The sequence below is a fragment of the Jaculus jaculus genome, chromosome 1, assembly GCF_020740685.1.
Source record: "Jaculus jaculus isolate mJacJac1 chromosome 1, mJacJac1.mat.Y.cur, whole genome shotgun sequence".
NCBI classification, from domain to species: domain Eukaryota; kingdom Metazoa; phylum Chordata; class Mammalia; order Rodentia; family Dipodidae; genus Jaculus; species Jaculus jaculus.
Window position 1 is genome coordinate 171,715,178 of NC_059102.1, and position 68,306 is coordinate 171,783,483.

At 47.8% G+C, this 68,306-nt stretch overlaps 1 protein-coding gene and 2 long non-coding RNA genes across 3 annotated transcripts; 2 read left to right on the forward strand and 1 right to left on the reverse strand.

Moving 5' to 3' along the window:
- Positions 1–4,852: 4,852 nt before the first annotated feature.
- Positions 4,853–21,804, reverse strand: Rtn4rl2 (reticulon 4 receptor like 2). Its single transcript, XM_004667729.2, has 3 exons — positions 21,208–21,804; positions 14,228–14,706; positions 4,853–6,250 (listed from the first exon to the last, which is right to left on the reverse strand). Exons 1-3 carry the CDS (start codon positions 21,236–21,238, stop codon positions 5,498–5,500), a joined length of 1,263 nt encoding a protein of 420 aa, XP_004667786.1. The 5' UTR covers positions 21,239–21,804; the 3' UTR covers positions 4,853–5,497.
- A 219-nt stretch (positions 21,805–22,023) lies between these two features.
- Positions 22,024–35,843, forward strand: LOC123454742. The gene is made up of 3 exons (XR_006633462.1): positions 22,024–22,118; positions 28,626–28,823; positions 35,784–35,843. It is a non-coding gene; the product is annotated as an uncharacterized LOC123454742 (long non-coding RNA).
- Positions 35,844–49,424: 13,581 nt separating this feature from the next.
- LOC123460070 lies at positions 49,425–58,135 on the forward strand. Its single transcript, XR_006636778.1, has 3 exons — positions 49,425–49,559; positions 55,867–55,979; positions 57,909–58,135. It is a non-coding gene; the product is annotated as an uncharacterized LOC123460070 (long non-coding RNA).
- The last annotated feature ends 10,171 nt before the right edge of the window (positions 58,136–68,306 follow it).

The following is a 68,306-nucleotide window of genomic DNA, read 5'->3' on the forward strand; positions in this document are numbered from 1 at the left end:
TTTCGACGCCCCGAGTCTCCCAGGAGAAGCCCCCCTCCCTTCATCTCTTCCCAGAAAGAGGGCGGGCGCCGGTCGGTCGTTTCCCCGCACAGCCCTGGCCTCTGGCCGGCCGCAGGGCCCTTCGCGCGGTCCGCCGCCCCGGGCGCGCCCTCTCCCGCGAGCACGCGCTGCGGGGCAGGTGGACGGGTTCGAGGCCGCGGGGAGTCCCCCGGGGCGCAAGGGTTAATGGGCCGCGATGCAAGGGACGAGGAGGCGGCGACAAGCGGGCTCTGGGCTGGGAGCAAGTTCAGGGATCGCAGACAGCTAAGGGAAAACGTGTTAATTGGAACTTTATGCAAATGAGCTGGGGTGGGGGTGGCGGGAGAGAACAGGTCAGAAGGATGCTGGACCCAGCTGAGTTGCAAGGGCAAGGGTGGAGGGCCTGGGAGAAACGGGTGTGGGGCCCACGTGTTCCAGTGATGCGCCTCCGGGAGGTGGAGGGGGGGCGGGGAGAGTGATTAGACACTTGCTCCCTGACCCCCTAAGTATCCAAGGTCACTGATGTCTATATCTCAAGTCCAGGAATGCAGCGTCTCAGGTCGCCATGAACCGAGTGGGCGTCTTGTAGAGGTGTCTGTCCCCTCACTTCTGGCTGTGCCTCCCTGTCTTACCTGGGCTGTGGCGCGCCCCCATCTGACTGGGTGCCTTAGCCCTTCTCTTTGCGACTTCATCTTGTACCGGGCCTCTGCAGCTTAGGCTGTCCTGGAACTCCTATGCAGTACAGGCTGGCCTCTAACTCCTGGCAGTACTCCTGTCTCATTCTTCATATTGTGAGCTCGAACTGGCTTGGAGATCTTTTGCCCCTGCCCACTGACCTCTCCATGCCGGAATCTCCTTTGCCACTCCCATAAACTGTGCCCACAGAGAAGAGGAAGCCATCTTACTTCTCTCCTTTGCATTGCCTTATCTGCCCCTCCCCATACTTGAGAAGTAACTTAAATTTTACGGAGCTCCTAAACCACCTCCACTTGTTAAAATGCAGATTCCAGGGTTTCTCGGCTGGCACCTAATTCAGCAGCATGGAAGGGCTCAGGAATCAGCTTCCCATTTGATGAGATGCGTAGGCCTTTATGATCAAGCAATGGGGGAGGGGGAGCACTTCCTTCCACAGTCCCCCGTGGCTGTTGGAAACAGGGTTGGCCATCTCTTTCTCGTGTGAGCGCGGCAGGCATGGAGAGTGTGCAAGGAAGGCAAAAGGAAAAAAGGGAGGGAGGGAAAGGAAGAGTGGTGTAGCTACTAGTAAATTCCAGGTGCTCTGGTAAATAATCCTCCACCCATATTCATGCAGGCAACCTTAATTAGACTCAGTGGGTCACACCTACACACAAAGGGGAAAAGACCCATCAAAGCAGAAGAGAGAGTAGGTGGGAAGAAGGGGTTCACTGGAAGGGGACAAGGAGCTTGCACAAAAGAATGGACAGGGATTATGATCGAAATAATCTTATAGTGTTATAAAATTATCAATAAAAGGTTGAAAAACAGGAGTTCGTCCCTCGCTCTTCTCTGAGCGCTGTCTTCCCATTCCCTCTCTGCTTTCCCTTAATTTGTCTATTTTCTTCTCTTGCTGTACCAACCTTGCCTACTTCCTAACCTCCCCTTTTTATAATTTCTGGAAGGACTGTAAGGGCTGTTTGGGCCAGGGAGATGCCAGAAACTACTCAAGTCCCATTCTTCAAAACAAAGAGCCAGATCTACTTCTGGAAGGGGGGGTGGGGGGTGAGGGAGGGGTACTGGAGCGGAGGAGGCGGGACCTATGGACAGACCGTAATGACAGGCCTGCAGGTCAGCTTCCCATGGCTTGTTGCACACACTTCCCACAGCAACTCAATTAAGGCAGGGCCTTTTGCCCGCAGATTGTCCAAACTAACAATAACAAAAACAGATGTTCCAAGAAGTAACTTGCCCAAGGTCACACAGTGAGGAAGTGGGAGAATAATTAGATATTTTACCCCTTCTTTTCTCCCAAACCATTTCTCCAGAGGATAGCTGTCCCAGGCCTGGCCTCCCTGTTCTATTCCCTAGGGGAACGGGAACGGGGATGGGGAAGGGAACGTTGTACAGATATGAAGGAGATAGGTATTCAGGTTTCGGAACATCTGACAGGTTTGGCTGGAAGCATTAAAAATTCATGGAGAAACCTGACCCTAGCTGGACCTTGGGCCTGCCACCTGGACTGTCCCTGGCTTGTCTGTGGCCTTTCAGAGTCTGATGGACAAATTTCCTTTGTGCACGGTTCTGGAAGACTAGTCTTTGTATTTTATATAAGAGGACTCCTCTTACAGATTAGCGATCTGGGGGAGGGGGTCAGCCGCTCAGAAACTGGGCTGAGAACGCTCCCCGACTCGGGTGTAAGAACCTTAGAGGCTTAAGAGCTTATAAACCTTGTCATCTGGCGTCCTTTCCTCTCCAGCTGCAGGCCTTTTCGGTTGCTCACTTCAGTTTAGGCTAACTGAAGGCAGGTTGTGCTTCCCAAGGTGGCCAGTAGGGGGCAGCTAAAATAACTCAGTTGTATTCTTGGAGAGACCATCTTGGCCCTTGGGAAGGGCTCCGATAAGAGTCGGAAAGCGTTTCTTAGCTTGGGTAGAGACTAAGGACATTTAGGAGCATGCAAAGTGGGTTTAGGTGCACCGTTCTTGAAGGCTAGTAGGGCACAAACATTTTAGCTGGAGGGAATGCTATGTTGGTGGTGGTGGAGAGAAGGCTAGAAGGCTAGCAGTTGGTGCCTTGCTAAGGGGTTTTTATCTTGAATCTGTAGGCAATAGGGAGCCATGATAGGCTCCCGGTGACATCGTGACATACTGCAAATTTTGGCCAGATGATTCTGTAGGCAGGCTGGATGTGAGGGAGGCAGACTGAATGTAGGGAACGCAGAGTGGAGATTACTGCTATTTTCTTTTATATTCTAAGAATGAGGTAATGAGCTGGTGCAGGAGGTGGTGGGGACTAGGAAGGAGAACGTGGATGGGGGCCAGGAGGGGCCTGAGTAATGGAGTAGATACAGGAGATCGGAGAAGGGAGGAGCTAAGGCCAACTGCCGTGGGTGTCTGTCCGATAAAAAGCATACGCAGTGAGGGCTCACTTACAGGATGGGGGAGGTGTGTGGGTCTCGTTTCTTTCAGCAGGTAGAGGAGTCGTGGGCAAGTCCATCTCTGGACTCTCTGGCCTCAGTTTCCTCGTCAGAACTTTGGTGGGTGTTGGGCTGGATGACTTGATTGGTCCCTTCTGTTTCCGGGAGTGCGGATGTGAGCTGTCATTCTGAGTTGGCTGTAGTGGCTGGGTTTGCACGTGTGACATCTCTGGGGGGTGGGCTCTGTGCTGGGTCCTGGTTGAGAGGGTGTTCTGCATGTCCACATCTGGGGTGCACCTGCTTGTTTGTGGGACCCATGGATGACTGGTGCGCCTGCGTGTGCTGCGTAGCTCTGTGTGTGTGTGTGTGTGTGTGTGAGAGAGAGAGAGAGAGAGAGAGAGAGAGAGAGAGCGCACAAGCTGGAGAGAGTGGGCGTGCACGTGATGGGTGTCCATGGGTCTGTCTGGGCTGATGGCCGTGGTGGGGGCTGGTGGAGAGCGGTACTGCTCTTCCCAAGGCTCACACACTCCTCCTGCTTGCGCTGTTCTGAAATAGCATCTGGACTGAAGGTCCATGAATATTTCACAACGATAATTCTGTGACCTGGACAGCCTGCCTCTGATTTACCAGCATTCCCCATCCCTGCCCAGGCCCAGTAGCCCCTCCTCCATTTCAGCCCTTGCCTGAGTCACACCCGCCCCAGTCACACTCATGAGCTTCCTCAAAGCTCACACAGGCTTCTGCCAGACCCCAGACTTGGAGCTGTCCAGCTCCTGCCTGCCGCCGCCACTGGCACCTCACCCACCTCATACTCACAACCCAACGTCTACCAGCCACAGGCCTTAACCGGTGACTTGTTTGCATTCTAACCCCTCCTCTTCTCCTTCTCTGTTTCTTCACGGCAGGGTCTCATGTAGCCCAGACAAATCTCAAACTCACTGTGTAGCCGAGGATGACCTTATGTCTGGCCCTCGTGCTCCCACCAACTAAGTGCCTCGGTTCCAGCCCAGCCTGCTTATGTGAGGCTCCGGATCAAACCTACGGCCTTGGCCTGTTAGACACTCCACCAACTGAGCTACATTCCCACTCATCCGCCACCTTCCTGCCACCCTTGGACATCCCTGGCCAGTCACAGGATAACTACCATTCAACCCTTGAAGCCCCAGCACCTAGTTCTTTCTGCCCTGCCAGTCTCACCTGCCAGGCTGTGCAGGTGCTGCGCCGCACAAGGGCGCTCAGCCAGAGGGCGAGTTCCAGCTGACATCTAGCCTTGGGCTCTTCCTTCAGGTATCCGCTTGGTTGTGGGGCTGTGTTCTCCCGCAGATTTGCCCAAAGCCATGTTTGGAATGTCTGTGAACGTGTTGTCTAAGTTACTTCTTGCAGGGGGAGGTAAGGACTGGTCTTCTTTCTGGAAGGTGCCTTTAGCCAAGCTGGTGGCCCTCCCACCAGGCTGAGTCAGAGGACACTGCAGGACTGGCTGTGGCTACTTCTCTTGGGCAAATGGGATAAAGTACCACGAACACCCATCCCTAGCTGTCAGACACCTCCTCACCTGGGCCTCAGCGCCATGCTCCATCTTCTTCAGACTTGCGTTTCTCCTCAGGGGACCGCTCCCCCCCCCCCACAGAGCAGGAAGTGTTGGTGGCCTGAGATGGCTGCTCCTTCTCTAGCTCTCAGCCCCTAAACACAGTCGAAGGCCCTCGCCCTGCTTTTGAGATCTTGAACCAAAAAAAATCTTACAGTAGATAAAATAATAGAATTTTTTAATAAATTTTTTTTTTTCCCAAACAACTTCTTTTGATCTTCACCACACAGGGGCCATGGTGGAGAGGAAAGCTCTCTCCAGCCGACCTAAAAAGTGTCCCGGGTAGACTTAGGAGAAAAGTATTCTTCCTCCAGTGTCAGGAGGCAGATGGAACCGGGTGAGCAGGGCCCAGAAACCGCCTGGTCCTCGCTGAGGCATCTGTCCCAAGATCCTGGGAGGACTGGGGAGGGACGGCTCCCAGGTGGCAGACAAAAGCCCCTCCCGGTCCACTGTGGGTCCTGGAGAGGGGAGCAGCGGCTGCCTGGGGTACCCTGTGCCAGCCTTAGTTGGGGGTGGGGGAGAGTTAATGGCTAGAAATAGGGCGAATGGGACCCGAGCCCGAGCTCTCCTGGGGCTGTCATCCATAAATCAGAACAGCCCGCAAGGCGAATAGAGGCAGCGTGGTCCCCCGGGGGTTGACAGTGGGGAGCAGAGGAGCTTGGGGAGACCAAGGGAGGCAGCAAGGCCAGGGCGGCGGAAAGGGGCGAGGATGGAGCCGGAGCCGCACCTCGGGGGGTGGGGGGACGGGGAATGGAGAGAAGGGGTGCAGGCCCGTGGCCTCTTCTGTCTCTGCATCAGCGCCGCAGTCAGAGGTGATGGGGCGCCAGAAGGAAGAGGCAAAGCACAGGGGTGCGCAGCCTGGCCGAGAGCGCGGCGCCGCGCGAGTCCGGGGGCGCCTGGCACGCCGCGCCGGGGCACGTCTGCTCGCCCCGCCGGTCCTCGCCGCCGTAGCCCCCCCAGTAGTCGTCCTCCGTGGGCGCGTCCCCTCCCTGGCGCGCCCGCGAGTCCTCCTCGGCGGGCAGGTCTCGGTAGAGCGTGGACGGGTCGGCGGGGGGCGCGCCGGCCTCGGCCACGCCGTACAGGTGGTTGGAAGAGCTGTTGCCGCGCGCGCGGCTGCCGGGGCGCGTGGGCGTGGCGGGCGGGCAGGCCTGGAAGTCGGCCTCGCGCAGCGCGCGCAGGTCCCGGCCCTGGCGCTCGGGCGGGCTGGCGCAGGTCACGTCGGAGCTGGACACGCGCGCGCGCTGGAACCAGGCCCAGAGCGGCCGCGCGCGGCAGTCGCACGCCCAGGGGTTGGCGTTGAGCCGCAGGAACTCGAGCGCGGGCAGGTCGGCCAGCGCCTCCCCGGGCAGCGAGGCCAGGCTGTTGTTGAACAGGTAGAGGATGGTGAGGCGGCTGAGGCCGCGGAAGGCCGCGCGGTGCACGCCCTGCAGCCGGTTCCCGTGCAGGAGCAGCCGGTCCAGGCTGCCCAGGCCGCGGAACACGTGCTCCGTGAGCAGCCGCAGGCGGTTCCCGTGGAGGAAGAGGTGGCTCAGGTTGGCCAGGTCTGCGAACAGGTCATCCTGGGGAGGGTGGACAGAGATCAAGTGCTGAGAGACAGGAAGGAGGAGGGCACAGTGGAAGGGCTTGACGGTGTTTTTTTTTTTTGGAGAGCCTCAAAACTAGCTACGTAGGCAAGGGTGACCTTGAACTTCTGTTCCTCCTCCTAAATGCAGGGATTACAGGCAGGCGCCACCACCACGCCAGATTTATGCAGTGCTGGGGTTTGAACCCAGGGCCTTGTGCATGCTAGACAAGCCCTCTGTCTCAGTAGGTAGAACTGAGTAAGTTGAGTCCTGGATTTGAGTTCCTTCATCACTGTACAGTTTGTTAGGAAAAAGCCATGCAGCTGAGATCATTGTCTCCACTCCCCTAAAGAGGACTGAACCCAGCCCGGCAGTACCAACAAGGGCTCTTCACTGTTCCCAGCCCCTTTCTTGCTTTGTTTTTTTTTTCAGGGAAGGATCTTAATCTAGCCCAGGGTGACCTGGAGCTCACTCTGTAGTCCCAGGCTGGGCTCGAACTCACAGTGATCCTTTTCTTCCTCTGCCTCCTGAGTTCTGGGATTAAAGGTGTAAACCACTACACTCGGCTGCCTTTTTTTTTTTTTTTCCCACCTTTACTTTTTTTTTTTTCTTTTTGAGTCAGGGTCTCACTCTAGCCCAGTCTGACTTGGAACTCACTCTGTAGCTCAGGTTAGCTTCAGACTCACTAGGTAACCCAGGCAGATCTCAATCTTGCCATCCTCCAGCTTCAGCCATCTGAGAAACTGGGCTTATCGGCCTGTGCCACGACACCTAAGTCAGCGGAGACTGAGACTCAGATTCAGATTCTGGATTTGGTATGAACCATGTCACTGTTTCTCTCTGTACTGCAGTTTCTCCATCTATAAAATGTAGAGATCAAATGGAGCAGCATGTATTAGGGTGCTTAGGATGATGTTTCCACGTGATAGGAAACTGGATGAGTTAGCCGTTTGTTATCTTGGCCAAGTCAGTGCTGTCTCCAAGCATGCTCTCCCTCTGAAGAGTGGAGATGAGTGATCCTACCTCGTGGGCCTGTTGTGAGGTTCTGAGAAGACGGCTCTGGTGCCGTTCACGTGAGTAGGGTTCTGGGCACAGTGCCTGCACACAGGGATTCTGGCCAGTGACAAAGCCCACAGACTGACTCAACCTGGTTTGCCTTTTTTCCCTAGCTGCTGGGCAAGCTGTTTAACCTCGCTGAGTCTAAGTTCCTTAGCATAACAGGGAGGAAGAAAAGAAGGCCTCAACAGACTGAGTGAAGGTTACACATTAGGATGCTATGGAGAGTGTAGCATGTGGCAGAGGCCCAGCCAACCCCTGAAAGCTCGCGGGAGTCACGGCAGTAGCGCATCTGCTAGAATTCAGTCTGGTCTCTGTTCCTCTAGGAGAGAGGCCCCCAGTGTGGACCCAGAGTTCTGCTGCAGGTTGGGTCACCCAGGAGGCCAGGTATCCCTGCTGCACCCCAGAGGCAGTGAAGGGGGAGGAAGCTGAGGTAGGAGGCACCTAGTGTTACTGACTCCCTGTAGAGGCTGTCCCGCCTGCCTGGGGAGGAGGCATGTTAGTACCGAGGGCAGGCTCAGAATTAGCAGGTGTGGGTGTAATTGTTGGGGTGGGATGGGTAGACTCTGTAGTTTAACTGGCTCACCAGGGAATTCTGAGGGTCAGATAATCTGGGGCTGTAGACACTGGTAGGGCACCTGCTTATCATGCTCAAGGCTCTCACTTACACACACACACACACACACACACACACACACACACACAGACACCATAGCATCTTGGTGTTCGGCTGATTTGGAAGCTAGTACTTCAGGGTTCATCAGCTCAAACCCCTTTTTAAGGAGTTGTGAATTGCAGTTGAGAGATGGAGGCTTGCTACAGAAGCAGCAGCCAGAACCGTCATCTCTTTAGCCTGCTGCCTTGAGGTACTCCCCGAATTGCTGTGGTCAGCTAGGTCCAGGAGGTCTGGCTCTCAGGGACATGAGCATCCTGTATGCTCACACCAACTCACCTCTGGTCTGTTCTCCCACTGTGGCTTTTCCTTTCTCCCCTACTGCTCTGGAAGATGGCCTCCTCTCCATGCCATCCAGGTGCGTGGTCAGAGGCCTCAGGAGGAGCAGGGTGCTGACTCTTAGCCCACACGCACAGCCTCCCCCTTCCTGTGCGACCCCTCTCTGCCTTCCGCCCTCTCTGCGACAGGAACTGCGCCTGCCAAGAGCCCTCCTCTTGGCCACACTGAGATTCATCCTCCTCACCCTTCTTGCTGCAGTGTTCTGCACCTCCCGGTACCACCACCCAGTCTCCATTCAGGTCCTCGGCCGAGGCCCTCACCTCCTTAGCTCCAGCCTCACTCATCTTGCCTCTGCGTCCTCGTCCCTGCCCCACCTATGGTGTGGACTCTGAGTCCTTCACTCAACTCCTCCTTAGGGGTGCTTTTCCTCATGGAGTGTCGGCAAGAGTCGGACACACCCAGAGGTTTATGGCCTGGGGATCAACATGGGGACGTGGGATAGAAAAGCTCGGGTAAATGAACTTCTGGGGACTTGGGGGGAGGATCGTGAAGGGAAGATCAAAGGCTCAGAGACCATTCCCCTCTTTCTTTTGGTCTTTGGACACAAAGTCTCATATGCCCTAAGCTGGCCTCAAACTTGCTATGTAGCTGAGGTTGGCCTTAAACTCTTGATCCTCCTGCCCCCACTTCCCAAGTGTTGAGATTACAGGCATGCAACAACCATGCCAAGCTCCCAGTTTTTGTTTTTTTTTTTAATGCTCACCTCCTTTCCTCTGTGTTTCTCTGGGAAAAATCCTGCCCTCCCTTCTCTGAGCCTCAGCCTTGAGGTCCCCTCCTCTGCTTCTATCCAAGCTGCTACCAAATGTTACCATCACTTCCTGGGCTGCAGCTCTCAAATCTGGCCCCTTCCATGGTCTCTCCACCCTTAAAATTGTTCTGTGTGCATTAATAAGCTCTTGGCTTTCTCGGCCCATCCTTCCCCCACTGCCCTCTCCACCACCCCCTCCCTCTGGGCTGAGTGTGTGTGCTAAAGTCGTCCTCTTCCATTTGAGAAGCCACATCTCCCTCGACTCCTGCCTGGCTGCTTCACAGCTTTCTGTATCCATTTGGAATCTAAAGGAAGCATCCCTGCCCCACCCCCCCTCCCTGAGAGCATCCAGTGCTCAACCTTGCTTTCCTCCAACCTCCTAGCTCCTGGCCTTGGTACTAATTACTCCTATCAGCTGCTGGACTGTGTGACCTTGGGCAGCTCCAGGCACCACTCTGGGCCTCAGTATTTTCATCTGTGAAGCAAGTTGACTTGGAGTGGTTGATTTACTAATTTTGACTTGGCAAGCCCTGGAATATACCTCACTCATTCAGAAAAGCCGTGCTGTGCGTGTGTGCTCTGTGCCAGGCACCCCCGCTCGAGGGGCTCACCGGTCCACAGTGGGCGTCATCGTCACCGTCATCATAGGCGTCAGCAGGTGACTTACTAAGTTCTCACTGTGTTCTAAGCCCTGTGCCACACAGATCCTTAGCTTAATCACCAGCCCCTTGAGAGAGATGCAGTGATTATCGCCATTTGAAGACTAGAGGTGGGGCTCACAGAGGGTAAGCCACTTGCTAAGAGCCCAACAGCTAATGTGGGCATGGACTTTAGAGGCAGGAATCTGAACACCTGTCCTTTGGAGTCTGACAGAACTCGGCCAAGCTCAGGCTGTCTCTTAACAGCCGATGACCTTAGAGTTGGTACATCACCATTAGATGTTAAACAATAGCTGCCATTCATTGCATACACACACTGTATTCTTAAGTATTTTCTCCTTTCATCCTCACAACAACCCCTCTCCTCAGGGACAGGCCATTATCTCTCTCAGATGGGTCCATGGAGGTTCAGAGTGGTTAAATAGCCTACACAAAGCCACACAGCACATTAGAGGTGGGGGTTGGGTTCAAACTCAGATCTGTGTGTACACCAGAACTGGTCCTAAAAACTAAACAAGCCACCGTGATCACAAAAGCAGAAGTGGCAGCTTTACTTCTGGCCAACCTACAACAGGAAATCAGCTCCAACGGAGCAGGGATATTATTTTTGCTCACCCCTAACTCCCTGGCACCCTGTACGCTGCCTGGCACTCAGGAAGGAGGTTGGTGAATGAATTCACCTGGCACTATTCCAGGCACACAGCAGAGAGTCCCTGAGAGCCTCAAGCCATTTCCATGTGTACCTGCCACACTGCACCACAGAATCTCCGCCAAAGCTCTCTTTGGGGGCTGGCCCAGCTCCATCCTGGGTCACACCTGCTCCCTGTGGATCTCACCCCAACCACATGTTTCCTCGCTTGCCTGTGGCGTCTCCCAGCCTAGTTCCGACGGGAGTTCACAGGCAGGGGCTGTCTCTTTCTTTCCCTATAAAAGGCCAGGTGTGAAGATGCTTTCTTCCCATAATGCCCTGAGCTGCTCAAACTGGGGTTGTGCAGAACAAATACTTTCTGGTTCAGAAGACCTTAGTGACCCTGTGAGGTCCCACTGCTCAGGCCTGTGCTCATCCTCTGCTTGATTACTGTTCTTGGCCCAAAGATCAATGCGGACAGAGTCATAATAATGTTGTCTCTGGACAGTACATGTGTATAGCTGTGTGCTCCGTACATTAGCTGATTTGTTCCTCACAGCCACTCTTTCTGGAGGCATTCTGTGTGTGTGTGTGTGTGTGTATGTGTGTGTGTGTATGCATGTGTGCACACATTCATGTTTGGGCCAGAGGAAAACTTAGGGTATCATTCCTTTAGACACTGTCACCCTTTTTTTGAGAGAGGGCCTCTCACAGGGGAACTCACCAAGTAAGTTAGATTAGATTGGTTGGCTATTAATCTCAGAGACCTGGCTATCCCAGCCTCCCCAGTTCTGCGATTACAAACACATACCATCATGCCTTGGTTTTTTTTTTTAATATAGATTTGGGGGCCAGGTGTGGTGGCCCATGCCTTTAATCCCAGTACTCAAGAGGCTGAAGTAGGAGGACTGTTGTGAGTTCAAGGCTATCCTGGAACAACAGAATGAATTCCAGTTCAGCCTGGGCTAGAGTGAGACCCTGCCTCAAAGATGAACCAACAAACAATTCCAACCAACCCGACAACAAGCCAAGCATCCCTACTCAGAAAATCTGAAATCTAAAATGCTCTAAAATCTAAAACGTTTGGATCACTGAAGTCACAAGTGGGAGATTCCACACTATGAAGCTTTGTTTCATGTATAGAATTATTGAACATGAGTGAATCACCTTTAGGCTTTGTATACAGGTATACATGAAACATCATAAATTTTGTGCTGAGGGCTGGAGAGATAGCTTAGCAGTTAAGGCACTTTCTGGCAAAGCCAAAGGACCTAGGTTCAATTCCCCAGGACCCACATAAGCCAGATGCACAAGGTGGTACATGTGTCTGGAGTTTGTTTGCAGCAGCTGGAGGCCCTGACACACCCATCTCCCTCTCTGCCTCTTCCTCTCTCACTCTTAAATAAATAAATGAAACAAATTTTGTGCTGAGACTTGGGTTCCCCACAAGCTATCTCACAATGTGTATGCAGATAGCCCAAAATCTAAAAACTCTGAAATCTAAAAACACATCTGGTCCCCGGCATTTCAGCTCATAATACTCAATCTGTAATAATAATTACAGTGCCCCATGGCCTATGCTAAATGCCTCTCATTTTAATCCCCATGAAACTTCTAGATAGGTTACTTATTAAGTTTCCAGTTTAGAGATATGGATGTGTAGACAGAATGAGGAGTTTGTCCAAAGCTGTACAGGGAGCAGGCTCCAAGGCATGTATTTTAAAAAATGAATCCGCAGGGCTGGGGATGTGGCTGGGCTGGTGGAACATTTGCCTGGCATACATGAACCACAGCATGGCATAAACAGGATGTGGAGTACAGGTCTGTAATCCCAGCCCTTGGGAGGTGGAGGTAGGAGGATCAAAATTCAGCATCATCTTTGTGTACACAGAGAGTTCAAGGCCAGCCTAGGCTACATGGAACCCTGTCTCAAAACAACCACTACCATAACAGCAACAACAAAAATGAGCCCATTCAGCGATTTAGAGTTCCATCACCTTGAATTTTGACCAGGGTAGGCAGTGCAGGTGGAAGTCTCTGGCTGTGAGGCCGTAGACACCACGTGTGTGTTCTGTGTCACTGCTGGTTGGTCCTGTCTGTCTCTGTCTCCAGGCTGTTTGAGGTTCTGCTCAGTGGTGAGCCCAGTGATCACCAATCACAGGGACAATGGTTTCAGGGACTTATCTTTTGGGGCTGCGACATATCCACAAAGTTCTCAGGACCCCTAGCATCCACTCCTCCTTTGTTGACTATACAGTGAAAACATCTCCTACTGGAGCTGGAGGACTGAGATGAGGTGGCTGAGGACACTGCGTAACCATGTGGTTCTTGGTAAGCATAAGAGAAAGGGGATAGTGTGTTTGGATTGTACCCATGGCTGCTGAATAATCCTAAAAGTTGACCCAAATCTCCAGGATGGGGTTCATGCTGGGACACTGCACTGAAACCAGTGTTAAATAAGGCTCATTATAAAAAGAAAAAGCAACCTTTGAACAAGCATTTATATAGCTCTTACTGTATGCCACGCACTATTCTAAGTTTTTTACACATTATTCATGCACTGAATGATGTAAAAGCCCTGGGAGGTGGATGCTTGTGCTGCCTCTGCTTTACGGATGGGAAAACTGAGGCTCAGGTTTCAGCACTGTCACACACTTGTAAATTGTGCGGTCGGTGCCTGTGAAGGTCTTAGCCAACACTGCGTGTCCCCATTATGGGCTAGCGGCTGCTGTGCTTGCTGTCGTTCCTCAGGCAATGATAACTGAAGACAGACTTCCAGCTAGCATGCATTTTGCTGGCCCCTCCCCCACTTGAACACTGTCTGTGAACCAGAGAGTGGTTTGCCTGCTGCTGTATTCCGTGGGTGCCCCGTACATGTCTGCTAAGTGATCATTCTCTACTGCTATTATGAGCATTTTCATCTCAGGCACGATTTTCCAGCCTGCAGATTGTCGACCAGCAGGGCACCAGCCCTGGGTAGGGAGGAGTCTGGGACTTTCAGGCTCAGGTAGGGAGGGAAGATTTGGGTCATCTTGGCCCCTTCCAGCCAGAGGCTTTGCAGCCTGGGAAGGTTTCCTCCTAGGTGGTTAGGAGAGTGGGTTATTGCTTCCTGGGGAAACTGAATGGGAGGGTTTGACTGTCAGACAGTCAGTATAACAACAATAATAAACAATAATTAGATCAATAATAATAACAATAAATAACAATTACTGTTACTCTCCTTTTCTTGTTTCTAGAGTGTCCACTTTCCAGCTATATAACAGTTTCACCCTGTGTTTTTTTCTTGTTCCCTTGTACTGATAGGAAAGTAGAAGTGGTGGCGGTTCCCTTGTGCTCACCTAGGAAGAGTGCAAACTCCCGAGACCCCATTTCAATGGCTCTGCCCTCTTGACTAACTTTCATGAGAGGTGGGAGGACTTGTGGGGCACATGAAAAAAGATCCTGGAAAGGCCTCTGGGCTGGGGAAATGAGAGATCACAGAAAGACACACACACAGCCAGACAGACACGGGGGAGCGTGCTGAGTGGGAGCACGGAGGGAGACAGACAGAAGAGGCAGAGGAGACTGTGATGCAGGCAAGTTAGGAGGAGGACAGAGAGATGGAAGGAGACTGATGGACAGGCTGAGGCTGATGTTCACAGTAGACAGAGCAGAGACCCTGGAGAATGTGAGAGGGACAGAGAGGCTGAGGTAGGATTGCTGTGAGTTCAAGGCCAGCCTGGGTTAGTGAGACCCTACTTCAAAAACCAAAACCCAAACCAAAATAACAACAAAAAGAATAGGGCCAGAGAGATGGGGATTCTGGGGCAGAACAGGTAGCCCGGGGAGACCGGCGGGCCACCTAAGCGGGAGGTGGAAGAGCGGAGCTCACCTGAAGATGGAGCAGGCTGTTCTCCTGGAGGTAGAGGTACTGCAGGCTGACCAGGCCGCGGAAGATGTTGCCTGGCAGGCTGCTGAGCTGGCAGCGGTAGAGGTGCAGGGACTGCAGCCGCTCCAGGCCCTGGAAGGTGTCGGGCTCTAGGGAGCGCAAGTGCCTGTTGTCGCCGAGGTCCAGCTCCTCCAGGGCCTGCAGGTGGCGGAAGGTGCCCGGGTAGATGGTGGAGAGGTTGTTGGAGAAGAGCCACAGGGTGAGCAGGTTGGGCCCAAAGGTGCCCGGCCGCAGCGAACGGATGAGGTTATTCTGAAGGAAGAGTCGCTGAGTGCTGGGTGGCAGGGACAGTGGCACCGAGGAGAAGTTGTTAGCCTGGCAGCTCACGGTGGGTGGGGACGAGTAGCAGGTGCAGAGCATGGGGCAGCTGGGGGCCACTCGGGGCAGGGCCAGGAGCAGCAGCAGGCAGGCCGAGGCAGGACCTGTCCAGAAAGGGAAGTGAAGATTCGCTGGGTGGGTGGGTGAGCTGTGAGGCACGAGTGCCCACCAGCCGCCGCCTCCCACCCGCCGGGGTCTGGAGGCAGCCCCAGGATGCAGCCTCTGAGTCTGAAGAGGCCTGGCTACCTCACATTGCTCTCCACACAATTTTAAAGTTTTCAGCCCCTCCTTCGTTTTTGAGACAGGGTCTCATGGAGCCCAGGCTGGCCTCTAATTTGCTCTGCAGTTGAGGATGACCTTGAACTTCTGACCCTCCTGCCCCCTCCGCCTCAGTGCTGTAATTTACAGGTGTGTACCGCCAGGCCTGGCTTACATAGGGCTGAGGCTTACACTCGGGGCTTCATCCATGTTAGACAAGCATTCTTCCAACTGAGCTACATCCTCAGCTCACAAATATTTTTGAGAGAAATGATACCAAGAGGACTTTGAAGACAAGACTGTGATGTATTTAAAGTTGTTTGCTGAGTGAATGTCTTTTCATTCTTGTTTGCAGTTGTGTTTTTTTTTTCTTTCTTTCTTTTTTGTTTGTTTGTTTTTTGAGGTAGGGTCTTACTGGAGCTCAGGCTGACCTGGAATTTGTTGTGTATCTCAGCTATCCTCCTACTTCTGCCTCCCAAGTGCTGGGATTAAAGGCATGTGCCACCATGCCCAGCCTCTGTTTTCAGTTGTATGTTTATCTTTGTGTGTGTATGTGATGTGTACATGTGTTCTTATGAGTGCATGCATGTGCTACGGAGCATGCGCCAGCACACGCACATGGAGATCAGAGGATAGCCTCGAGTGTTGGGCCTAGCCTTTCGCCTTGTTTGAAGCAGGGTCTCTTCTTGTTCACCACTGCTTATGCCAGGCTAGATGGCCCACATGCTTCCAGAATTCTCCTGTGCTGGTATTGATGCACACACACCACCATATTCAGCTTGAGGTGGGTTCTGACCTCACACTGAAAGTACTTTGCCCACCGAGCTGTCTCCCCAGCCCAATTGCGGTATGTTTGGCCTTGTTTAAAGATAAAGGTCACAAGATTAAGGGTCACTGTTTCCCGGCCTCGGTATTGCGGTGGGCTGGGTGTGCAGTGGGGTGTGGGCAGTTCTCTTCAGGGTGTTGAGCTGCAGTTCTGTCTTCTAACTACCAGATGCCAGTAGCACCCTGCCCCCAGTTGTGACAATCAAAATGTCTCCAGACATACCAAATGTCCTCTGGGAGCAAAAGCAGCCCACTCAAGAATGATGTGAGCCAACTTGAGACCCTTTGTGAATCTAAGGCTTGTGGGAGACAGCCTCCTTCCTGCAAGCTTCAAGCTTCACTGTGGAAGACCCTCAGCCTTTCCACTCTAGAAGGAGCCTGAGGGACCAGGGCAGGACCACCAATTATGGGCAATAGCACCAGTGGAAAGAATGCAGAATTAGAATGACCCTCCCAGTGGAAACAGCCTGGAAGGAAACTGCATCCTTATCTCAGCCTCTACCACTCAAAATCTCCTTCAAGAGTTTGCTATTTCAGAGGCGTAGGGCTTTAGGCAGAGGTAGGTGAGTTGAGGGCCACCTGGAGGCTACATAATGAATTCCAGGTTAGTCTGGGCTAGAGTGAGACCCTACTTCGAACCCCCTCCCACCAAAAAAAAAAGTTTTGTTACTTTGGGGGAGAGGGAGGGTTATGCAAGCATTCATGAGAACCTGAGTTTGGCTCTCCAGCACCCATATAAATATGAGTAGGCTTGGAGGTCACCTGCAATCCCAGTATTCAGGAGGCAGAGCCAGGGGATTCTTGGGGCAAGCTGGCTAACTGGACTAGTTGAATCCGTGTTCTCTGATCAAGTGAGAGACCCTGGCTCAGTAAATCAGTCAATCAAACACACACACACATACACACATGCACCACAACCCCCTCCCCCCCATAACTTTTGGAAGTTGGATCTGGCTCATCCTTCTTATGTCATAGATGGGAAGCAGGCCCAGGGAGGCCCAGGGCCCTGGGGGCTGAAGTGTTGAATGTGGATACCCGCGTTTCTGCATGGTAGCAAGAGGTGCGGACGTTCTTCCACCCAGCCCTGCTCCTTGCCCTGTTGCCCTCATGGGAGCAGGTACAGGTGCTGGCTGGAATCAGATTGACCTCTGCCCTTATCACCATTACCAGCAGACAGCTTTGCTGGAAGAGGGAGGAGCCTGCACCCCAAAGCCAGACAGCCATCCCAGTGCATGCACCTCAGCAGCTGAGCTCCAAGCCATGCTGATGGCCTTAGAAGGCCAAGGGAGGCAGTCTGGTTCTTGGGCTCAAGGAACTACAGTCTTGGGGTTCCTAGTGGTTTTGGGGGCACTTTGGAATGGGTGACTTTGAGTGCTAGACTAAGACTGCAAACCATGCTTTGAGTGTGATGTCTCACGCTGCTGAGGCTGAGTGTGGATGAAGGTGTACCTACCTGAGTGTGATCTGGGGGACAGTGTGAGTCAGGTGCTCTTGACAGGAGGTACCGGGGAGCGTTGGTATGACACTCTCCTGTAAGACTCTGCTGAGGAGTGCCACCCTGATGCAGAGTGGGGAGCCCAGGCCCCACAAGGGGTGCTCCTCAGCTCTTCACTTTCAGGCACCACTCAGGGCCGCCCCAGCCCCACTGCATGTGCGTGTCCCTGGCCCCTCCTAACACGATGGTGCGTGAGAGTGTGTGCTGGCGGTCCTCCGCGCGCGTGTGTGAGTGCCGGCCCCGTGCGTGTGTAGGCTGGGTGTGATGTAATACTCAGTGACACAGCGCGGCTGTTCCATGCGTTCACACCACCTCCGCGTTCCTCGGCCCTTCTCACCCCTCCCCCGTGCGGCGGTTCACGATCACTTTCTCCTCCGGAGCCACGTGGGGTGGAGGAGCATGTCTTTCACCCCTGATCTGAACCAGGAAGGAGTGAGGTGTGGGAGTCCAGTGGGGGACTTTAGGTGGGTTTTCGGACCGCTGAGATTTGGGGATTAAAGTCGGAGATCTTAGAGCTTCAAAGATACCCCAGGTTGATCTGGCTCTATTCTATGGAGGTGACCAACTGGGACTCAGAGAGGGCAAACAACTTACCCAAGGTCACACAGCAAAGTGGCGCAGGGAAAAGGCCAGAGAAAGACTGTCCAGCTGCCTAGCTAGGGCATGCCCCATTACTGTCCAAGTCACCCTCTGAGCCCTGCCTTTCCAAGTACTTTACACCAAAGGAACCAAATCCTTCTCTGATCCCTTAATCCCACCCCTAGCCACAAGAGTGTAAGCTCTGATGGCTGTCTGGTCCCACCCCCAACCCTAGGATTTTGGGGCTCTTCCTGTACCTCCTGGACTATTATCCCCCATGAGTCAAGGACCACTTCTCTGGTCCTAGGTTCTGTTCCAGACTGAACTCAGTACCGGCAGGGGCTGAGTCCCCCACCCCATTCTTCTTGTTCACAGCTCATTGGCTGGCTGCCCACTTACAGCAGCGGCTCCTCTCTTTGCCCACCCCCTCCCCCGTGTTCCTGATGCCCCTCTCCTTGTCTTTGCCTCATTAGGACTCACCTCCCTAGCCAGGGTGGTATTCCCTGAAGACTGTTTGAGGAGGGACCCTGAGCCGGCCCCTCTATGACAGCTGCTGCGTAACAGTGACTCTGTTGCCATTTCTGGCCTTAGCTGCCGTGTGAAGCAGCTGTAACCCAAGGAGCCTCATCCATAATTCAGGCTGCGGCTCTCAGTGGAGGAAAGGAGGAGGGGAAGGTGGGGCCTCTGGGCTTCTCTGCCCCCAGGCAGGGTCGGAGTGGGCACTCCAGGCAGAAGCAAGGTGGGGTGCTGGGAGAGCGCCATTTTCTCTCCCTCTTTTCCCTGCCCTCTCTCCTGTCCCATGTGTGCCCCTTTCCCTCCCCCACGTCTCCTCCCCACACTCCACTTTTCCTGGTTCTTCACAGGCACGCCTTCCCTCCAGGCCCTCCATGAGGACCACAGCTCCACTCCTGCTCCCCATTTTGTGGGCCCTGGACAAGTTGCAAAGAGCATCAGAGGTAGAGTGGAGATCCTCAACCACCATCTAGAGCAAGCCCCTAAAGGCAAGTCACAGGGAGCATAGCTGAGGGATGGAGAGCATAAGGGCTCCCTTCTGAGTGACCGAGCTCTCCTGTCCTCAGCTCTCGCCCGCCCCCCCCCCCCCCCGCTGTGCAGCCCAGGCGGAGAGAAGTTCTTTTTGTTAGCCTACTCTGCTCACTCCCTCCTCTGAAGTCAGAAGGCTAACCGGAGATTCAGAGGAGCGTGGAGCAGGGACAGGGAAGAGGCCATTTGCTACTGAGCACCTACTGTGTGCACATGCGAGGCATGCACAGAATACAGTCTGTCACGACCCCTGGGGAGGTCAATAGTAGAAGGGTCCCAACCTGCAAGGGAAGGGAGAAAGGCTTGGGCCAGGCGGTGAGTATAATGCAGGATCCAGATCAGCAGGCATCTATCAGATGCCAGGTCAGAAGACACTGTCTAAGCTTGCTTTGAAGGCACCTCCCCCCACCAGATCCACAAAACACACCTCTGGAGGTGAAGGGAGGACAGACTGCCCAGGAATCTAGGCCTGGGCAGCTGTTTGGTTATTAAGGGTCATGGCCAGGAAGGGACTCTGGCTTCCTCTTCTGGGCTCTAGGGGACAGGACAGCAGATTTAGGAGTCAAGAGGTGACAAGTGACCAAAGATAGGGTCAGAGGAGGGAAGAGAGAGAGAGAGGGAGAGAGAGAGAGAGAGAGAGAGAGAGAGGGAGACCAGAACATGGTATTGATTCCGGAAGGCTCAGGTGCCTGGAGCCAGAGAGGATCCACTCACCAAGGGATCATTGTCAAGGTCCAAGGGCTGCCAGACCTTGGAATACCCAGCCCCTCAAAGTTGGTCGGTACCAACTATTAGGCCACTGGGTGGAGGAACTGAGGTGGACTAGGGTTGGAGGCAGAAATCAGGATGCCACCTCATGGGCCAGAAATGTCCCAGGAGAAGTGGACCTGCCTCTGGCTCTGGTAGGTGGGTCCAAGACAGAAGCACCATCTCCACACCCCATGGGCTGCCTCAGGAAGGGCCTGGGCCTGCCAGGCAGATGCTGAGGGGGCAGGGGCTGATGATGTGGGGGTTCTGGAGTGGGATGGGGACAATGGTGATGCCAGTGACGCAGGGGCCTGGGGAGGCCCTGATGTGAGTGACTGGGGTTTGAAGCTGCTGCAAACCGCTTCTCACTCTGCCAGAATATAACACCCCAAAATAAGCAGCCACTGTGGGGAGGCAGGATCCGACGACGCCGGGGCTTTGAGATATAAATGGAAGCACTGAGCCAGCCAGGATGCCCACCTCGAGAAGACTGCCACCCTGATGGAAAGTCCTTACCCTGCTTTCACGGTTACCCAAGGCTCTAAGCTCAAGGTCCCAGGGCTGGCCCACCTGCCACTCCTGACAGAAGAGAAGTGACAGGCAGGCGCTTTGGAATGGAGGGTCACCACGTGGAAGTGGTTACCAGAGCCTCTTTGTCTCCTCCCTGGGCAGCACCCACCCCACATCCTTTTCTCTTTCTTCTTCCCCTCCTGCTCTTACTACCATGCCGAGCCTCCTCCAGTCCCTCTCCGTATATGATCCTTGCTGGCCCCAACCCTTGTGCCCATCCTTGACCATGTTCCCTGTGACCATCCCCATCTCTCCCCTCCATCCTCAGCCTCTGCTTCCAGTTTCCAGGGCTCCAGGACTCACTCTTCCACTCATTCTAGGTCGCTATGCCTTGGGGATGCCGCTCCTGAGTAGGTCCCCCGCCCCGCCCTACGCTTTCCTGGGTCTCCCTCTGGACCCCACTTCCCTCCAAGCTTTCCCTTCTAACCTTTATTCTGTATCCTGCCCCTCCCCCACCCGACCATCCTCCTTTTCCCTCCCCACTTCCCCAGACACTTTCCTCATCTCTGGCTCCCCTTCTAGATTCTCCTCCCTCCGACCCTTACCTACCCCTCCAGCCCTCCCCCCTCCAGCCCACACCCTTGTCTGTCATTCAATCCTTGGAACTAGCCTCTTTCTAGCCCTCCATCTGTCCTAGCAGGGAGGGCGATTTGGAGAGACCTCAGCGCCCGCTACCTTCCCCGACAGCCCCCCGCCCACATGGCTTGTCCTCCCAGGTGACTGGAAAGTGCTGAGACACTGGCACCAGGAGTTGCTGAGTAGGCGCTTCCCCAGCCGGCCGGAGTCCGGACCGTCCCCCGGAGCAGGTGGAGCCCGGACAAGGGAACCTGAGCCTCCTTCCATCCCCTCCGGGTCCGCTTCTCCCGGCCTCCCACATCCCTCCGTGGTCACGAGCTCCTGGCACACTCCCGCAAGCTCCAAGCCGGTGCTCTCCTGCGGCGGGCAGTCTTGGGTTTGGAGGTTCGGCTCCGAAGCTAAGCGTTTTGCCTCCCCAGTGCTCCCACCCCCTCCACTGCCCCACTCTTGCGCCCGGGGCATAGAAAGGCACCCCCTTCCTAGGATGCACTCTCGCGCCGGCCGGGGTCCCTACCTTGCAGCAGGCGCCCCAGCCCGGGCAGCATCTTGTCTCGACGCTCGGGGGAGGGGGCGGCTGGGGGGGAGGGCGCTGCCACTCGCTCCCTGAGCCCGCCGGACGGACGGCGGGGACTCCGCGGGGCTCCGGGGGAGGACCCGGGAGTCCCCGGGCTACGTGGCCGGGTCGTGGCTCTCTATCCTGCGCCCCGGGGGCTGTGAGTCTTGGGAGGAGCCATCGGCCCCGACGGGACGGAGCGGGGTGCGACCGGGTGGGGAGGGCTGGGTCGGCCCCTGGCGCGCAGTGTCCGCGCCCCCTTCAGCAGCGCGGCCCCGCAGGGAGTGGGTCGGTCCTTCTGTCCGTGCGCCCCAGCCGCTCGCCGCGAGAGAGCGGGACTGCGAGGAAGCGCTACCCCCTCCTTCCCGCACTCGCTGGCTCCTCCCTCGCTTCCCGGCTTTGCCGACTTAACCCTTTGCTAGCCGGTAGGAGGCTGGAGAGGTTCTCCGTCTAGCCTACTCGTCGGCTCTCTCCCAGCCTCGGGGGAGCCACAGGCCGGGGCTCCCACCGCCTTAGGCACGCCGCGCTTCTAGAGAAACATTCTTCTCGGCTGGGAGGGGGTGCGGTTGTGTCTGGGAACTCCTTGTCCCTGTCACGGTTTCTCTCTCCAACTTTCCCAGAAGAGACGGGCTCCTGGGTCATTTCCCCCTCAATGGCCTTCCTCCTGCCACGCCCCTTGCAGTCGCTGGTGTTCCCCCCCCCATCCTCTCCCCCGGAGGGCTCCAAGATTCCACTTTCCCTTCCGTTCGTGGACTCCGGGACCGGATACTAGAACAGGGCACACCGAAGTTTGTGTGTGCAAGTGCACAGGAGCGTGCACGCGCTCTCAAAGATGCTTGTGCAGTTGTGGCTGTCCGGGTCCCGGGAGACAGGTGTGCGCCGTGGGGAGCGGTGGCGGACTGTCCGGCAGGAGCCGTGCGCCGGTGGGCAGCCCGGGGCCGCGCGCAAGCCTGGGGCGCGTGGCGGAAGAGGACGCTGTGCACGCGCGCGCGTGCTTTATGTGTGTGTGCGCGCGCGCGCGCGCGCCCCGGGAAGCATTCAGGAATGGGTGTGAATTTGTGCGCGCGTGCGGATTTGTGGTGGTCCTAAGGGTGGTTGTGGGGGGTGGGGAGGAAAATATCGCATCCCTCGCGAGAGGGCAGGAGAGGACCCAGAGTTGGTGGGGAGACTGGTGGCTTCACGGGAACTTCTACCCCTTTTACAGAGCGGCGGATTGGGGCCTCCCCGGGGCCCCGACGCCCCTCGTGGCTCTTTCAGGGAGGAGTCAGCCAATCCCAGACCTCAGCGCCTTCTTTCAAAGGCCGCGGTGCTCCTCGGTCTAGTCCCGACCCAGCCCGGGGCGCCTAGCAATCTGTCCCCGACAGCCGTCCCGGGAAGGATCCGCGCGGGCCGTCGCAGCGCGGGCGGGCCCGGGGACGGTCCCGAGCCGCGGGGCGGGGGCTAGGGCCGCGTGGACGCCGTCGGACGGGCGGAAACCCCCCCCCCCCCAGCCCCGGAAAGTTCTGCCCGGCGCCGCCGCCTCCTCTCCCGTCTGCGGCCAGGGTCCAGCGCAGGGCGCGGCGTACAGTGGGCGTTTTACAAATGCTGGTCTCATTCTCGTTCATGCTCCGCTCCTTCCCGCAGTCGGTCATTCTCCTCTCGTACTCATTCGATTTCTCCCATTCTCACCCCTACTGCTATTCATATTTTATGATCTCCGTCTCTCTCCTCTCCGTGGCCTCTTTTCCTCCCCTGCTCACTCTCTGCCGCTCGTCCTCCCGTACGCCCGCCTCTTTCCGTCTGTCCTCTCACGCCTGCCCCTCCGTCTGTCCCCGGCTCCTCCTTCCCTGTGACCCCTGCCCCTCGGCCTCTCCATCTCGGTTTCGTTGTCTTTCTCTCTGTCTTTGTCTCTACCTCCGTGCTCCTGTTCATCTGGTTTCCTGCGGGTGCTCCCCGCCCTCCCGCACCTCACGCTCCGAGGAACCCCGCAGGTTTCATCCTCGGTCCGGGGGGGGCTCCCAGACTCCCAGCCCCCGAGTTTCCCTCCCGCTCTCTTCCTTTTCAGGTCAGGTAGACCCGCAAAGGGACGTATGGGGGCTCCCGTCCCCCAGCCATCTCCAAAATGCCGGAGTAGAGCCCTCCTTTCCCCGGGTCCCACCTCGCGAGGGCCTGCGCCCGGGGGCGGGGGAGGAGGGGAGGGGGTGGCGGGCGGGAGTGTTGGGGTAGCAGGGTGGGATTTGGCGTCCTTCCCCGGAATGAGCCGCGGCACAATCTGTTGCTGGGTTTGTTTGCCGAGCTGCCTCCGGAGCGCGGTGGGGCTGGCTCCCGGGGAGCGAAATATCACAAGATGCGGAGACAGACGCTGCGGGGCGGGTGGGCGGCGGGCTGACTCAGGTGTGCTTCATCGCCTGAGTGGGAGGGGACCCCGCCCCGCCGCCGGGCCGGGCCCCGAGGCTGCGGGGAGTTCCCCATCCGGGGATGAGCTGCGGAGAGTGGGGCGCCAGGCCGCCCCTGCGGCCCATCGTGGGCGTCCCTAGTCTCGTCGTCTCGAGCTACCCCGGGATGCAAGTGCTCCAGTTTCCCGTAGTTACCTGCTGACTCACCACTTCCCCCCGCTAGACGGCCAGCGCGCTGAGGGCAGGTGCTCCTCGAGCGCCCGCGGATGGGCGGGTGGCTCCTGGCAGCTTCCGGGATTCCCACCACGCTTGTGGTCTTCTTTGAACCTTCGTGTCTCCCCTACATTTGCAGTCCTCCCTCCTGCTACTACCTCCAGACAGCTTTCTCTGGAATCGGATCACCAGCTTTGTCGAAGGAACCCTAGATCAATCACTCCCCTTCCTTATGCCTCAATACCCTCCTTTGGACCTCTAGAATATTCCACTCATATAATCTCCAGCTTGCATTCTTTGGTGATGAGGACAGCCCCGCTAACACTCAGACTCCATGTCTGAATGGGTTGGATTTTTTTTTTACGGTTAAATATTTGGAGATTCCAAGGAGTAGACTGGTGTCAAAATGTAAACGGGGACTGTGTCTCGGGCATGTCCCGTCTCCCGTTGGACAGGTGCAATTGTTAGACTCTGGGGTATTTGGTCCTCGGGCCTTGGCCGCAGAGCTGGCACGCCCTCTGGTGGCTATACGTGGATCTGCAGTCCCATTGGAAGCCAGGGATGTCTAGAAATGGGCTGATTTTTTTTTTTTTTTTTTAAGAAAGCCTAAGGAGGTTTGAACAGTAGGGTCATGGAAAGGAGGAACGACCATGTAGAAGAAGCCTGATGTTGACATAGTTCACAGAAATCTTTATGTGCTCTATGAGCACGGCTGTCTTAGTGTGTCACGGAGCCCCTCCTCCTGATAGGGGTACCATCTATTGAGTCCCCAGAGAACTTCCTGGATTTTCTTCTATCTGTTTGGCACCTTAGCTATTAGGGTAGTTGGCAGTTAGCATACAAGGTGGGATCGCTCAGTTGTTGGGAACACAGACTTTTCCAGTGTGGTGGTTTGAATATGAATATATGTCCCCCAAAGCCTCAAGGAGATTTGATTAAGACTGAACTTGCAACATGAGTATCCAGTGAGCAGAGCCCTGTTGGGGAAGAGGTGTGACCCTAGAGTGGGATCTTCAGCCCTGCGCTACTGGCTGTGTGGATAGCTAGGTTTGAGCTCTGGCTGCTCCTGTTTTGCTGGCTGTTTGTTGGTACCAGGCTCTCTGCTATAGATCTGTGGAACTGAGGCGGCTTCTTCTGCCATGGATGGGGATTCCCCTGGGTCCCGTGAGCCTGAAATAATCCTTTTCTTCCAGTAAGATGCTTCTGGTCGGCTGTTTCTCCATCAATGAGAAAGTTACTGCAACAGCCAGTTTATGCTCCTCTCTGCAGCTTACTAGTTCAACAGCTGGCCTTGACCAAGCGGCTTAACTTTTTGAAGTTCCCAGGTTTCTCACGTAGAAAATGGAAGAGGGACAGCTCGAGTTCCCACATCACAGGGTTGTTTGGAAGATTAAATGAGATAACGCTTGCAAGTACCTGACTGAATCTTTAACCTGGCACTCAGTATAAAATGCCGACAATGTCCTCACTTCTACTTCTAGCCCCACGACAGCCTGGAAGGTCAAAGGCAAAGTTAAGACCTGAGATCCTAAGGGCTGAGTGGCAGTGCTTGGTGTGGGAATCAGTGCTCATGATGATGTCTTCCTCTTGGGGCTGTGCTTGACATTGACACCTCTCCCCTCCCCACCAGCACATGCCACTGCTGCCCACTGTGATGACAAGAATCCCAGCCTGAATCCGAACTTCCAGCTGGGGCTCTGCCTCTGAGTGACTATGTAACCTGGGGTGGCCTTTCTGGGTTTCAGGCTCCCCATTATTGAAAAGAACATCTTGGAGCCCGTGATCTTGAGAGTCCTACTGAGCTATGGCTTTGGGAGATTTTTTTTAAAAAATATTTTATTTGTGAGGGAGAAAGAGAGAGAATGAGAATGGGTGTGCCTGGGCATCCAGCCACTGCAAATGAACTCCAGATGCATATATCACCTTCTGCATCTGGCTTAAGTGGGTCCTGGAGAATTGAACTGGGATCCTTTGGCTTTGCAGGCACACACCTTAGCCGCTCAGTCATCTCTCCAACCCGGGAGATTTTTGTTTTGCTGTGACTTTTGAGCTGGAAGCTCCTGAAAGTGGATCCTGTTAGCTATGTTCTGTGCTGTTCCACCTTCCCAGTTCTGGGAGTGGCGTGTGGGACCCAGTGGGAGGTCAGAATTTGTAGGGAACTCTGCCATGCTTCGGCTTGGGCTTCTTAGCCCATTGGTGCTCAGGCCTCCTCCAGGCTGGTCAGTGACCACATACACTGGCATCCTCTGGAAGTGGAGAGGGAGGCCTAGCTTGCACCTGAGGGGCCTGGCCCTTCTTCCTGAGGTCCGTGTCTTGCTCTGCACAGCCTGATGGGGACTGGATTCCTTAAATGTCCCTTGCAAAATATGGGTAAGGATGGGAAGTGACTCAGTGTGCAAAATGCTTGCTATGCAAACATGGCTACTTGAGATTGGATCTCCAGCATCCATATAAAATGTCTGCCTGGTAGCCTGTTTCTGAAATCCTGGTGCTGGCAATATGGACAGACAGGAACATCCCTAGGGCTTGCTGGATAGTGTAGTTCAGTGGTCAAGCTCTAGGTTCAATGAGAGACTGTCTCAAAAGAAAAATAAGGCTTGGAGAATGATTGAGAAAGACACCCTATATTGGTTTCTGACCTCCACATGCATACACACATGTATTCACACACCCACCCACCAACATGCATGTACACATACATGCACATAGCATATATATTTACCACCCAGACACATGCAAAAATTAAAAAAGTAGATAAAAATAAAATAATGGGAAAAAATCTTTAAACCAAATTAGTTTAAAGGACAAGGAAGTCAGAACATGCTTTATCCCTTCTCTGGCTAATGTATAAGGTTCCTCCCCATTCATATCATTTCTAATATGAGCTGTGTTTGCTAAGTACTTACTTTGGGTCATGGACTTCTGTGACCTGACTGATTTAGACCTCTACGAGGGAGAATCTGTTTAAATTCCCTTTTATAGAATCTCAGAGAAGCAGTAATAATCATATGCCTGGATGAGAGGATGCTTGCTTGAGTTCTGTGCTTGGGGGTGGGGGTCGCTTTGTCTGTTTCCATGTTTCTCCTGCATCCTTTGATGGCATAAGGCCAAGTAGATGTACCCTCCTAGACAGAAGCTGCATTCCTTTTCTAGACCTACTTTGGCCATTGAAGTCTATAGAATCTTTTGCTCAAATGGCCCAAATCTACTTCCAGGACATATATGATATTTTTCTTCCCCTTTTTGTCATGTGTGTTCCTTTGCCAGAAGCTTGGCCACAGCTTAGGGAGGGTGTGGATGGACTTTAAGACCTGCAGATAGGGTGTTCACATGTATGCCCATGCGGCCTCTTTAAATAAAGTTTTTTGTTGCTGTTTTAAGAGAGAGAGAATATGAATGAGAATGTGGGCATGCCAGGCCTCCAGCCACTGCAAACCAATCCAGATGCATGTGCCACTTTGTACATCTGGCTTTATGTGGATACTGGGAAATTGAACCCAGGCCCTCAGACCTTGTAAGAAAGTGCCTTTAACCACTGAAATATCTCCCCAGAACTTTAAAAACATTTTTATTGACAATTTTTATATGTGTATGTAATGTATCTTGATTATAATCCCCTTCCATTTCATTCCTTAGTCCCCCTTCCCCCATCCTAAACCAATTCTTCTTTCCAACTAGTCCCTCTTCTATTTTGATATCCTTTTGCCCATGACAACATATTGTGCAGGCCTTGTGCAGGTACCCACGAGGACTATTGTTGTTTGAGGCGGAGCTATGGTTGGGATGAGAATAGAACACGATGTGTTTCTGTATAGAACTCCAAGGAGCCTGATCATTCTAAATTCACGCCTAGTTCTCTAATGTCAGGCTCCTTTGCAGAATGCACGAGTGGCATTGTGTGGGAGGGGGGGTATACCTTGAGAGAGGAAACCTTGCTGGCTTACACTGCTAGGGTGGAAGAAAACCTTTCAACCTATGTGAACTCAGGCCCCAGCTCTGTTGGTGTGCGGGCTAGCCACCACTAGAGGTCCCATAACTTCATTAAGAGGTGACAGTACTGAGCAGTCGCAAAGCCAGGATCTGAGTCCAGGTCATGAACATCTTTCTTTCTTTCTTGAATCTGCATGGCACATGCCATATTTACCACGAGCCAGGAGTTTGGTTTCCTAGGGGCCTGTTTTTTAGAAAGTTAAGTCTTGGGCTAGAGAGATGGCTTATTCTGCAAAGTCAAAGGACCCAGGTTCTATTCCCCAGGACCCATGTTAGCCAGATGTACAAGGGGGCACATGCGTCTAGAGTTTGTTTGTAGTGGCTGGCAGCCCTGGAGCACCCATTCTCTTTCTCTCTCTGTGAAATAAATAAAAATAAAAAATATTTTAAAAAGAAAGTTGAGTCTCATGATGTTGATTGGAGTACAGTCTTGGATGAAGAGGGTCTCCCTGTTTCCTTAGACAGCTTGCCCAGTGCACAGTCCACATTTTCTATGCTTCTGCTTATCTCACAAACCTGGCACAGTGCTGCCAGGCACTTGCAAATGTCCCCGACCTCTCAGACACAGTCTGCAGGGGCAGCTCTTAATCTAATAATTGTGGTGCAAGGAGTCATGAGTCATGGTGTGATGCTTGTCAGAGGAATGGAAATCACAGTGGAGGGCAGGGGTTGGGCAGCTCTGGGAAGCCCTGCCTGAGTTGTTATTAGATGGGTGGCCTTGACTCTCTTCGTGTGGTACCAGAGGGATGAGTGAGTCCTCCTTTGTTGCTTTCACTTCCCATCTTTCTCCTGCCACCTTAGAAATACGGATGAGACTTAAGAAGCTGAGGAAGGAGGATTGCCAGGAGTTGGAGGCCACGCTGGGGCTACACAGTGAGTTCCAGGTCACCCTGTGTTACAGTGCCTTGAAAACAACAGAAAACCAAAACAAACAAGGGACGAAGATTGGCGCTTATGACATCCCTCACTGTGGGACCCTCTTTGAGCTTCAGTTATATAGTGAGTGTATATAACTTTTTTTCTCTCTCAGTTCCTTGGGTTGAATCTATAGGACTTTCTAGGAGGGATGGGTTGATATTTGAGGGAGGGGACATTATAGTACCATGAGGGCAAAGAAAAGAGCCACAAATCCTAGCAGGTGACACACATAGCATCCTGATAACCAACTGGAGGGGGGTGGTGGAGTGAGGCTTTCCTAGTCCAGGCTTCCGTAAGATCCTACTGACCCTCTGCCTCTCAGCCTATTTTCCTCAATTAATTTAAAAGTTAATCTTTAAAAAATGTAGGGTTTTTTTTGGCGGGGGGGGCTTTTGGAGGTAGGGTTTCCATCTAGCTCAGGCCAACTGGAATTTACTATGTAGTCTCAGGATGGCCCCAAAGTCACATTGATCCTGCTACCTCTGCCTCCCGAGTGCTGGGATTAAAGGCATGCACCACCATGCCAGATTCAAGATGTAGTTTTGATCACACATCACCCTGCTCAGAAGCCTCAAGGGCCAAGTCTGGCTAGAAATGATTGGAGTCTCTCAACTCTGAAGAGATCACTCAGATCTGTCACATGTGTCCCAGGACTTTGACAAACAGGTGAAGGATATGGCTGGCTGCTTCACCCCAGAGGATAGCCAGAGCGTAAACAAATACCTGGAGAAGAGTTCAGCCTATCTGAGATCAAAGAGATGGAAATGAAAGCTGATGAGGATAGCCTTTCAGACTTACTAAATTAGCGGGATTTTACAGACACCATCAAAATCACTGGCAAGGCCTGTGCTCCTATGCCTCTGGAAGCAGTGTGTGAAAGCCTGCCGACCAACCCTGTAAGGTGTAACAAGAGCCTTGAAAGCACTGATATCTTCTGACCCACTAAGCTCACTTTTGGGAACTGATCTAAAAAAACATAATTCAATAGGCAAGAAAAGGAGAAACAAAGAACCCAAAAGACAAAACCCTGGCATGCCATCCATGGACATTATTTGCTTCCATTTCTCTAGGCAAGGAGATGGTTAAGAAAAATTTGGCTAATCTACTCAGTGTAATAACATGTAGCCACAAACATGATAACTAGAAAGATTATACAGAAACATAAAAGCTGTTTATATCATGTTTGTTGAGAAAAGGCAGGATACAAAATTTGCATAGAGGGGCTTCCTGTCAAGATGGTGTCTGCCTGGCCACACTTCACCTTGAGGGGTAGGAAAGGTAAGATCAGTGGGGCATTTAGGGTCTGAAGATCCCAGCAGACCTTCAGTGGAAGGGAGCAGAGAAGCAAAGTAGGGAATGTACTGATTCCCATGCTCTCTGGTAGCCCCCCAGTCCCCCACACCCCCCAACCACCATCCCGGCTGGCTGTCAGGTTCCTCCTGCCGCCTGCTCACATTCCTTACTCCCTCCCTCGACTCCCTTCCTTCTTCCCACCACGGGGACTTTAGTCCCAGCCACCACCCCGCCATGCTGCAGACCAAGTCTTCCTGCACTACCTGCAGGCTACAAGGACCCAGACCAGCTGGCTAGCATTCCCCTCCCCCCCTCAGTTTTACTTCCCCTTCCTGCCACTGGGACCACCCCTCACTGTGCCCTGTCACTAGCCTGCAGTGTCTGATCCCTTGCCCCTCAGTGTAACAGGACCCTGCAGTTCCATCCACCCTCTGCTTCCAGGTGCCAGTGAACCCCTGCTGGCCCATTCCCTCACCCTGTGAATCACAGAACTATGCAATCCCATCCTCCCTCGCCCCAATGCAACACCAGACTGTTTTGTCCCAATTGCCCCAAACCCCTCTCCAGTAGGGCCACATGACCACACAGTCCTATACCCTGAACCACTGACCAATGAACCCCTCTGCTAGGTCTCTTGGACCCTACCAGAGCCTCACTGGCTCCTCCTATCTGAGCAGACAAGACCCATGGCCACCAGAAGCCTAATCAAATCAAACATAAAAGGGAATAATCACTGAAGATACTTCAAGGATAAATTACAGCTTCCTCCAGAATTATATAAGATTCTTACACTGTAATGGGCAGACTACAGCACAAAAAGAATAACATGAAAAATCAAATGGAAGGAAATCCAACAAGATTGCCCAGCCCCACAATGGAAGTCTCTAATTAACACATTGAAAAGACAATAGGATCAGAACCCCAAAATGAAGACACAAGCCATGAAACCTTGGTCAAGCAATTAGCAGAACTTGCAGAAAATCAACAAAGGTTCAATAATTGTATGAATGCTGTCCTTGCTGGATTAAACCTAATAGAAATAAAAAAAAATAGGAAGTGTTCCAAAGACAGTTAAATGATCTGAAGGAGAGAGGGTAAAAAAGAGGACCTCAATAATCAGCTGGCTAAGCTCAGTGAAGACATAAATAAATGCAAGGATGAATTTCAAGAAGCAGTAAGAAATCAGAAAATCACATGAAAGTGGAACTTCACAGAGGGATGGGATACTATACATAAAAAGGCAATAGGAAATACAAACCAAATTGAACAACTCCAAACCTCTACAGAAGCTCTCAAGAATAGAATCAGTCATGTGAAGGATAGAAACTCAGAACTGGAAGACAAAATAGAAGAAACAGTTCATGAGTCAAAAACTTGAATAAGTTAAAAAATTTTTGTGAACAGGACATGAGGGAACTGTGGGATCCTTAAATTGCCCAACATTTGGATCATGGGACTACCAGAAGGGGAAGAAATTCAGACCAAAGGCATGGAGAACTTATTTAACAAAATTATCAAAGAAAACTTTCCCACCCTCTCAAAAGAAAGTCCCATCAAGTTACAAGAAGCTAACAGAACTCCAAACAGATTGGACCAAAGGAGAAATTCTCCAAGATATATTATCATTAAGGCTTTAAACATTGATAACACAGAGAAAGTCTTAAAAGCAGCTAGGGAGAAACAACACATTACATATAAAGGTAACCCCATCAGAATTACTTCAGACTTCTCAATGGAAACCCTGAAAGCCAGAAGGGCCTGGAATGGAACACAGAAAAGTCTAAGAACCTATGGCCTCCAACCCAAGTTACTCTACCCAGCAAAAGTATCCCTCATAATAGATGGTGAAAGAAAAACTTTGCATGATAAAAGTTAGCACTACAACTATATGAACACAAAGACAAACCTGTAGAGAGTACTATAGGGAATTCACACAGAAGTGTCAAATAATCAACCTCAAGTGTCTACAAGAAGCAGACCACAATAACCAGACTCAGAGAAGACACACACACACACACAAATTACAAAGTCCAAGGAAACATCAAAGTATATAAACCACCACAATATAGCAGGGATTAAATCAAACCTCACAATTATTACCCTAAATATTAATGGCCTTAATTCACCCATCAAGAGATATAAGCTAACAGGATGGATCAGAAAATTAGACCCCACAATCTACTGTCTTTAAGAAACCTACCTCACCACTAAAGACAGACACCTCCTCAGGGCAAAAGGGTGGAAAATGATAATCCAAGCAAATGGGAATAAGAAACAAGCAGGTGTTGCCATACTAATATTGGATAGAATAGACTTCAAACCAAAAGTAATCAAAAAAGACAAAGAAGATCACTTCTTACTTATCAAGGGAATGATCAACAAGAGGATGTCACAATCACATCTTTATACACCAAACACAGGTGCACCACAATTCATAAAACAAAACCTACTTGAAAACAAAACAGAGAAAAACACCAACACCATCATAGTTGGGGACTTCAGTACTTCACTATCAGCAATAGATAGATCAACCAAGCAGAAAATTAACAGGGAAGTAAGAGAGCTCAACAACACCATAGATCAACTAGACCTAACAGACATCTACAGAGCATTCTAACCAAAATCTACAGAATACACTTTCTTCTTAGCAGCCCATGGAACCTTTTCTAAGATAGATCATATACTGGGCCAAATGCTTGCCTCCATATATTTAGGAAAATTGACATAATTTCCTGCATGTTATCAGATCACAATGCTGTAATGCTAGGAATTAATAACAAGAGATGCACCAGGAATCCCACCAGTTCCTGGAAACTGAACAACATACTTTTAAACAATAAATGGGTGGTGGAAGAAATAAAAAATGAATTTCTAGAACTGAATGACAACGAGAACACATTATACCAAAACTTATGGGACACCATGAAGGCAATCCTTAGGGGAAAATTCATAGCACTAAATGCCTTAATAAAAAAGACAGAGAGATCCCAAATCAATAACCTAACCATCCACCTAAAGGCACTGTAAAAACAAGAAGAATCCAACCCCCCAAAAGCTCCATATGGAAAGAAATAATAAAGATCAGAGCAGAAATCAATGAATTGGAAACTAAGAAAATAATTAAGAAAATTGATGAAACAAATATCTGGTTCTTTGAAAAAAAAAAACAAGATTGATAAACCCCTGGCCAATTTGATCAAGCAAAAAATAAAAAAAATTAAAAAGATGCTTCAAATTAACAAAATTCAAAATGAAAAAGGAGAAATCACAACAGACATAAGTGAAATTGGAAGAATCATAAGGACTTATTTCCAAAACCTCTACTCCACAAAATTGGATAATCTGGAGGAAATGGATGAATTTCTGGAAATATACCACCTACCAAAGCAAAACCCAGAGCAGATTAATCTAAACAAATCTATCATACCCATTGAGATTAAAAAGGTAACCAAAAGCCTCCTCAAAAAGAAGAGTCCAGGAACAGATGGCTTCTCAGCTGAATCCTATCAAACCTTCATGGAAAAACTGAAACCAATTTTTCTCAAACTGTGCCACATAATTGGAGAACGGGGAAAGCTCCCCAACTCCTTTTATGAAGCTTCAGTCTACTACCAAAACCAGAAAGAGATGCCACAAGAAAAGAAAACTATAGGCCTATTTCCATGATGAACTTAGATGCAAGGACCCTCAACAAAATCCTTGCATACCAAATTCAACAACACATCAAAAGCATTACCTTGATCAAATAGGCTTTACCCCAGGAATGCAGGTTTGGTTCAACATATGGAAATCTGTCAATGTAATACACAACATTAATAAGCTTAAACACAAAAACCACATGTTCATTTCAATAGATGCAGAAAAGGCCTTTGACAAAATGCAACATCACTTCATGATCAAAACATTGGAGAGAATAGGCATGGACAGTTTATATCTCAACATAATAAAGGCTATACATAAAGTTTCTAAAGTCCAAATAATACTCAATGGAGAGAGACTGAAGGAACTCCCATTGAGACCAGGAACAAGACAGGGGTGTCCACTCTCACCTCTGCTCTTCAACATAGTACTAGAAGTCCTAGCTCAAGCAATAAGACAGGAGAAATAAAAGGGACACAAATTGGACAGGAAGAAGTTAAGTCAGACCTATTTGCAGATGACATGATTCTATACATAAGTGACCCAAGAACCTTCATCTCAAAATTCTTAAAGGTGATTAGTTCTTTCAGCCAAGTAGCTGGATACAGAATCAATGTAAAAAATCAGTAGCCTTTCTATATGCAAAGGACAAAGATACAGAGAAAGAAATTGGTGACATTGTCACATTTTCAATAGCAACAAAAAATAAAATACTTTGGAATAATATTAGGCAAGGATGTGAAAGACCTATATAATGAAGACATAAAAACACTCAAGAAGGACATTGAGGAAGACTTGAGAAAATGGAAAGACCTCCCATGCTCCTGGATAGTCAGAATTAAAATAGCAATCTTACCAAAAGCAATATACAGATTTAATGCAATACCAATAAAAATCCCAACATTTTTCTTTACAAAGATAGAAAAAAATAATCTCAAAATTCATATGGAATGGAAGAAGATCTTGGATATCCAAGCATATCTTCAGCAAAAGAAACACCTCTGGAGGCATCACCATACTTGATCTAAAGCTATATTACAAAGTCACAATAACAAAAACAGCATGGTACGGTCATAAAAACAGGATGATAAACAAATGGAACAGAATAGAGGGTCCAGACTTTGGGTCAAGTAACTACAGCTACTTGATATTCAACAAAAGCCCTAACAATGCAGACTTGGAAAAAGATAGCATCTTCAACAAATGGTGCTGGACAAACTGGACAACCATGTGCAGAAAAATGAAACTAGATCCACACATCTTTCCATGCACAAAAGTCAAGTCCAATTGGATCAAAAACCTCAATATAAGACCAGAAACTCTGCTACTACTGAAAGAAATAATAGGAGGAACTTTCCACAATATAGGAGTGGGAATCAACTTCCTGAATAAAACCCCAGTAGCTCAGGAACTTCACTCAACCATTGGGATCTCAGGAAACTGAAAAGTTTTTTTCACACACAAACTCACATATTACCTATCTTTTGCTTCCTTCTTTTTCCCTTGGAACTGGCCGAAACTCCCAGTACCAGGCTGCAGTTAACATCCACAACGAACTGTTGATCAGAGAGACCGACAAGGTTTCCCAAAAGAAGACAGAATTCTGTCCAAGCACATGATTACCCACCAAAGGTTAATGGTAAGACCCTTCTTCCAAAGATACCACATTCTGTTGATACAGAGTATGGAGAGAGCTTGTGGGAAACTGGAAGAGAGCCCCAGACAGTTAGCTGATCTAGTGCCAGTTGAGCTACTGGGTAAAAATGGCCAACATTTGTCCAAGCAACTCATGGTCTAAGATATTCATCAGCAATCAACCTGATGTTATGCTCACACAAGTGCAATAGTGGCACATAGCCATGGTGGGTAACCAACTGTTTTTAGATTGTCTCACAGATCTGCCCAGTGGAACAGAACCCATAGCTGGAACTGGGAAACAAGTCAGAACCATATCCAAATAACGAGTTCACTCTCCAATGTCAAGCTCCCACCATTCTTGGGCTACAAGAGAGCCTACACCTATTAAATTCTCTCTAAACTAATAATGGTTATCCTATTTATCCGGGGCTGACTTCACTCTCTGTTGTAGAATCTGCATTTCTTTTTCAGATGGACACAGAACCTGAGGAGAGAATCAGCCCATTGCACCTCACCAGGCCACAGCTGAAACCATAGAGTAATTGGGGAAATGAGCAAGAGTGCTGCTTTCTTGGTGCCCAGCACAAGGGTGAAAGAGATGGACACACAGAACCCTCAACTCCTACCAAATCAGAGATGCAGAGACTAAGAGCCCATCACTGAAATAGGCCTAAAATGAATCCAATGTGGCTCAGGGAAATTTGTGGAAGAGGGTGCAGAAAGATTGTTAGAGCCACAAGTTGGGACATTACGTACAGAGACACTGCCTCTTCCCCATAACTGATGGCTGCCCTCACAATGCATAACCCACAATCCCCATGGGGATAGCTGGCATTCCCAACTAGGAGGGTCCCTTCGGAGAGGGGGACAGGAATGAGGGTAAGGATGGTACCAACATGTGCTGTTTACACACTGAGTATGTACATAACTAATAAAGAAAAAAACAAAATTTGCATAGACACTGATAGCAGCCATACAAAGTAAGTCTGCATGTTGACAAAGTCAGAGAATATGCAAAAATGAAAATTGTGGCTGGTTGGGAGATTGTGATAGGTGGTTTTGTTTTTGTTTCACCATCTTCTTGGTTAATGTTATTTAAATGTTATTTCAGTGGTAGAATGGATTCTCTGAAAACAAAATCTTTTTTTAGATTACCTTGTGTGTGCGCGCATGTATGTGTGTACATATTTGTGTGTGCGAGTGTGCATGTACACGTGCTGTGGAGTGTTTGTGGAAGTCAGGAATCTGAGATCCAGCGTGGTTAACCCATCTGCCTTCCTTTTCCCAGTCAAGTCACAGGGCTGGGCTTTAACCAGAGCCTGACTGATTAACAGAACTCATGCTGAACTCCAGAATTATCTTTGTATATCAATGTTTAAAGGACTTCAGTTATTAATGCTTTACCATCATGATTTTAAGGACAGCTGTAGCTCACATTTCAGGTACTTTGTACTTAGTTTTAAAATTTTAATCTGTTGGTTTTAAGCATTTAAATACTTACCTTAACATTTTATTAAGTATAAATCTTCTTGGAATCATCTGTTAAATGGGTTGATTATATATGTTTCACTGCACAATAAAATAAAAACACCAAGTGTGTGTGTGTTTTTTTTTTAAATCACAGTTGATACTCAGCTTTCTCTTCAGATCTTATAAATCTTTCACCTTAAAAAATTCACAATTTGGGGCTGGAGAGATGGCTCAGAGGTTAGAGAAGCTTGCTTGCAAAGCCTGTAGATCAGGCCTCAATTCCCCTGGCAAGAGGCCTGGGCATACCCATACTTTCTCTCTATTTATTTTCTTTTTAAAAATATTTTAATTTTTAGTAGAGAGAAAGAAGGAGAGAGGGATGGAGGGAAAGAGGGAAAGAGGAAGAGAGAGGGAGGGAGGGAGAGAATGGGCATGCCAGCTACCCCAGTTGCTACAAATAAACTCCAGATGCATGTGCCACCTTGTGCATCTGGCTTACATGGGTCCTGAGGAATCAAACCTGGGTCCTTTGGCATTGTAGGCAAGTGTTTTAACTGCTAAGCCATCTCTCCAGCCTCCCCCCCTTTTTTTCTGCCTCTCTCTTTCTCTCTCAAATAAATTAAAAAAAACATCACAATGGAGAGCTGGGCATTGTGGTGTATGCTTTTAATCCCCGCACTCAGGAGGTAGAGATAGGAGAAGCACTGTGAGTTTGAGGCTGGCCTTGATTTCGATTTCTGGCCTACACACATGTGTGCACCTACCCATGATCATGCACATGCAACATGCACACCACACAATGTGCCCAAATATGAACTGCACACACACACATGTGCACACATTTACACTCATGTGCACACATGTGAGCACACACACATGCATACCACACACATGTACACACATACAAATATAAATGCACACACACACACACACACACACACACACACACACACACACACAAAATTGGACAAAGCCCATTTACTTTACTGCACGTGGTGAGCCTTACTCTCTTGCTACACTGATTTCCTTCACACCTCCTGCCCTGTCTCCTGAGGCCTGAGGCAGACCCTGCCCATTCTCCTCAGCCTGGGCTTTCCTGCCCCTTCTCACTGCATGCATTCAGACTCATCCTGCTCCTCTACCCCCACCCTAGTTGGGCATTTCCTCAGCACTTGCCTGAGCCAAATTAAGATCAAAGCCATTCACACCGGAAGAGGACACTCAGGTTTAGAAGCTGCCCACTATAGTGACTAGGTACCAGGTTCCTGCCATGTGCCAGATACTATCCCGGAGGCCCTGTATGCATTCTTTGTGCTTGCTTTACATAATGGCCCTTGAGATAGATATGATTTTTAAAAATGTCTGCCTTGCATATTAGGATACTGAGGTCCTCCAGGGGCTTAAGTCACTTGCATTAGTCACATAGAGGGAAAGTAGCTGGGTTTCAGCCTGGTAGTGTTAGATACCCAAAGTCCTGGCTCTTACCACTCTGCTCCTGGGCCATCCTATATAAAGGTCATGCAACAGGCCAACAGCTCTCTTTTGCACATCCTCCCAACAGGGCCTATGAGTTGCTCACCTCCCCTGGGTGTGGGGCAAAGAGGCACTCTCATCTATCATGGGAGTAGGTGTTAATTGGTATGGCTACTTTAGAAGGTAATTTGACAAATAATTATTAAGTTTAAAACATATATACACTTTGATCTGACAAATCACTTTTTATCAGAAATTATCCCACAGTTATTCCTGGAATGTGCATAGAGCCATCTAGATGGATAGGCAGTGCAACCTTGTTTGTAGTAGATATGACATGATGTAGCAACCTAACTATCCTCAGTAGGGCACTGGGGACATAAGTCTATTTTATGTGTATTCAGCTATTAAAAAGAATGAAGGGCTGGAGAGGTGGCTTAGTGGTTAAGGCACTTGCCTGTGAAGCCTAAGGACCCATGTTTGACTCCCCAGATCCCACATAAACCAGACACACAAGGTGACACATTTTCAAGGTCGCACATGCACACAAGGTGCATGTGTCTGGAGTTCAATTATAGTGGCTGGAAGCCCTAGCATGCCTTCTCTCTGTCTTGCTCTCTCTCTTATTCTTGCTGTCTCTCATAAAAAAAAAAAAAAAAAAAAAAAAGGCCAGTCTGAAGCGTGGCATGGTGGCATACGCCTTTAATCCCAACACTTGGGAGGCAGAGATACAAGGATCACTGTGTGTTCGAGGCCAATGTGAGACTACATAGTGAATTCCAGGTCAGCCTGGGCTAGAGTGAGACCCTACCTCAAAAAAAAAAAAGGGCAGTCTGTTGGACTTTCCTCAAAAAAAAGAAACATTTCTTAAAAAGAATGAAGAAGGTCTGGAAATGAGATGCTATATTACATGGAACAGTACCAAAGATACCAAGTTAACAAAGGGAGGTATAGAACACTTTAATATTATTTTACTATCAGTGTGAAAATCCTGTGAGATAAAAATATTGATGTAATAATTATACACACATTATAGTGATAGATGCACAGACCAGTTCTGGAAGGACTTAGAGGAAACAGCAACTGTAGATGCCCAGAATTATGGATTGGAAGGTATCTGGTTTGGAAGGGAGGCTTAGGGACTGGTCTTGAAACTAGATTTGCACAACCAGCTGACTGTACTTGAACTTCTGGCCATTTTGAGGGGCTTTGAGGTGTGATATGATGAGATCATGGAGAATTTAACTTCTCCCAATACCATCTCCCATCCTCATCTTCACACCATATTATCCTTGATAAATAGGAGTGTGCGCATGTGTCTGTGCATGTGTGTGTTGAAGATCAAACCCAGGACCTTGCTAATGCTAAACTTGTCTTCTACCACTGAGCTATGACCCTTGCCCTGAGACTTCTTATTTTCACTGTGTAGCCTTTTGTACTTAAAAAAAAAAAAAACCTGGTGCATGTATTATCTCTTTAATAACTTAACACTTAAAATTAAAAAGAGAAGAACTTCTTGCACATGGCAAGACCCTTCTAAAACTTGGGAAATTTCCGATTGCAGGAAGACCCTCAGCATTGTGGATCTAGGTAAAAGCCTTCAGAGTGTCAGGGCCTGAACCCCTCTTGTACAACACACTCAGGACCTTGGGGTCTCCCTTTTTGGGTCTTTTCTGTAGATCATATGATTTCTGTTCTCTAAGTTGTAGTTGGTGATGGTTCACAAGTAGGTTTTTGGTTAAAATGTATTTTGTCAATATTTATTTATTTTGGAGAGGCGGGGAATGGGCACATCAGGGCCTCCTGCCACTGCAAACAAACTCCAGATGCATGTGTTACTTTTGCATCTAGCTTTATGTGGGTACTGGGGAATTGAACCCAGGCTATCAGTCTTTGCAAGCAAGTGTCTTTAAACACTGAGCAATCTCTACAGCCTATGATGTATTTTAGTAGCTTTCCTGAGCCTTCACTGTCTAGAACTTTGCTAAGACAGGACTAATACACTTGTCACTCTTCATGCTTTGGTGATGGGAGTGAGGCACTGCTGGATGGCACCTGAGGACAGACAATACTCTGTGCTCTTGGGGAAAAAGCACAGAGCTGACCAGTGAGGGGTAAGCCTCAGATCATCACTGGGGGGAGTAAAAGGAATGTCCTTCACACATTAGAATGTTTGGGAGTGGGGCTGGAGACGTGGCTCAGTGGGTCAAGTTCTTTCCACACAAGTGTAAAGTCCTGAGTTTGGATCCACAGCACCCAGGCAAGAATCAGGTGTGGTGGTGCACACCTGTAACCCCAGCACTGGGAGGCAGAGATAGGAGGACCACCAGGGCTTGTTGGCTAGGTAGTCAAGCAAAATCAGTGAGCTTTAGGTCCAGTGAGATATGCTGCCTCAAAAAATAAGGTGGAGAGAGATTGAGGAAGATACCCAGCATTGACCTCTACCCTCCACAGGCATATATGCCTGCACATGCATCTGTGCACACGAACCCCACACATATGAATAGTCTTACACATGCACCATACACATGCAACATAAAAAGCCCACTACCCCCAAAGACAGAGAGGGAGAATGGAATGTCTCTATTGGCGTCAAATCCAGAGTAGCGGCACAGGGTTGGTCAAGTTCATCGCTTAATGATTTCCTTAAGGAACTAAACTCTATCCAGTGTGGCTTCATTTTAAAACAGAACTGGTCTCATCTCTTTTTTAAACTCTTTATTGATAGTTTCCATAAATATAGAAAATTTACCATGATCCCCTCCCATGACTATCCTTTTCCTCCTCCAAAATCCCCCCTATCCACTGAATCCCTTCTTTCCAACTGATATCACTTGTATTTTGATGTCATAAGTTCCCCCTGTCCCCAATTTTTCAAGACATGTAGGTAGTGTCAGCCACTGTGAAGTCATGAATGCCAAGGCTACTTTGTGTCTGAAAGACAGCATTGTAATCACTCCTCTCCTTCCTTTGGCTCTTAGATTATTTCCACCATCTCTTCCACAGTGGTTCCTGAGCCTTGGAGAGTACAATAGAGATGTGTCACTTAGTGCTAAATACTCCACTGTCACTTCTTCCTATCGCTTTGGCCAGTTTTGAGTCATGCCAGTGGTCACCATCATCTGAAAAGAAAAGCTTCTCTAACCAAAAGTGAGAGTAATATTCATATATGGGCATAAACATAATTGTTTAGAGGGCAGTTTGGTGGACATAATATATCTATTTAGCCAGATAACAGTATTAGTTTTCCCCCAGGGCTTTTGACCTCCTAAGTCATAGGCAGTATTAGTTTTCCCCCAGGGCTTTTGACCTCCTAAGTCATAGGCATTTGACTAGGTTTTCAGCACCATGCATAAATTCCCTCACATAGAGCGAGGCTCATATCCAGTCAGAAAGTAGTTGGTTTACCCCAAGCAGACATGTCACCACTGCAGAACTAGTACCATCTTGATTATTAATTGGCGTCTAGAATATCCAAGAGTGCATATCTCCTTATCTCCTTGTTTGTCTTCACAATGACAATGACAAAGTGGCATGAGTCAGTTAGACATTTTGTCACTGTTACAAAATACCAGAGAAAATAGCTTAAAGGAGGCTCATGGTTTCAGAGGTGTCAGTCTGTGTCTGGCAACCCAGGCCAAGGCAGAACATCATAGTATGAGGGGGTGGTAAAGCAGAACTGCTCATCTCATGGCAGCCAGGAAGCTGAGAACAGACATCACACTCTTCCCTATCCATCTCTTCCTCCAGCCAGGTCCTACAGTTTCTAGTCCCTCCAGAAACAGTACTACCAGCTCAGGACCAAGCCTCCAACTCATGAGCTGGGACCATTTCATACGCAAACTGTAACATGACCCCTTTTCATTATGGAATGAAAGAATTTTCTTTCTGTCTGGATTTCTTAGGTCAAAACCCATCCAAGTTAGTCATTTTAGAAGGGTATATATACTGATTGCCTTGGTCAGGGCTCCAGAAGTGGCCCCTGGCTAAGGCATTGAGATTACATGATTGTTTTGGACTCATCTGGACAGTCATACCAAGGAGATCAACCCTGATCTGCATCACTGATGACGAGTTGCTGAGAGGTGGTAGTCAAACAATATCTACTACAGTTGCCTATGTCCAGGTATCACCAGCATCTTGCCTGTATTTGAAATAGAGAAAGACTCAGGCCATTCATTTACCTGTTTAATACATGTATGAAATGACTACTTGGCATCAAGCCCAGGTTCTGGGGCTGGAGATTGTGCAATGACCACAGAGGTCTCTTCACAAGTACTTGCCACATCAAAATTTGGCTCAGAACTCTCCTTTTCAACAAGGCCTCCTTCCTTAACCCTGCATCTTGTGCTCAACTCTGTCATTCTTCTGTTCCTTCCTCCTTCACTCTCTTCTCCCCTTCCTCTTGTCCTGGTTCTGTCTTTATGTCTCTCTATAACACATGTTATGGTTTGAAGTGAAATGCATATATATATTGTACAGCAACACATACTCTTAGGGATTTTGGCTTTATAAGACTATCTGTTTGTTTTAGTCCCCACAGTTGCATACTCTGTGCTGATTTTTATTGAATGTGCACATTGCTCAGTTGAAGTTTAGAATTTGCCAGTAAATTGTTTCACCCAGTCCACTAGAATACTTGCTTAGCAAGCAAACTCAACACCTAGGATTAATTCTGTGGTTGGATTGGGGGACAAGAGCTACACCTGGCACCTTAAACTCATATCCTGAAAGTGTATAAAGGTGGATCACCACATCTAAGAACACTGCAGGTAAGTAGAAAACCCAAGCATCAAATCAACTCAGGATGTAAAAATCACTACATTATAATACAAGAAACACAAAGAATCAAGACAATACAATCCCACCCAAAATTATAAATCCATCATAAGTGATCACCAATGAGACTGTTTTAGATGGAACGCCTGACAAAGATTTTTTTAAAAATGATTGTATCAACACTCCAAAAAATCAAAGACAAAAGGAAAGGAATCAAAGAAGAAAACAAAGGAACTAAAGAAGAAAACAAACTCCTGAAAGAGAACACAGGAAACCAGCTTAATGAAATAAGGAGGTCATTACAAGATATGAGTAAGGAAATAGACATACTGAAGAAAAACCAGGCTGAAATTATAGCTCTGAAAAACACAGTCAGTCATATAAAAAACTGTGGAATGTTTCACCAGTAGAATGGATCAAGGAGAGAACAGAATATCTAAACTAGAAGACCAGATGGCAGACCTAATACACTCCAACAAAGAGAAACACAAGCTACTAGAAAGGTATGAATGGGAACTTCCAGATATCCGGGACACTATGAAAAGTTCAAGCATAAGAATTCAGGGTATAAGAGAAGGAGAAGAATTTCAATCCAGAGGCTTAGTAGGCAGTTTCAACAAAATCATAGAATAAAATTTTCCCCAAATTGGGAAAAAAAATACCAATACAGATACAAGAAGTTTTTAGAACACCAAGCAGACAAAACCTGGAAAGAACCTGTATATTGAAAGTAGTTAGAGAGAAAAAGCAAATCACCTACAAAGGCAAATCCATCAGAATAGCAGCAGATTACTCAACACAAACTTTAAAAGCCAGAGGGCTTGGAATGATGTATTCCAAGTTCTGAAAGATAACAACAGTCAACCAAGATTATTTTATCTGCAAAGCTATCTATCTAAATTGGTGGAGAAATAAGGACATTCCACAACAGAAACAGGCTAAAAGAATTTATGACAAGTAAACCAGCTCTACAGAAAATACTTGAAGGAATTCTTGGGCTGGAGAAATGGCTTAGAGGTTAAGGCATTTGCCTGTGAAGCCAAATGACCCAGCGTTGAATTCCCCAGGACCCATGTAAGCCAGGTGCACAAGGAGCACATGCGTCTGGAATTCATTTGCAGTGGCTAGAGGCCCTGGCACACCCATTCTCTCTCTGTCTGTCTCTCTTCTTTTTATCTCTCTCTGTGCTTGCAAAGAAAGAAAGAAAGAAAGAAAGAAAGAAAGAAAGAAAGAAAGAAAGAAAGAAAGAAAGAAAGAAAGAAAGAAAGAAACAAAGAAAGAAAGAAACAAAGAAAGAAAGAAACAAAGAAAGAAAGAAACAAAGAAAGAAAGAAAACACTTGAAGGAATTCTTTTTTTTCTTTTCACAATTTTTATTAACAATTTCCATAATTATAAATAGTATCCCATGGTAATACCTTGTCCCTGCCCCACTTTCCCCTTTGAAATTCCATTCTTCATCATATTACCTCCCCATCTCAATCATTGTACTTACATATATACAATACCAACCTATTAAGTACCCTCCTCCCTTCCTTTCTCTTCCCTTTATATCTCCTTTTTAACTTACTGGCTTCTGCTACTAAGTATTTTCTTGAAGGAATTCTTAATGCTGAAGAGAAAGCAAAACACACACAGAAGGAAAAAGGAAAAAAGAAAAAAGACAAATGAAACTCAAATAACAGTTAAAAACGAGTAAAGGGAAAACAGGAAGCACTACAAAATAAGAACAATGGCAAGAATAATTACATACCTTTCAATAATAACTCTTATTATCAGTGGCCTTAATGCCCCAACAAAAAGACACAGGCTTGCAATCTGAATTAAAAGGCAGGATCCTGCCATTTGTTGCCTCCCTGAAACTCATCTCTCAATAAAAAAATACACACTGTCTTAGGGTGAAAGGATGGAAAATGGTATTTCAAGCAAGTGGTCCTAGGAAACAAGCAGGGGTTGCTATCCTAATAGCTGACAGGATATATTTCAAACCAACATTAGTGAGGAAAGATAAAGAAGGTCATATTATGCTGATTAAAGGAACACTCTAACAGGTGGACATTACAATCCTAAACATGTATGCACCTAACATGGAGGCTCTGAATTTCATCAAACAAACACTATTAGACTTAAGGTCACAGATAAAACCAAACACAATTGTAGTGGGTGACTTCAATACCCCACTCTCATCAATTGACAGGTCATCCTGGGAAAAAAAATAAACAGAGTAACATCTGCATTAAATAACATCATGGAACAAATGGACCTAACAGATATCATCAGAACATTCCATTCAAATGCTGCAGAATATACATTTTTTTTCAGCAGCACATGGAACAATCTCTAAGACACAAACAAGCTACACAAACAGGAAAACTGAAATAATCCCTTGTACTCTATCTGACCACAATGGGATTAAACTGCAAATCAGCAACAAGAGAAACTACAGAGCATACAGCAATTCATGGAGACTAAACAGTACACTATTGAATGATCAATGGGTCATTGAAGAAATCAAAAAGGAGGGCTGGAGAGGTGGCTTAGCGGTTAAGCGCTTGCCTGTGAAGCCTAAGGACCCTGGTTTGAGGCTCGGTTTCCCAGGTCCCACCTTAGCCAGATGCATAAGGGGGCGCTCGCGTCCGGAGTTTGTTTGCAGAGGCTGGAAGGCCCATTCTCTCTCTCTCCCTCTATCTGTCTTTCTCTCTGTCTCTGTCGCTCTCAAATAAATAAATACATAATTTTTAAAAAGAAATCAAAAAGGAAATCAATAAATTCATAGAATCAAATGATGATGAGCATACAACATACCAAAACCTTTGGGACACAATGAAGGCAGTCCAAAGTGGGGAATTTGGGCTGGAGAGATGGCTTAGCAGTTAAGTGCTCACCTGTGAAGCCTAAGGACCCCGGCTTGAAGCTCGATTCCCCAGGACCCACTTAGCCAGATGCACAAGGGGGCGTAGACATCTGGAGTTTGTTTGCAGTGGCTGGAAGTCCTGGCGCACCCATTCTCTCTCTCTCTCTCTCTCTCTCTCTCTCTCTCTCTCTCTCTCTGTCTCACTCTTTTTCTCTGTCACTCTCAAATAAATAAAAATAAACAAAAAAATTAGACAAAAAGTGGAAAATTTACAGCACTAAGTGCCTATATTGAGAAATTAGAGAGCTCACAATTAAACAATTTAATGCTTCACTGTTAGGCCTTGGAAAAAGAACAAGACAAATCAGAAATCAGTAGATGGGAAGAAATAATAAAGATTAGGGCAGAAATTAATAAAATAGAAACCAAAAAAATCAATCCAAAGAATCAATGAAACAAAGAGTTGGTTCTTTGAAAGGATAAACAAGATTGATAAACCCTTAGCAAATCTGACTAGAAGAAAGAGAGAAGAGACAAAAATTAATAAAATTAGAGATGAAAAAGGAACCATTACAACAGATACAAAAGAAATTCAGAAAATCACAAGGACATACTTTAAGAATATATATGCCTCTAAGTTTGAAAAATCTGAAAGAAATGGATGGTTTCTTTGACTCCTATGACCTACCAAAATTAAATCAAGACGAGATAAACTATTTAAGAAGACCTATAACAAGTACAGAGATCCAAGCAGTTATGAAAAGTCTCTCAGCTAAAAAATAGTTCAGGCCTAGACAGATTCACTGGTGAATTTTACCACACCTTCATGGAAGAACTAACACCATTGTTTCTCAAACTTTTCCATAAAATATAAGGGGAAAGAATTCTATTGAACTCCTTTTATGAAGCCAGCATCACCTTGATACCAAAACCAGACAAAGACAGAAAAAAGACCTACAAGGTTTCCTAAAAGAAAAACAGATTTCTGTCAGAGTACTTGATGACCCACCAAAGGTTAGTGGTAAGACCTTACTGCTGAAGACACCTTATGTTGTTGACATGTAAAATGGAATGCCACGGCTGGAAGCTGGCAGAGAGTCAGTCCCTAGATAGTCAGCACATCTAGTGCCAGAAGGTGCTACATGGGCGACTGGGGGAAAGTGACCAAGATCTGCCTAAGCAACTCATGGTCTAACCTACTTAACAGGAAATAACCTGTTGTGATGCTCACATAAGTGCAATAGTTGCACACAGCCATGGTGGGAAACCAACTGTTCTTGATTTGGCTAAATGATCCCCTCAGTGGTACAGGACCCATAGCTGGAGCTGGGAAACAAGTCAGCTCTCCATTATCAAGCTACCACCAATCGTGGGCTACAAGCAGGCCTGCACCTATTAAATTATCTATTAAAAAAAATAAGGATTATCTCATTTATCTGGTGCTAACTTACTCTCCTTTGGAGAATCTGCTTCTCTTTTTCAGATAGACGCAGATCCTAAGGAGAGAACTATCCCATTATACCTCAAAAGGGCCCCAGCTGAAACTAAGAACAATGGGCGAAACAAGCAAGGGTGCTGTTTTCTTGGTGAAATGGGTACCAGCGCAAGGGAGAAGGAGATTGACACAGAGAACAATCAACTCCTACCATATCAGATATCTAGAGACCCAGAGGCCCCCAACACCTCATCACTGAAGCAGACCCAAAATGAACCCAACATGGCTCAGGGAAATTTTGCGGAAGAGGGGACAGAAAGAATGTCAGAGCCACATGTTGGGTCATGATATGCAGAGACATTTCTCCTACCCATAACTGTGGGCTAACTCCACAATGCATGACCCATATATCTCAACAAGGAGGGGCCAGGGGGAGAGGGTAGTACATGGATGAGCCTAACAATGGTACCAACTTGACTGTATTCACTGAGTACAAAACTAATTCGTAAAACAATTAATAAATTTAAGAAAAGAAAAAGAAATTAAAATAAATGTAATAAAAAAGAAGAAATGACAAGTAGCAGATTAAAAAAATAGAATGTTATGATGGTTTGATTCAGGTGTCTCCCATAAACTTGTTTTCTGAATAATAAAAAAAAAATTCAAAACTAAAAAAGAAAAAATTCCAATGGCATTCTTTACAGAAATGGATAAAAACAGCCCTAAAGTGCATTTGGAAGCACAAGAACCCTCAAATAGCCAAAACAATTTTGAGCAACAAAAATAAGGCTGGTGGTATCACCACACCCGATTTTAAGCTATATTACAAAGCCACAGTAACAAAAACAGCATGGTATTGGCACAAAGACAGACATGTAGATCAATGGAACAGAATAGAGCACCCAGATGTTCATATAGGCAACCAAAGCCATTTGATTTTTCATGATCATGCTGAAAATATTCATTGGAGAAAAGATAGCTTCTTCAACAAGTGGTGCTAGGAAAACTGGATATTATGTGTAGAAGGATAAAAACAGATCCTTGTGTTTCTCCAGGCACAAGAATCTTATCAAAAGCAGTCTATACATTTAATGCAATCCCCATTAAAATTCCAATGGTACCTGCCTAGCAAGCAGGAAGCCCTAGGTTTGGACCTCTAAGACTTCATAAAGCAGGTGTGGTGGTTCAAGTTTGTAATCCAAGCACTCAGGAGGGGAAAGCAGGAGGTTCATAAGAAGCTCAAAGTAATCCTCAGCTACATAGTGAGTGCAAGGTTAACTTGAACTATATGAGACCCTGTTCCATCAAAACGGAAGGTACTGGGCCAGTTGCTCATTGGATAAAGAACTTGTCACACAAACACGAAGACCAAAGTTTGAATCTCTAGTGCCTATGGAAAAGCCAGCCAGAGTGCCTTGTACCTGTAATCTCAGCACTGGGAACGTGAAGACAGAGGATCCCTGGGGCTTGTTGCCAAGCTAGTATAGTTGAACCAATGAGCTCCAGGTTAGTGGTAGCGCACACTTTAATCCCAGCACTTGAGAGGCAGAGGTAGGTGGGTCACTGTGAGTTCAAGACCACCCTGAGACTACAGAGTGGATTCCAGGTCAGCCTGGGCCAGAGTGAGACCCTACCTCAGAAAACAAAAAAAAGATGGAGAGTGATTGAGGAAAATTGATATGGACCTCTGTCTTCTACATACACATGTACACAGGTGCACATGCACCTGAATACACACAAATACATATACAGAATGCATGCACTCCTCACACACATGAGGAGAAGGAGGAGGGAAGGATGCACATTTTGTGGAATCATGGGCTATTTGTATTTAGGTCTTTCCTGTTCTTCATGTATGCCTCCCAAGAAAGAGTGGTCACCTTAGCACGAGACTCTCCAGTCACTACAGGATCCAGTCTTGAGAGACTGGTTCTGTGGTTCTGGGCCCCAGCTGGCTTCTGTCACACCAGGAGAGGGCGGGTGAGTGGTGTTCCGGGTGTAGGAATGTGTGATGAAAACCGAGAAGCTCCAATTCCTAGCGGTTCCCAGGAGGATGGTCCTTGAGAGCAGGAAGCCATTACGCTACTTGGTATGTTAAAAGCAAAAGCAGTTCAACTTCAGAGATTGTTAACACTGCTTACTGCCGGCTACTAGGAAGGAGATTTGTTGGATGAATTCCCACGTGATAGGGGCCTTTTGCAGAAGGATTTGATTTTTTTGAATCCCAGAGAAGTAAGGTAAGAGTTGACTGTTAAAAAATATTGATTTTAGGATGAATTTAAGGATGACTGATTTTACAGCATGAGGAACAAAGTAGTGTATAAATATGACACAGAGTGATGCCTGAATAGCATTGGGGCCAGCAGGTCTCACTGTATGAGTGCATGGAGGTCAACACTGGGTATCTTCCTCAGTCATTTGCGACCTTAGGGCCTTTAAAAATATTTTTATTTATTTACTTGCAAGGGGAGATGAAAAGAGAGAGAGAGAGAGAGAGAGAGAGAGAGAGAGAGAGAGAGAGATACATCTTTGTGTATCTGACTTTATGTGCGAATTGAACCCAGGCCATCAGGCTTTGAAAACAAGAGCCTTAATTGCTGAGCCATCTCTCCAGTCCCCCAACTTAGGGTTTATTTATTTATTTATTTATTTTGAGACAAAGTCTCTAATTGAGCCATGGAGCTCACCATTTCAGCTAGCTGCAAATACTTAGGAATCCTTCTGTCTCTGCCTTCCCAGAGCTGGAATTAAAGTGCATTCCACCATGCCTGGCTTTTATGTGGATGCTGGAGTCTGTACTCAGGTCCTCATGATTAGCCATTTCCCCAAGGAGCTACAGGCTAGTCACAAACATCGAGAATATACATGTATACACATGTACAGCACTATGTAATTTCAAGGGAGAGATAGAACATTTCCAGGCACCCAAAGACTCCATCCTGCTTGGCATGGTTTGGGTGTGAAATGTCCCCTGCAAACTCATGCGTTTGAGCCCATGGTCCCCAGATGCTGGCACTGTTTTGGGTAGCTGCGGAGTCTTTATGCGATGAGATCTGGTTCTAGGAAGGAAGACGCTAGGGGAGAAGCAGCCTTTGAAAGTTATAGCCCATCCCTGGTTCTGGTCTCCTCTCTGCTTGTTAATGCTCCAAGATGTTCCTGCCATCACGATGGCTGTTATCCCTGAACCATGAACCAAAATGAGCATGGTTTCCATTAAGTTGTTTTTGTCAGGTATTGGATCACAATAATGAGGAAAGTAATAATACAGTCCCCTCCTCGCCCATGGCATGATCCCCCCTCTCTCTTCAAGAGTGACTAAATAGTTGCTCTACCTACTTCTATTGCTCTTGGTAATCTGTCTGTTTTTCAACTTCTCATGGGTAGAATTTCATGTTATAAAACCTTTCTTTTGGGCTGGAGAGATGGCTTAGCGGTTAAGCGCTTGCCTGTGAAGCCTAAGGACCCCGGTTCAAGGCTCGGTTCCCCAGGTCCCACGTTAGCCAGATGCACAAGGGGGCGCATGCGTCTGGAGTTCGTTTGCAGAGGCTGGAAGCCCTGGCGCGCCCATTGTCTCTCTCTCCCTCTATCTGTCTTTCTCTCTGTGTCTGTTGCTCTCAAATAAATAAATAATTAAAAAAATTAAAACCTTTCTTTTGTCTGTTTTTATTTATTTTGATTTGCTTTGCTTGTTTTTTTGAGGCAGGGCCTCATGTAGCCCAGGATAGCCTCAAACTCACTATGTAGCTGAGGATGACGTTAAACTCCCTGTTTTCCACCTTCCAAGTGCTTGGTCTATGTGGTTCTCAGAACTAAACCCAGGGCCTCATGCCTGCTAGGCAAGAATTTTATCAGCTGAGCTACACCCCAGCCCCATGTTACTGTTTTCTTTTGTTTTACATCATGTATGTGAAATGTGCATACCAAAGATTTTTTCTTTTGTTGTGGAGTAGTATCCATTCCATGAATAAAAGACAATTCTCTTATCCACATGCTTTATCAAAGGGTGATTTCCAGTTTAGGGCTGTAGTGAATCATGCTGTAGTAAGTAACTGCTCTTTTGCTCATTACTGGGTGAGCATATGTACTCATTTCTCAGGTGAATATCTTAAGTGCAATTATTTGGTCATAGGGTGGGGGTGATAGGCTTGTAATGTGGCAACTTGGCTAAGCTGAATTCCCTTATCTGTGTGTTTCTGGTGAGGGTGGGCGATGAGGGAGATGTGGAGGGGATCCTGATGGTGGAAAGGAAGCAGCAGTGAGTTTTTCTCTTGGACACTGGTCTCTGGTCTCTGACAAGCCTGGCAGGCACATAGCCACCTCTGGCTCCTCTTCTGGCTTCTATTCTTATTTATTTATTTTATTGGCAACTTCCATAATTGTAGACAATAACCCATGGTAATTCCCTCCCTACCCCCACTTTCCCCTTTGAAACTCCACTCTCCATCATATCCCCTCCCCCTCTCAATCAGTCTCTCTTTTATTTTAATGTCATGATCTTTTCTTCCTATTATGATGGTCTTGTGTAGGTAGTGTCAGGCACTGTGAGGTCATGGATATCCAGGCCATTTTGTGTCTGGAGGAGCACGTTGTAAGGAGTCCTACCCTTCCTTTGGCTCTTACTTTCTTTCTGCCACCTCTTCCACAATGGACACTGAGCCTTGGAAGATGTGATAGAGGTGTTTGAATGCTCAGCACTCCTCTGTCACTTCTTCTTAGAACCATGGTGCCTGCTAAGTCATCCCATGGTCACTGCCATATGAAAGGAGAAACTTCTCTAACCAAAAGTGAGAGTAGCATTAATATATGGGTATGAGCATTAAGAAAAGTGCTTACTGGTCAGTTTGGTGAGCATAGTATATACATTTTGCTAGGCATCAGTAGACATTATACCCTTAGGGTTCATGACACCCCTGCTGTAGGTTTTCAGTATCAGGGATGTATTAACTCCCATGGAGTGGGCCTCCAGTCCAATTAGAGAACAGTTGGTTTCCTCCATAACAGACATGCCACTATTGCACCCATTGGCTCATTTGTCCTGGCTGGCCAAATATAAAGCTTGCAGTGTCCACTGTTGAGTATCTTCACTGGTGATTTCTCTCTCCCCTATTGAACTACAAGCTTTTTCCAGTATTCTGTCAGCTGGTCTACATGGAGGAGGCTTGCAGCTCAGCTCTAGCAGAATTTCTCAGTGACCTTGCAGCTCAATATGTGGAGTCTTCAGCAATAGGGTCTTACCATCTATTCCTGGTGGGAAACCAAGGGCCTTGGTAATGGCTTATAATTTTTGGGGGGTTATCAGTGATGGCCCTGACCATTAACTCACAGGAAGGTATTCCATCCCTGGCACTGAAAATTTTCTAGTAACAATCTATGGCTTTTGAGTGTTCCATTTTCCAAAAAATTAGGTTTCCATATGACTTATTTATATCCTCTTAGATTTTGATTAGCTCTCCCTCCACCTTTCCTTTACTCAATCTTTTCCCCTGACCTCACTTAGGCCTTTTCACCCCTATTAATCTTTTCTTTTACTTACATGTGGCTTCTACTCTTTAGTGGGATGTGTGTGAAGTGACCTTTGTGGGGAAGTTCATGGGCTTATGCAAAATACCCATAGCACCAGTGACTACAATAACAAAAACTGGCATGAGCTTAAGTCTTCTCAGTCTATTCTTTTGGGGTTCCAATTTGTACTTGTGGGGTCGAGTCAAGTCTGAATCTTCTCCACTGTGTAGTGTATCTGATCATGGCTGCGTGACCTGGGAATTCAAACTCCTACACTAAATGCTAAATAATAAATGCTAAATAATAGCTCTTCAAGACATCTTTGCCAGTGTCAATGTTAATACCAAACACACACACACACACACACACACACACACACACACACACACACACACATTCTGATTCGCTGTTTGAACCTGGCTGATTTAGTGGAAAGTACAGACATTTTCCCAAGTGCCTGTTCAGCCATACTCTGTTCTGTAGCCTTACCTTGCCTTGTTCCTTCATTCTTTTTAATTTTACCCATTCTGGTAGCTGGGTCTATTAGTCTATTAGTAACTTAACTTTTCTCATTGTTGTCACAAAACCTGACAGGTAAAGAAGAGGAAATGTTTGTTTTGACTAAGGGGGTTCAGTCAGTCATGGTGGGAGGAGTATGAAGTAGTTGGTGTTCAGCTCATTTCTCCTTTGTGTGTGTGTGGTCTGTGGTATATGCACATGTGTGTTTAGATGTGTGACCCATGCACATGTATGCAGAGGCCAGAGGAGAACTCTGGGTGTCCTGTTATTGCACATCTTCAGATTTCCTTGAGATGGGGTCTCTCTGTCTCTCAACCAGGAACTGTTATCTGTCAGTGAGGCTCAGAAATGCCCTGATCTTCACTCCCTGAGAATTGGGATTACAAAAGTGCCAGGCCACATGCAGCTTTTTAGGTCGATTCTGGGGAGGCAAACTTTGTAGTCTCAGGCCTAACTGGCCCTCATGCTGAAGTGACAAACACTGTAAAACTGCTGAGTCACCCCCCCACCCGTTTTCTCTTCAGTTAGTCCAGGATCCCAGCCCGTGGGGTGGTGCCACCCAGAACTGGATGAGTCTTCACCCCCCAACTAACCTAATCTAGAAACTCCTTCACAGACATCCACAGACATTTGTCTCCTAGGTGATAGTAGATCCAACCAAGCTGAAAATTGAGATTAACTGTCACAATCTCTTAGGCTGTAGAAAAGAGAATGAATCAAGGAGAAATAAGAGGAAAAGTACTTCAGAGACCAAGATGAGGGTGGTGGTGGGTTGTGTAAGGAGGTCTCCATAGAGAGTCTAGAAGCAATCAAGTAGATAATCAAAATCGACCATCAGGGTGGATATCTGCATTTTATTTATTATTTGTGTATTTATTTGTACTTATGGAGATAGGGAATTGTTTATACTTCACTTTCTTTGGGATAGGTTCACTTGCAAAGTGGCTTTACAAAGTGGCTTGCAAAGTGGATTTACATGGGTGCTGGAGAACTGAACCCAGGTTGGCAGGCTTTGAAAGCAAGTGCCTTTACCAATAAGTCATCTCCCCAGAACATTATCTGTTTTTTAAAAATATTTTACTTTTTCTAAAACAAATTTTATTTATTTTCAAGTAGAAAGAGATAGAGAGAAGAGAGACAGACAGAGAGAGAATGGACATGCCAGGGCCTGTAGCCACTGCAAACGACCTCCAAATGCATGTGCCCCTTTGGCATCTGGTTTATGTGGGTCCTGGGGAATCAAACCTGGGTCCTTTGGCTTCACATGCAAATGCCTTAACCACTAACCCATTTCTCCAGCCCTTTACTTTTTTTTTTTTGTTTTAATTTTTATTTATTCATTTGAGAACTACAGAGAGAGAAAGAGAGAGGGAGGGAGGGAGGGAGGGACGGAGAGAGAGAGAGAGAGAGAGAGAGAGAGAGAGAGAGAGAGAGAGAGAGGGAGAGAATGGGCAAGCCACGGCCTCCAGCCACTGCAAATGAACTCCAGATGCATGTGCCCCTTATGTTTGGCTAACGTGGGTCCTGGGGAATTGAGTCTCAAACCGGGGTGGCTTCACAGGCAAGCACTTAACCACCAAGCCATCTCTCCAACCCTATTTTTATTTTTATTTATTTATTTGAGAGAGAAAGAGGGAGAGAGGGAGAGAGAGAGAGAAAGAAAGAGCATGGGCACGCCAGGGCCTCCAGCCACTGCAAATAAACTCCAGATGTGTGCACCCCCTTGTGCACCTGGCTAATGTGGGTCTTGAGGAATTGAACCTGGGTCCTTCGGCTTTGCAGGCAAATGCCTTAACTGCTAAGCCATCCCTCCAGCCCTGTTTTTTTTTTTTTTTGTTGTTTTTTTTTGTTTTTTTTTTTAGGTAGTGTCTTGTTCTAGCACAGTCTGCTCTGGAATTCACTATGTGGTCTCAGGGTGACCTGAAATTCATGGCAGTCCTCCTACCTCTGCCTCCCAAGTGCTGAGATTAAAGGCATGTACCACCACGCCTGGCAAGTATATGTATTTTTTTGTTTTTCGAGGTACTGTCTCATCCTAGCCCAGGATAATCTGGAATTCATTATGTAGTCTCAGGCTGGCCTCGAATTCACAGTGATCCTCCTACCTCTGCCTCCTGAATGCTGGGATTAAAGGCATGTGCCACTACACCTGGCCCAATGTCTGTATTTAAAAATGAGCTCTCAGGCTGGAGAGATGGCTTAGTGGTTAAGCACTTGCCTGTGAAGCCTAAGGACCCCAGTTCAAGGCTCGATTTCCCAGGACCCATGTTAGCCAGATGCACTAGGGGGTGCACGCGTCTGGAGTTCGTTTGCAGTGGCTGGAGGCCCTGGCGCGCCCATTCTCTCTCTCTCTCTCTCTTTTTCTGTCTCTTTCTCTGTCTCTGTCACTCTCAAATAAATAAGTAAAAATGAACATAAAAAATATTTTTAAAAAATGAGCTCTCCTTTCTCTTCTTAAGGAAGTTCAAGGGCAAGAAACTGTTTTTAGAATCACAAGGAAAAATATACTTCTGTAATTTGCAGAAAAATGGATGGAACCTGAGGACATCACATCAAGCAAGAGAAGCCAGACCCAGGAAGATAAAGGCCACATGTGCTCTTACATAAATGGAAAAAGGTCAACCAAAAGTACACTGGTAAGTCCTAGGGACCGCAGGGGCTGCTGTGGGGAGCTGTTGAAGTTGGATGAAGGCTGCATGGATGTGATCATTGCACTGAACTATCACACCATGTCCTATTAATATGTAAAATTTATGTATATTAATTTGGAAAAGCAGTGTGTTTGAGGAAAGCTTTTGGTAGCTGAAGGAAGTCATTTGGTAGGGAGCTGTAGTTTTACCCTGACTGGCTGGATGATCTTGGTTGACTTTTTATCTCTGAGGGCTTCAGTTGCTTTCATCTATGAAATGAATTATTCATCATGGCTAACAAGTATTGATTGCTCACCAGATGCCAGACACTTTACACGTATTCACTTACTGAATTCTCTCGGTAGATGTTGGGGTGGGCGCTTCTATTATCCTTGACTTAGAGAAAGAAAAACTGATGTAGGTCATGTGTATAGAGTTTATATCACGGATATAGGTTCAAATTCAGATGGTTTGGCTTCCATGCCCATGTTTTCTAGCATCTATGACCTTTTATCTCAAGGAAATGTGGGGATAACATGGTAACATGGGAGGTTGGGCAGATGGCTCAGTGGGAAAAGAACTGTCTTACAAGCATGATGTGGTAATTGGAATATATGTCCCCTATAGACTCAGGTGTTTTGTTTTTTGAGGCAAGCCCAACAAACTGACCTTTTTTATGTGAGTGTGTGTGTGTGTGTGTGATAGAGAGAGAGAGAGAGAGAGAGAGAGAGATTGGCACGCCAGGGCCTCCAGCCACTGTAATCGAACTCCAGATGCGTGCGTCACCTTATGCGCATGCGCGACCCTTCACACGTGTGTCACCTATGCATGCATCTGTGCGTCTTCACACTTGTGTCACCTATGCATGCATCTGTGCATCTTCACACTTGTGTCACCTATGCATGCATCTGTGCGTCTGCCTTACGTGGGACTCCAACATAGGTCCCTAGGCTTCGCAGGCAAGTACTTTAACCACTAAGCCATCTTTGCAGCCCAGACGTTTTATTAAAACTTGTATCTTGGATCTCCAGCTTCCTGGCTGGAGATGTCACTGGGACAGATCCTGGTGTCCATTCCTAAGATATGTTTGGGGGTGGATCTGGTTTCCAGCAAAAAGGCATGCAGAGATCTGAGCACGGGGTCCTGCTTGCTGCCTGCTCCTACTGCTGCTTTGGCTTTTTCTGGCTGTTTGGTAGCTTCTTTCTGCTTGGGCTTAGGGAAGCAGTTTCTTATGCCATTGTTGGAACCTCCCCCTGGTCCTGTAAGCTTGAAATAAATTCCTTCCTCCCCTAAACTGTTTGTGGTTTGGATGTTCATCACAGCAATGTGAAGTGGTCCATAACACATGAGGACATGAGTTGGGTCCCCAGAACCCACATAAAAGCCAGGTGTGGTGGTGGTAGTGCTATAATCCCAGCTGTGGGAAGGTGGAGACAGGTGTATCCTTTGGGCTCACTGTCCATCCAGTATAGCCTATTTGGTGAGCTCCAGGCCAATGAGAGATTCTGTCTCAAAAAAGGTAGGTGGCATTCTTAAGGATGATACCTGAGATTATCCTCTGTTTTTCCCCATCCCATGCACATGCACCCCCTATCTGTGCACCCATTAAAAATGGTAACATGAGAGGTTGGAGAGATTGCTTAGCAGTTAAAGCACTTGCCTATGAAGCCTAAGCACCCATGTTCTACTCTCCAGATCCCATGTGAGCCAGATACAGAGGTAAGGCAAGTGCAAGGTCATACATGCCCACTAGGTGGCACAAGTGTCTGGAGTTCGATTGAAATGGCTGAGACCCCTGGCATGCCAATTCTCTCTCTCTCTCTCTCTCTCTCTCTCAAAAGAATGGTAACATGAACAAGAAGGCTCACAGTGGGCTGTAGGGTGAATGTGGAGTGATTCTTCTTCAGTGGGTCTCCATGACACCTTTCTGTTCAGTTCTGTTGAACTGCAGGGATGAATATAAACAAACAAGGAAATGAAGTATCCAGTCATGATCCTGTGACAAATGCAGCTGAAAGGCCGGGTCTCCATGGGATACAGAAAAAGCTCAAGCTGTCCTAAGGAGAAGACACCTGGAGTGCTCTCTACTCAGACGTCCTGGTCTTTGGCGAGTTGGAGGCTTTAGGAGATACATCAGGCATCACCTTTGTGCCAGTCCATCAGCTCCCTTCACCCTGACTTTGTCCTGGACAAAGAACCTTCTGGTATTGATTTCCTTTTCCAAAGGTCCGTCCTTCCTGAAAGATTGTGCTGACCAGTCAACCTCAGGATTCCAGGCTGCAAGTAGTTTCATTTCTCAGTATAAGTTGATAAACTGCATTTCAAGTTCATCAGTCAGGCTCTTGTGAATTTGTTTAGTGTGATTATTGCCTCTATACCTAGTCACAATAACTTGAACTCCCAGGGAGGGGCTGGGAAGGAATGGTATGAAAAAGACAGAGTAGACTTAGTATATGTAGAGAAAGGTTCATCCAGGAAGGCTTCATTGCCATGGGAAGAAGACTTCAGCACAGTGGTTAAACACCAGCTCTGAGGCCTACCTATTTGAGTTGGAAATTGAGTACTCCTTTACTCACTGGCCAAGTGATTTGGCCAAGTTGCCTCATTTCTCTGGACCTCATGGCCCTCACTATAAAAGTTCTCATAATGATAGTGCTCACCCTGTGGGGGTGATGTGAGCATTAAATAATGACAGCCAATCTTCAGTATTGTGGAGAGTTGGCTCCAGGACTTGTCCCCCTCATGATACCAAGAACCCACCAATGCATAAGCATAATACCTCTTAATAAAAGAGCATAATGGGGCTGGAGTAATGGCTTAGCAGTTAAGTCACTTGCCTGTGAAGTCTACAGGCCCAAATTTGATTCCCTAGTACCTACATAAACCAGATGCACAAGGTGGTGCATGTGTCTGGAGTTTGTTTGCAGTGGCTGGAGGCCCTGGTGCACCCATTCCCCCACTTTTTTTTTTCTTTTACTTTTTTAATGAGAGTCGTGGGGGTAGGGGAGAGCATGGGCACACCAGGGCTTCCAGCTATTTCAGTCAAACTCCAAGTGTATGTACCACCTTGTGTGCATTCACAACCTTGTGCATGCATCATCTTATGTCTGGCTTATGTGGGATCTGGGGAGTTGAACATGGGTCTTATGCTTTGTGGGCAAGCACCTTAACCACTAAACCATCTCTCTAGCCCTCTCTGTCTTGATCTGCCTATTTCTTTTAAATAAATAAATACATTTTAAAAAAGCATAGTAGCCACATTCAATGTCAACACATTCTCTATTATCCTTGAAATCATTTCTAGATTACACATAGTATGTCATATGATGCAAATGTCATGTCATCATTGTTACAATGGCCAGGCAGGGTGGTGCATACCTTAAATCGCAGCGCTTTTTAAGTGCTGCTGGAGGCAAGAGGATCAAGATCATCTTCAGCTACAGCCTGGGCTGTGTGAGATTCGGACTCAACAAGATACAGCAAAAAATGTTCCATTGCATTATTTGAGCCATTATGACAAAGAATATAGTCTCTACATGTCTAGTGCAGAGGCAATTACTTTTACATATTTGACCTGCTGTTGGCCGAATCTATGGGTGCAGACCCACCCCACAACACACACAGGAATGGAGGAATGACTCTGTGTACCTATTAGCTTGAGGCCTGGCTCACAAATAACACTTAGAAAACGGTTGGCATTACTGCTGCCATTATGAACATCTTAACGGGTGGTTTCTTGGAGGGCAACTCTGGAAGGAGTGGCATTCTGTGAGCATCGGTTGATTTGGCCTTCAGCTGTGGAGGGCAGAATGCTCTTTGCAGCAGAGGGCTCCTTCTTTGAGAGCAATTGCATCACAGCCCGTCCTGTGGTTTTGTAGCTGGCAAGGAGAGGAGGAACTTCTGTGGTTTCTGAGTCACTCTCAGGTCATTTTGCATCCAAGCAGCTACTCTCAGAGCAGGCTGTCCCTAGAGGCCTTTCTGCATTCATGTATATATATATATATATATATATATATATATATATATATATATGTGTGTGTGTGTGTGTGTGTGTGTGTGTGTGTGTGTGTGTATGTATGTATGTATATATAAAACATTTCATTTATTTGAGAAGGTGAGAGAGAGAGAAATAGCTCCAGGACCACTTTGTGCATCTGGTCCTATGTGGGTACTGGGGAGTTGACCCCAGGGATGGCAGGTTTTGCAAATAAGTGCCTTTAACTGCTGAGCCATCTCCTTCATTCCTTTCTGCTTTCTTATATAGGGTGGGGAAGATTCGTGCTTGTAGGCCACCTGCAGCTCCTCATGACAGATCATTGCTCAGTATCGGCATTTGTGTGGAAGCTGACTGTCTCTGGAGGAAGGGACTGAGAGATGCCCAGTATTTGCTTCACAGCACAAGGAACGGAGGCCCTCAAAGGTAGAGAGATGCTCAATGTGGTTCAGCAAGGGCGCTTCAGAGCAGGAGCAGGCGTACAGGTCTGCATCACTGTCCTGAGGTTGGTCTACCCATCCTGGCAGGCCCTTCCCTAGTTTCACTACAAACACAATTTTGGGTGGGTAGACATGGCCAGGGTAGGGGTAGAGAGGGACAGAAAGGCACAACTAGAAGAGACAATGGTGGTTTCATCCTACATATGTCACTGGCAAAAGGAGGTTCCTGTACCAGCCTCTCCCTGCTTCTTGGTGCCTTTTCCCATAACAGAAGTAGAGGGTGTCCCAATCAGCACAGCTAGTTCCTGCCTTTTCATCTTGAGAGAGAGAGAGAGCATGTGAAAAACTGTTGATTTTACTGAGTAATTATGGCCTTACCTCTGGATTCATTTCCTCTTTTTATGAGAATGCACAGGAATGGGTGTGGGTGGCTATGTGATTGGAGCTAGGAGAAACAGCTGAACAGAGAGGCCAAGCTTCTCCCATTTTAATCAATGATGCCTTCTCAAAGGAGTACGTATCCCCTCCCACTTCTAGTAATCGCTACATCTGTCAACCCAACTCCAGAGCTTGGGGATGAAGCAGCAGACCATTTTGGGAGGCTCAGTAGGGGGCAGTCAAGAACACTGGCTGAGGCCGTATCACAGACCTGCCATTTATTACCCAGGTGATGCTGGGGGAGTCATTCAAACCCTGTGGCCATGGTGATGGATGCCAATGGAAACTCTGACCCAAAACAGGGTTATTGTGCAATCAAATGAGGGAACAAGCACAAGGCTCTGCATGTAGGGTCCGGCACATGGTGCATTTCTTTTCCTTCACCACAACAAAATACCTGAGATAATTAACTTAAAACGAGGAAAGGTTAGGTAGGCCTGGTAGTACACACCTGGAATCAGGAGGCTGAGGCAGGAAGATCATGAGTTTGAGGACATTCGGGAATATATAGTGAGACCTTGTTTAAAATAAAAATGAGAAAGGTTCTAGCCTATCAGTGACTGGCCCCATTGCTTTTAGGCCGCCTCTAGTGAAAGCGACATTGCAATGGTGGGAGCATGAAGCAGAGCCAATGCAAAAACAAAAGAGAAAGAGGCTGCGATCTCACAGTCTCTTTTAGAACCCAATCACCTTCCATTAAGTTTCACCACTTCCCTATAGCACCATCTTGTGGACCATGGACCTTGACATTCAACACATAAACTCTAGCAGATGGTCAGCCCTGGGGAATAGCAGGCATCCCCTGTACTAGTTCTGTGTCTTCTCTCGGGTGGGCACACCTTGGGTGTTCTCCAGACATGAGGGTTTCTACAAAGAAAGGTTCCTGAACAAAGCCGGTAAGGATTTCTGCATGGCGGGGGGCGGGGGCTCCCCTTGTGATGGAGCTATGCATGGTACCATGACAAGGAAGCACAAATTGCGACAGAGAACCAGGATATTGGATATGCCAAAATGTGAAACATCTGCTGAGGAAAACTGCAGGCACAAGTGGAAGTGGCCCAAGAAGGGAGCCACCTGTGCTGTAAAAGGTTGTCGAGGGGGGCTGCCCAAGCTCCCTGAGCTCACGTTATACTACCATGAGCCCCAGATGATGGACGCAGAGCTGCAGGATTTTGTGTGTGTGTGTGTGTGTGAGAGAGAGAGAGAGAGAGAACTTAGTATATAAAATTTGATCATGCTCCAGTTCCATTATTTTCTTGCTCCTTCTCCTCCTCTCCTTCACCCCCTGAGGACGTTTCTCATTTAAGGCAGCTCTTTTTCTGTTTTATCGTCTCATTCCTTTTGTCCTCATCTGTCCCCCATGTCAAAATGTTGATGACTCAGAACCATGTTGGTCTTATGGGGGTATCAGTAACTGTTGTGGGGTCATGAATGCTCCATTGCTCCATTCAGTTTTGCCAGGAGGATAGTGCCTCAAAGTACACCCTGTGCTCTTATCCACGCCCCCCCTTCTTGTGCAGTGTTCCCTGGAGCTCCAGGAATTAATGCTTGTTCTGCTGAGTTTTGGTCTTACTTTGATCCAAATTCTTTGCTATCCTCCTGTTCTTCCCTCTAGGAATGTGAATGTGAATGGACTGTGAGCCATTTGCATTGAAGTATGCAATTTTATTTATTTATTTTGTTTTCTTTGAGGTAGGGTCTCACTCTAGCTCAGACTGATCTGGAATTCACTATGTAGTCTCAGGGTGGTCTCAAACTCATGTGATCCTCCTACCTCTGCCTCCCAAGTGCTGGGATTAAAGGCGTGTGCCACCATGCCCAGCTATAATTTATTTTATTTTATTTTACAGGGGCTCACAGTTAAGAGATTACCTTGAATCTCAAAAGAGACTGGATTTTAGACCTTTCAACAGTGTTAGAACTGCTAAGTCTATGGGGAGTTTGAAGTTGGACTTGATGGAGAAACAGGAACAAGTTAGTTCTTTTTCTATAGGTAGTCAGTTAGGGGAAGGCCCTAAGAGGGAACCAAAAGAGAAGTCATATCATCTGCTTCTGCAGAACTGGAATTCTGCGTCTGATCCAGTCTCATCCCTCAGCAACAGCACCCTTACTCAGGTGTGCTGGTCTCTTCCTGAGCCAGACTCCAGAGTTCGTACCAATTAGCTCTTGGGCTCACCTGAGCCTGAGGGTAAAGCCCACCCAAACAAAATTATAAATAGAGGGGCTAGAGGGATGGCTTAGCAGTTAAGGGGTTTGCCTGCAAAGCCAAAGGACCCAGATTCGATTCCCCAGGACCCATGTTAGCCAGATGCACAAGGGGACACACATCGCTGGAGTTCATCTGCTGTGGCTGGAGGCCCTGGAGTGCCCATTCATTCTCTCTCTCTCTCCCTCCCTCCCTCTCTCCCTCTTTCTCTGTCAAATAAATAAATAAAATATTTAAAAAAATTATAAATAGAGGCTCTGCTTCCTCCTCTTCTAGGCTCTCATCTCTCCATGCCTAAGCCTCAGGGTTGGGAATAAAAGTGTTTTTCCTGAACCATGAAAACCCATTACAGACTGAATTTGCACTATCTGATGATCATGAAACTTTGGGGCCAGAGGCTGGATGTTTTGGCTTGAATCTGAAGTCTCTCCAAGAAGCCTAGTTTGGAAAGTTTGGTATCTAGTTCGCAGTGTCATATTGAAGGCTGTGGAACCTTTGGGATGTGTGAGTTGGCTGGTGGAAGTCCAGCTCTGGGATGCAGCTTTGAAGGTACAGGCCAGCCCTAGTCTGGTCTAGCTCTTTCTGCCGCCCAGTCTGCTGAGATGTGAGGAGGCTTGGTCACATGCACCTGCTGCCATGGACACCTCTAACACTCCTTGCCATAATGGACTGAAAGAAAGATCTTTGAAACCATGAGGCAAAGTAAACCGTCCTCTGTGAAATTGTTTCTGTTAGGTCTTTTGTAATAGTGATGTGGAAAGTAACTAATCCAATATGGAAGTGGAGCTGAGGGGAGATGGTGGGTAGCAGCAGACTCGCAAGGCCTGGTGTGGTAGGGCCTGGGGCCGCTGTTTCTATCCCCAAGCTCCCCTGGACTGGCTGGGGATGCCTTTTCTCTGCAAGGGGGAAGGGGTTTCTGTGGGTGACAGCTACCTCTGCCACTACCCATGAGGGCTGAGCCCGTTACTTTACTGGTCCTAGTAGCTGTCCTGCTTCCAGTTCCTCTTCTGAAGAGAAACGCCTTCCAGAGTGTCGAGTCCTCTTCTTTCCTCAGAGCCAAGGAGACATGCCCCACCGTTGTCAGAACTGCTTTGAGCACACCAAAGAGACCCCTCAAAGAGCTCAGCTCTATGGCTCCTTCCCTTTCCTGTCTATTGTGACTTCTTGCCCAGAGCTCACAGTTCAATTAGCTCAACATGGTCTCACTCCCTGGGAGGTGAGGATGTGCATCTGGGCTTACCTAGGGAACACTTCCCTAAAATGAGGCCCTTAAATAGGAGACTGAGCCAATCCATGGCACAGTGTGTGGAGGTTGGAGAACAATTTCAAGGTGTCTGTGCCCCACCTCCTTTGAGAATGAGACTCCTGCTATTGCAAATAAACTGCCGGACTGCAAAGGAATCAGACTAGCTGGCCTGTGAGCTTCAGTTTCTCCTGGCTCTGCTTCCCATTGTCATAGTGAACATTTGGATCACAGATGCATGTGCCATGTTCTAACTGGCTGTAAGTGGATGCTAGGGAATTTAACCTGGGCTGGCAGGCTTTGTAAGTAAACACATTTCACTGCTGAGCTCCTTGGTTTCTTTTTCTTCATTCCTTTCTTTCTCCTCCCCCCACCATTTTTTTTTAAATTTTATTTTATTTTATTTTATTTTTTTTATTTATTTGAGAGCGACAGACACAGAGAGAAAGACAGATAGAGGGAGAGAGAGAGAGTGGGCGCGCCAGGGCTTCCAGCCTCTGCAAACGAATTCCAGACGCGTGCGCCCCCTTGTGCATCTGGCTAACGTGGGACCTGGGGAACTGAGCCTCGAACCGGGGTCCTTAGGCTTCACAGGCAAGTGCTTAACCGCTAAGCCATCTCTCCAGCCCTTTTTTTTTTTTTATTTGAGGTAGGGCTCACTCTGGCTCAGGTTGACCTGAAATTAACTATGTAGTCTCAAGGTGGCTCGAACACATGATCCTTGTACCTCTGCCTCCTGAGTGCTGGGATTAAGGTGTGCACTACCATGCCTGGCCCTTTCCTTTTCTTTTTATTTATTTATTTGTGTGAGACAGAGAGAGAGAGATATAGAAATAGGCAGGGAGAGAGAGAGAGAGAGAGGGGGGGGGGAGAATGGGCATGCCAGGGCCTCCAGTCTCTGCAAACAAACTCCAGATGTGTGCACACCTTTGTGCATCTGGCTTATGTGGGTTGTGGGGAATTGAACCTGGGTCCTTTGGCTTTGCAGGCAAGTGCCTTAACCACTAAGCAATCTTTCCAGCCTCCTTCCTTCCTTTTTTAGTGCATGTGAATGTGTGTGGTCTGCATGCACGTGTGTATGTGTGAGTACAGTGTGTCTACACATGTGTGCATGTGGTGGCCAGAAGCCAACCTTGTATGTCATCGCCACTCATCCTCCATCTTGTTTGAGTCAAATTCTCTTACTGAATCTAGAGTCTAGTGTAACTAGCCAGCTTGCTCCTTTCTGTCTCCTGAGTATTAGAATTACAGGTATGTACCCCATGCCCAGCATTTATGTGGTGCTGGGAATCTGAACTTAGGTCCTTATGCTTGGGAAGCAAGCACTTTGCCAACTTTGCCATTTCCCCACTATAAGATTTGATTTCCAGCAATTAAATGAGTTTTGTTAACAACAATAGTTGCTACTTATTAATCAGCCAGTGTACTAATTGGGCAATTTTCATAAACTATGTGTAATCCACAGCACACCCCGACTCCAACTTTATAGATGAGGAGAGGGAGGCTCAGAAGATTCGTAATTGGCTGAGTTTCAATGTGCTACTGATTTCACTTGTATTTTATTTTGGCATTACCTTAGGAGGATTGGAATTTGTCTCTTCAGTGGAAACAAGATAAAATGTTTGCATTTACCTTTTGGTGTTTGACTTTCAAAACGGGCTCCTAAAGTCCCCTCCAAGGCTGAAGAAAAGCCAAGTATTTTGATTTGCGTAAGCCCAGATTTTGAAAGAACGTTTATGTTTGTTTGGCTTGTTAGTGTGCTTGGGATATCAGAAATCAAAGTCTTGTGTGTGAATGACTTACAGGTTATCCAGGCATAAAAATGTGGAAATGAGTAGCGGTGAGGGTGGGCAGTAAGGGAAAGCAAATGAACCATGCCCAAAGAGTAGCAACTTGGGGCAGAGGGAAGGAGGCATGATGAAGGACAGGTTCTCATGCAACCCAGACGGCTTCAAACTCCCTATGTAGCTGAAGATGACCTTGAACATCTGATTATATTTCTTCTCTCTGTGCTGGGATTACAGGAATGCATCACCAAACCCTGTTTTATGCAGTGTTGAGGATGGGACCCAGGTCTTGCTTCATTGTATGCAAGCTCTTTTCCAACTGAGCTACATTCCCTGTGTCCCCTTTTTTTGCATGAGTATGATTTGATGTACTTTATTTAGATTGCCCTGTGTGAGTAACCATTCCTCTCTGTCTTAAATAAATCAACTCACCTCTCCACCTTGCCATAAAAGGATCCATGGGATAAAGCCCGAGTATCCAGACATGGTAGTGATGGGAAAGAAATGTCTCCCAGCACTAGACCTTGAGAGGGAGGTAAGAGACACATTCCCCAGTGTGATGCCCATGACTGATATCCCCAGAACGTGGGCTAGCCCTTGCAACCTGACTGACTAGTGAGATTCTGAGCCATTCCTTAGTGCCATTCAGTGGCAACCAAGGAAACAAACTCATTTCACAGAATGCTGATGGGATGAAGGCAGGTAATGGCTGAGTGACAGAGGATGAGTATCTTACTGTGGCAGTGGCCAAGGATGGGCAGGAGAGATGTTAGGTGATGGAATCAATGGCATATGATTGATTGATACAGGCTGAAATCCAAACACCTTTTCCCAGGAAGTGAGCCACTCTGGCCACAAGCCTTGCCAGTACCCTTGCCAGTCTCTGCCCTAGCTGGTTCCTGAATGTTTTTGCTCTGTCCAGGCCCCATGCCCTTGAAGGTGCTTTACTGGCATATGCTAGGAAGAACACTCCCCCACTCTAGCAGTCTTGGGTTTCTTTGCCTCCCTCCACTAGAGCATGAGCTGGTTGAGGAAGGCACTGAGTCTCCCTTTCAATTCCAGCACAGAGCTCGGCTCTTGACACATATTTGTTGAGCCAGGCAGTCAATGAAGGAAGATATGGGGGGACGAGGCAAAGAGAGAAGGGATGAAGACATCCTTGAGCTGTCAGACCTTACTGTAATCGTTCCTCTGAGATGTTGCACGTTGGTCCTCAATGGAGAGAGCCACAAGAGTGCTCAGAATAGCATCTGCCTCTGCCAGCAGTTGGAGCTCAAATGAGTCCGATGTTCTGTCCCAGTAGCTTCCTTAGGTCTGCCATGTTACTAGAGGTGGCACCCTTCTACAGATGAGGATGGGGGCATGTGATGGGTTACCAGAGCCAGGAGAGAGAAGCAATCAGTCCTGCATGTCCAGTGCTCCTGTGCTAGATGCTCAAATTGCTTGTGAGCTGGGCCTCTGACCACTCTTGCTGATTTGCATTCTGAATTCTTTTTATCTTGGCTTTTTTTTTTTTTTTTTTCTGTTCTTCCCTTGCTACTTCCATTTCCTTACCCGCTAGGTCCTCAAGAGAGCAAAACAAGCCAGTGCAGAAGCTAGGGCTTGCATAAATTTCACTGTGTTTGTGTCTGGCACTAAAACAGAAAATCTTAAGATTGCAGGTCCTGTTTTCTTGGGCTGCTATATATTTATAGTTGTTTATTTTTCTCCCCCAAGAAAATACTTGTTTTTCTACTAAGTCTGGGTGTATTAAGAGCACAGGATTGGGAGTCAGGAAGACACTACTGCTTTTGTAGAGAGACCTTGGGTGAGCTCCTCTGAGGTCCCCACTCAAAGCTGTTCCTCTGGAATCCCACTGTCTGCATTGACTGCATATACTCATGTCATTCCACTTTAAAGAGAATTGCTATCACTAAGGGGATTTGTCCTCATCTTTCAGGTGGGGCAGATGGCAAACTTGTCTCAGCCTGTGTAATTTTTGAGTCTTTTGGATGCAGGATGGCAGCACCGTTACCTCATGCAGTAGTTCACTTGGGTGGTTTTCTTTGATCCTTGGTATTTTGATGGGGAGCTGGAAAACCCCTGGTTCTGGCCTTCCACTGTCCGATGGTCTATGGGCTTGGGCTTCTGAGTTCCTTGGCAGGGAGATTCAGGATGCTGGGCAAGGGATGTGCAGACTGCCGGGCTATGCTGGACGTTCTCTCTCAGATGGAGAGGAGGGAAGC

Coding starts and splice junctions, on each gene's coding strand:
- Rtn4rl2 (XM_004667729.2), bottom strand. CDS start 21,238: ATGCTGCCCGGGCTGGGGCGCCTGCTGCAAG. Junction 14,707..21,207: donor GCTGGGGCGCCTGCTGCAAG/GTAGGGACCCCG, acceptor CTTTCTGGACAG/GTCCTGCCTCGGCCTGCCTG. Junction 6,251..14,227: donor ACAGCCTGCTCCATCTTCAG/GTGAGCTCCGCT, acceptor CACCCTCCCCAG/GATGACCTGTTCGCAGACCT.